At 43.4% G+C, this 60,948-nt stretch overlaps 1 protein-coding gene and 2 pseudogenes across 2 annotated transcripts; 2 read left to right on the top strand and 1 right to left on the bottom strand.

Moving 5' to 3' along the window:
- Positions 1 to 1,789: 1,789 nt before the first annotated feature.
- On the bottom strand, positions 1,790 to 31,503 carry LOC139444957 (sugar phosphate exchanger 3-like). 2 transcript variants are annotated; one of them, XM_071225984.1, is made up of 17 exons: positions 31,217 to 31,503; positions 29,728 to 29,842; positions 28,549 to 28,641; positions 26,094 to 26,125; positions 23,833 to 23,884; positions 22,260 to 22,405; positions 20,986 to 21,082; positions 20,450 to 20,534; positions 17,601 to 17,720; positions 16,758 to 16,879; positions 11,230 to 11,371; positions 8,205 to 8,230; positions 7,889 to 7,964; positions 6,580 to 6,684; positions 4,830 to 4,924; positions 4,137 to 4,202; positions 1,790 to 3,508 (listed from the first exon to the last, which is right to left on the bottom strand). In XM_071225984.1, the coding sequence occupies exons 1-17, from the start codon at positions 31,336 to 31,338 to the stop codon at positions 3,362 to 3,364; spliced, it is 1,641 nt and encodes a 546-aa protein (XP_071082085.1). In that variant the 5' UTR covers positions 31,339 to 31,503; the 3' UTR covers positions 1,790 to 3,361. The 2 variants fall into 2 exon arrangements, with proteins under 2 accessions (XP_071082085.1, XP_071082086.1); XM_071225985.1 differs by having other exon boundaries at positions 17,667 to 17,720.
- A 3,697-nt stretch (positions 31,504 to 35,200) lies between these two features.
- On the top strand, positions 35,201 to 37,212 carry LOC139446403 (uncharacterized; annotated as a pseudogene).
- Positions 37,213 to 37,219: 7 nt separating this feature from the next.
- LOC139446402 (uncharacterized) lies at positions 37,220 to 38,277 on the top strand (annotated as a pseudogene).
- Positions 38,278 to 60,948: the final 22,671 nt, after the last annotated feature.

The following is a 60,948-nucleotide window of genomic DNA, read 5'->3' as shown; positions in this document are numbered from 1 at the left end:
ACTTTCTCCCCATGTCTCTTCCTTGCTATAACACTTTCTCCCCATGTCTCTTCCTTGCTATAACACTTTCTCCCCATGTCTCTTCCTTGCTAAAACACTTCCTCACAATAACACTTCCTTGCTATAACACTTCCTCACACCAACATTTCCTTGCCATGCCACTTCCTTGCTATAACACTTTCTCCCCATGTCTCTTCCTTGCTATAACAATTCCTCACAATAACACTTCCTTGAAATAACACTTCCTTGCCATATCACTTCCTCACAATAACACTTCCTTGCTAAAACACTTCCTCACAATACCACTTCCTTGCTATAACACATCCTTGCCATACCACTTCCTTGCTATAACACATCCTTGCCATACCACTTCCTCACAATAGCATTTCCTTGCCATGCCACTTCCTTGCTAAAACACTTCCTCACAATAACACTTCCTTGCTATAACACTTCCTTGCCATATCACTTCCTCACAATAACACTTCCTTGCTAAAACACTTCCTAACAATAACACTTTCTTGCTATAACACTTCCTCACAATAACACTTCCTTGCTATAACACTTCCTTGCTATAACACTTCCTTGCCATAACACTTCCTTGCTATAACACTTCCTTGCCATACCACTTCCTTGCCATTCCACTTCCTTGTTACAACACATCCTTGCCATACCACTTCCTCACAATAACACTTCCTTGCTATAACACTTCCTTGCCATATCACTTCCTCACAATAACACTTCCTTGCTAAAACACTTCCTTGCTATAACACTTCCTTGCTATAACAATTCCTCACAATAACACTTCCTTGCTATAACCCTTCCTTGCTATACCACTTCCTCACAATAACCCTTCCTTGCTATAACACTTCCTTGCTATACCACTTCCTTGCCATACCACTTCCTTGCTATACCACTTCCTAGCTATACCACTTCCTTGCTATAACACTTCCTCACAATAACACTTCCTTGCTATAACACTTCCTTGCCATATCACTTCCTCACAATAACACTTCCTTGCTAAAACACTTCCTCACTATAACACTTCCTTGCTATAACAATTCCTCACAATAACACTTCCTTGCTATAACACTTCCTTGCCATACAACTTCCTCACAATAACACTTCCTTGCTATATCACTTCCTCACAATAACACTTCCTTGCTAAAACACTTCCTAACAATAACACTTTCTTGCTATAACACTTCCTCACAATAACACTTCCTTGCTATAACACTTCCTTGCTATAACACTTCCTTGCCATAACACTTCCTTGCTATAACACTTCCTTGCCATACCACTTCCTTGCCATTCCACTTCCTTGTTACAACACATCCTTGCCATACCACTTCCTCACAATAACACTTCCTTGCTATAACACTTCCTTGCCATATCACTTCCTCACAATAACACTTCCTTGCTAAAACACTTCCTCACTATAACACTTCCTTGCTATAACACTTCCTTGCTATAACAATTCCTCACAATAACACTTCCTTGCTATAACCCTTCCTTGCTATACCACTTCCTCACAATAACCCTTCCTTGCTATAACACTTCCTTGCTATACCACTTCCTTGCCATACCACTTCCTTGCTATACCACTTCCTTGCTATACCACTTCCTTGCTATAACACTTCCTCACAATAACACTTCCTTGCTATAACACTTCCTTGCCATATCACTTCCTCACAATAACACTTCCTTGCTAAAACACTTCCTCACTATAACACTTCCTTGCTATAACAATTCCTCACAATAACACTTCCTTGCTATAACACTTCCTTGCCATACAACTTCCTCACAATAACACTTCCTTGCTATATCACTTCCTCACAATAACACTTCCTTGCTATAACACTTCCTCACAACAACATTTCCTTGCCATACCACTTCCTTGCTAAAACACTTCTTCACAATAACACTTCCTTGCTATAACACTTCCTCACAATAACACTTCCTTGCTATAACACTTCCTCACAATAACACTTCATTGCTAAAACACTTCCTCACAATAACACTTCCTCACAATAACACTTCCTTGCCATAACACTTCCTCACAATAACACTTCCTTGCTATAACACTTCCTCACAATAACACTACCTTGCTATAAAACCTTTACTTATGTTTCTAATCTTCAAACATTTATTGACTGGAAAGTTTTGGTTTTGAGGCAAGGCAATGAATATTGACCTAACACTTTGTCCACTTAATCTTCAATATGAAGCAATGCTGTATTTGTCATGCTAAACTCTATGTGATAACAAATAAATTTTGAACATTTTCACAGAAATCTAGACTCTGGAGAAAAGAAAACTGGCCCTTGGCTTGTCAATTTCAATAGCCTATTCTCCTCAGCTTAGTAAAACATTGTGATTCAAGAAAAACTTCGGGCTCATAGAGTCGTGATAATCACCTGCAACATAAATGACACTGAAATACTGCACTTGCTGCGTCCTGCACAGACTGCAATACCTGCATACTGAACAAAGCCTTATTCACTTTTTTCAACAACTTAAATGTTCTACGAATGGAGAAACTTCCATTTCCAACGCATGAACTATTAGGCCGGAGGAGTGTTGCCCATGAAGGAGCATGTCCCATGTCATCAACCGAACTGATTCAGAACTTTCACAAGAGACAAGTCAAAATACAGAACTGAAAAGTACATTATCAAATTGATACATATGTACTGTAAATCTTGAAATTAATGCGTCTCCAAATTATTACGACGGCTGACCTCTAGTTAGAAGTGTGACTCAATATCAATGCGACTTCCCCCACCCCATTCCCAGTGGAATGATACATAATCCTTACTTTAATCGAACCTTACCTTAATCCAATGAAACAGCAAATAGGACCGCTTATTAGCGCTGAGTTGAGCACTTCCGTAAAAACAATAAACAGTGTTTTCCTAAATACAATACACAGTTTATATGTTTAATCTGTTGACTGGCATTGAGGAAGTTCAAAGGCAATAAAATAATTGAACCAACAACAGTTCACTGATTGGTATGTGGAGAAGGTGTCAAGAAACTTTAGGCAGATGCCAAAAACAAAGGCTTGTAGATCTGTGTGATGAAGCCTATCAGTGTGCGTCAGGTTGTGTCGCTATTTCTGTTATTGTTGATAGTCATTTTGGAGACATAAATCCGAAGTTTCATTAATGCGAACAAAGATAACTCGCATTTTTGCAATATAATTCACGCTCGCATTAATTTCAAGATTTACAGTATATAAAATAATATTGATTCTAGATTCGGTTTCACAGCAAATACTCTGAATGAACATCGATGCTGGCCAATGGGTGGAAGGGTTGATATATACCAGGATGCGTCAACACACGTCTAGTCATCGTCTTCCTCACTCCCACACGGCTTGATCCTCCTGGGAACCACGTCGGGGTTGACGTCGACGTAGTCCACGATGCCAGGAGTATTGATAGTTGCTGCAGATGTCCTTCAGTTCTCGTACAAACAACGGGAAGATGCACACCCCCGTCAGGAACGTCTGGGGAGATACCAACACATGTAAACTTGGGCAGGCAAATTGGGAAAAAAATCATTATTTTGCACACAAATTTTTATAATATCTTTTATTGTTCTGCTTGTTTGAAGTCAGGGGTACTTGAACAATGTACTTTCATATTGCATTCAAAGCAATGATGTAAATCTGGGCATTAACGCCTCTTCATTGGTCCTGTTAATATCAGAGTGAGTGAGTGAGTGAGTTGGGTTTTAACGCCGCTTTTAACAGTATTCTAGTTATATCACAGCGTGTCAGCTTAATGTGGGAGGAAAGCCCCAAGTGATGCATGTCTCAGACGTTGGTTTACCACTTCGGTGAAACCCACGAGCATGGGTATGGTGCTGACAAACCTAGAAACATAATCGGGGCGAACCGTGATTCGAACCAAGGGACGCAACTCTGCACAGCGAATTGCGGCGGGTTAGACGACTGGTCCACCCGTGCCCCCCTGTTAATATCAGAAAAAGGATTAATTCCAATATGGGAATATTTATGGACATTTGCGGCAGACATTAGGCAGAGTATCGGGCTCTAACTATTTGTAGATAAATTCCTGATATACACACACAATGTTCTACTTGGTACCACTATGGGGGATGGCGCCACTTACACAAATCATGAAGAGGTAGAAAACAGCTCGCCAGCCAAGAGCTCTCTGTATCACCGGAACCAGGATCTGGATCAGATTATATCAGTCATACAGGTCCCAAACAGGCAATAACCACGATCATTTATACAAATCATGTTTATGTATGGAAATAGTTATTGGAACAGTTATTTAGGACGAAATGCGAAGTTTTATTGTCAAATGCTGGGCTGGCTATCGGACGCCGGTTGACATCGCCAGTGGAAAAAAATGTGAGATCTTCGACTCCGTGTATAAGACGACCCCCCTTCTTAGCCCCCTCATTTTAGGTACGAAAAACTCGCCTTATACACAGCGATATACGGTAGCTCTACAGTGACATCTTTCAAAATGTACAATTCATCTTATTGACCAGGAAAGAAAGAATCAACTGGAAATTCAAGAACAGAAGAAAAGTTGCTTCAAGGGCCAGTATGAGTTTATAAATCATGCATGAATAAATTCCCGAGTGTGACTTCACGCCATTAGTTCATGCATGATTTAATTCTCAAACAAAAACAATAGAGGTTCACACTGCGAAGCCAACGACCCAAGTGGTACGAATAATAACTTCAACAAACTGGTAGGTTGGCAAAACTGTGTAATATGACTCTGTGTACTTTTGGCAGATGTACCAAATACTAGTATGTAAATCAATGTATGTATAACACTGCCTACCTGTCCAATGGCCGCCCCGACACTTCCTGTTCCATCTATGATGCCGGTGACGGTCGCCAGGGCCTCAGTGTTGCCTTGTATAGGGCCCTGGTTGCCTGTGGTACAGAGATACTGAATCAATAACACACAACACACTTTCATGACACCTGCCTGAAACTAAGGACAAAAGTAACAAATAATTTAATTGATGACTTAAAAATATCAAAAAAGTCGTTGCTATGGAAACTCGAAAAATAAACTTAACAAAAATTCCAAACTATCAAAAGGCACTAGTTTACCACAAGACCTATCTATGTGCCAAGTTTGGTGAAGAAATATTGTACGGTTTTGAAGATCTGCTCCAGAAAGGAGCATTACCGCCATTTTCTGTCCAAGTCAAAGTTGTTGCCATGGAAACTCAAAACATAAATTTAAAAAAGTCCCAAACTATCAAAAGGCACCACTAGACCTATCTATGTGCCAAGTTTGGTTAAGAAATCTGTCATGGTTTTTTAGTTCTGCTCCGGAAACAAAACGTGATGGACGTACGGACAGCACCCATTCCTATATTCCCCTTCCACTTATGAAAATATTGCTTATTACTAAGTGTGTACACAACATACAACCTGTCAAGGTGGACAAAGTACCTTGCAAGTTCATTAAAATCAGACCTTAGTTCTCGCTACTTCTAAACAAAGATCTGAAGACATCCCATTAGGGGTCACGTCAGAACAACCTTTGATCCGACCAATCAGTGCGTCGCTTACCAGATTATGAGAGTGACAGTCCGGAAGGGGATTTCTAGTCATGCAATCTCAAAAACTTTAACATGGTGTATTCCGAACCATAGTTACAGGTTTAACGACCGAATCCTTACAATCTAGACCATCTATTAGCCATTCCAGAATGTTTTGTTGTTCAGGTTTCAAATTTGTAATCAAGAATATGTCAAAATATGTTTCGAAGCGTAGTTGCCAATTTGAAATTTGTGCCGTAAAGCATGAGAAAGCTGATTCTTGAGTTACATTTTGGCTGGACTAATGAGTCTATGCAAAGTCCAATCAAAAACAAAATAGACATCCTGTTTGTCAGCAGCATGGATTTCAGCGTGTAGATTTTGGTCAACTGCAAGATTTGCAAAGCTTGTGTACCCTCAACTGGATGTCGACGGATATGTTGAAATTTTTTCTTGTTTTAATCAAGGTGCTCAAGTAATTTGATGCACTTTGCAGGGTAAGACCCGTTTTATTACAATATAGATTTTGATTATCAATAAGATTGTCTTGAGTGGGCACCGCCATTTTGTTTGAAGCAAATGCAAGTAATACGAGAGGTGGAAACTGATTGGTCAATAGGAGGGACATAAAAGCGATATAACTCATAATGGCCACAAGTGGCGCTACGATTAAGCTCAGAAATTCCAGCCTTGTTCGGCAAGGGTGGAAACTGAACTTTTATAGTCAGTTAACTCCCTTGCCTCAGGAAGGTGACTTACTCTATATCAAACATGATACATGCAGAAATGTTTGAACAGCAAAATGAAATATCAAAAATGGCCGCTATGGCGGAGATGTCGAAGACATAAAAGTTAACAATGGACGATGCACTACAACAAAATATCTCTTGTCCTTTCACTAGAAATTGATGGGCAGTATTTCTTGAACTTTTGAATTTAGATTATCTACAGTCTGACACAATATATACTTAATTTTTGCTACAGTGGTTAAACAACATCCATTGATGAAGGAAAATGCAAGAGCTACTTTCCTACCTAGATCTGCAGCTACAGCAGCGCTGACGAGGTTGGCAACTCCGCCAATGAAGAACCCAGCCACTGACATCAGGAATGAGTTGATTGTCAAATTAGCAGGAGAATCTGAGGAAATTAGTACCACATGATACAGCAAAACGTTTACTCCAGCTGAGGACCTTGGATGATGGGGTTCCGGTTAGGCCTTCTATAAATAGCAGTGAAGTAATTATTCCACCAGAGTGCCTGCTTGTAAGAGTATTTAAATAAAACCACATGAATTCAAAGTTCTGACTAAAATAATGAAACATTATGACATTGTTTGAAAGTAAAAAGGACATAATTGTGGCTTATTCAAATCAGAACATTGTATTTCTGCGATTACACACCTGCATATCAGCTTTGTTTTACAGGTTATTGCTCTTTAAGGCTAAAAAAAATAATTATTTTGGTTCGCAGGCACTGCTGCATCATCATTAAGTCCCCTGCACGTTTCGTTTATATTTCCGTTTTCAATAATTATATATAAAAATCCTAATACTTAAAAACAATACAATCCAATATAACACACAGTTACTTCCCTTTACATGCTCACTGCTTTACTGCGCATCTCGTGATATGGTCATGGCGGCAATAGAAATTTGTATGCTTGTTTATGTTGGGAGGCCCTTTCCCAGGTTACACAACTGTTTATTTGGTTACATACTAGTCTGAACAAGCCAGAAAAAATAAAGATACCACCACCTGCTCTTTAATTTAAAAAGCCATTGCTTGAGAACCAATTCTTTGGGGGATAGGATGCATGAAAACAGATGCTCTTACAGCTGTTGTGAAAGTCTATACTACCACCTAAAAAATCACAAATACTATATTTGAACCATTACTTATAATGGGTGAAGATCTGGGGTAGAATAGGTCTTCAGAAACCCATGCTTGCTGTAAAAGGCGACTATGCTTGTCGTAAAAGGCGACTAACGGGATCGGGTGATCAGGCTCGCTGACTTGGTTGATGCATGTCATCATATCCCAATTGCGTGGATCGATGCTCATGATGTCAATCACTGGATTGTCTGCTCCAGACTTGATTATTTACAGACCTCCGTCATATAGCTGGAATATTGCTGAGTGCAGCGTTAACAAACAAGCAAACAAACAAACATGTTATCATGGTAGGCAATGCGCAATACAAAATGTAATCAGATTTACTGAGACAGGGGCCACCCCCTGGAACCGCCACTGCTACTTATTTAGAATTGTTTCTTAAATTTTCTGTGCTGCACACAGATAGTGAAGACAAACAGATATTGGCTTGTCCCTGCTATGTACTTACTGCCATATATAAACAGTGATGGAATGGCAAGCCCTAGCATCGGGATGACAACTATCGCTCTCCTCTCAAACCTGTCCTGTAAACACAAATAGATGCAAGAAATGATGAGCAAAACCAAACAAACGAACTGCAACCATTGAGAATTATTTGTAGATAAGATGAAATATGTCAATGATGTTTTGACTTATGATCTCAAATACTTGATGACCATTATGTCAATATTCAAACAAGAAAATCAGTTTATTTTGAAAATTTCCTTTAAATAAGGAATTATTTTGATACATATTAATATCCTGACGTAGATGTTCATACTCACAGATATAAAACCTCCTATAGTTCCTCCTGAAACAGAAGGTTTGTCCTTTCAACAATGATAGGCATCACAATGATAGTGTTTTAAAAACTTTACCTTTCGTGACTGACTGGAGAGAGTGTGTGGTGAGACTGGAGAGAGTGTATCGAGACTGGAGAGAGTGCGTGGTGAGACTGGAGAGAGTGTATCAAGACTGGAGAGAGTGTATGATGAGACTAAAGAGCGTGTGAGGTGAGACTGGAGGGAGAGTGTGGTGAGATTGGACGGAGAGTGGGGTGAGACTGGAGGGAGAGTATGGTGAGACTGGAGGAAGAGTGTGGTGAGACTGGAGGAAGAGTGTGGTGAGACTGGAGAGAGTGGGTGGTGAGACTGAAAAGAAAGTGAGGTGAGACTGGAGAGAGCATGTGGTGAGACTGGAGGGAGAGTGTGGTGAGACTAGAGACAGTGTGTGGTGAGACTGAAGTGAGAATGTGATGAGATTGGAGAGAGTGTATGGTGAGACTGGAAGGAGAGTGTAGTGAGACTGGAGGGAGAGTGTGGTGAGACTGGAGAGAGCATGTGGTGAGACTGGAGGGAGAGTGTGGTGAGACTAGAGACAGTGTGTGGTGAGATTGAAGTGAGAATGTGATGAGATTGGAGAGAGAGTATGGTGAGACTGGAGGGAGAGTGTAGTGAGACTGGAGGGAGAGTGTGGTGAGACTGGAGGGAGAGTGTGGTGAGACTGAAGCGAGAGTGTGGTGAGACTGGAGGGTGAGTGTGGTGAGACTGGAGGGAGAGTGTGATGAGACTGGAGGGTGAGTGTGGTGAGACTGGAGGGAGAGTGTGGTGAGACTGAAGCGAGAGTGTGGTGAGACTGAAGCGAGAGTGTGGTGAGACTGGAGGGAGAGTGTGGTGAGACTGAAGTGAGAATGTGATGAGACTGGACGGAGAGTGTGGTGAGACTGAAGCGAGAGTGTGGTGAGACTGGAGGGTGAGTGTGGTGAGACTGGAGGGAGAGTGTGATGAGACTGGAGGGTGAGTGTGGTGAGACTGGAGGGAGAGTGTGGTGAGACTGAAGCGAGAGTGTGGTGAGACTGAAGCGAGAGTGTGGTGAGACTGGAGGGAGAGTGTGATGAGACTGGAGGGAGAGTGTGGTGAGACTGAAGTGAGAGTGTGGTGAGATTGGAGAGAGCATTTGTGAGACTGGAGAGAGCATGTGGTGCGACTAGAGAGAGAGTGTGGTGAGACTGGAGGGAGAGTGAGATGAGACTGGAGAGAGCATGTGGTGAGACTGGAGACAGCGTCTGGTGAGACTGCAGAGGTTGTGTGGTGAGACTGGAGAGAGCGTGTGGTGAGACTGAAGCGAGAGTGTGGTGAGACTGGAGGGAGAGTGTGATGAGACTGGAGGGTGAGTGTGGTGAGACTGGAGGGAGAGTGTGGTGAGACTGAAGCGAGAGTCTGGTGAGACTGGTGGGAGAGTGTGGTGAGACTGGAGGGAGAGTGTGGTGAGACTGGAGGGTGAGTGTGGTGAGACTGGAGGGAGAGTGTGGTGAGACTGAAGCAAGAGTGTGGTGAGACTGGAGGGAGAGTGTGGTGAGACTGGAGGGTGAGTGTGGTGAGACTGGAGGGAGAGTGTGATGAGACTGGAGGGTGAGTGTGGTGAGACTGGAGGGAGAGTGTGATGAGACTGGAGGGAGAGTGTGGTGAGACTGGAGAGAGAGTGTGGTGAGACTGGAGGGAGAGTGTGGTGAGACTGAAGCGAGAGTGTGGTGAGACTGGAGGGAGAGTGTGATGAGACTGGAGGGTGAGTGTGGTGAGACTGGAGGGAGAGTGTGGTGAGACTGAAGTGAGAGTGTGGTGAGACTGGAGGGTGAGTGTGGTGAGACTGGAGGGAGAGTGTGATGAGACTGGAGGGTGAGTGTGGTGAGACTGGAGGGAGAGTGTGGTGAGACTGGAGGGAGAGTGTGGTGAGACTGAAGCGAGAGTGTGGTGAGACTGGAGGGAGAGTGTGATGAGACTGGAGGGTGAGTGTGGTGAGACTGGAGGGAGAGTGTGGTGAGACTGAAGCGAGAGTGTGGTGAGACTGGAGGGTGAGTGTGGTGAGACTGGAGGGAGAGTGTGATGAGACTGGAGGGTGAGTGTGGTGAGACTGGAGGGAGAGTGTGGTGAGACTGAAGCGAGAGTGTGGTGAGACTGGAGGGTGAGTGTGGTGAGACTGAAGCGAGAGTGTGGTGAGACTGAAGCGAGAGTGTGGTGAGACTGGAGGGAGAGTGTGGTGAGACTGAAGCGAGAGTGTGGTGAGACTGAAGCGAGAGTGTGGTGAGACTGGAGGGAGAGTGTGGTGAGACTGAAGCGAGAGTATGGTGAGACTGAAGCGAGAGTGTGGTGAGACTGGAGGGTGAGTGTGGTGAGACTGAAGCGAGAGTGTGGTGAGACTGAAGCGAGAGTGTGGTGAGACTGGAGGGAGAGTGTGGTGAGACTGAAGCGAGAGTGTGGTGAGACTGAAGCGAGAGTGTGGTGAGACTGGAGGGAGAGTGTGGTGAGACTGAAGCGAGAGTATGGTGAGACTGAAGCGAGAGTGTGGTGAGACTGGAGGGAGAGTGTGGTGAGACTGAAGTGAGAGTGTGGTGAGATTGGAGACAGCGTCTGGTGAGACTGCAGAGGTTGTGTGGTGAGACTGGAGAGAGCGTGTGGTGAGACTGGAGAGAGCGTGTGGTGGGACTGGAGAGAGCGTGTGGTGAGACTGGAGGGAGAGTTGGGTGAGACTAGAGACAGTGTGTGGTGAGACTGAAGAGAGAATGTGATGAGATTGGAGAGAGCATTTGTGAGACTGGAGAGAGCGTGTGGTGAGACTGAAGAGAGAGTGTGTGGTGAGACTGAAGAGAGAGTGTGGTGAGACTAGAGACAGTGTGTGGTGAGACTGGGAAGAGTGTTTGTGGTGAGACTGGAAAGAGTGTATGATAAGACTTGAGAGAGTGGGTGGTGAAACTGAAGTGGTGCGAGTTTGGAGAGTGTTTGTGGTGTTTGTGGTGTTTGTGGTGAGACTGACCTACGATGCCGCCGACATCGTACCAGATGGATATGGAGTCTGCCACCGTCTCCTTCCAGTGGTAGGCGTTTGCGAGGTAGTACGGCAGCCAGAAGAAGAAGGAGTAGTTGACCAACTTCAGGAAGGCGTAGGCAAGGGAGTACTGCAACACACACATCAAGCAGTCATTGGCAGAGCAACATGGCAAACGAGATGGCGTGTAACTCACCAGTATGATCCCAGACAGTAGATGGTGTAACTCACCAGTATGACCCCAGATTGGAGATGATGTTACTCACCAGTATGACCCCAGACAGGAGATGGTGTAACTCACTAGTATGACCCCAGACAGGAGATGATGTAACTCACCAGTATGACCCCAGACAGGAGATGGTGTAACTCACCAGTATGACCCCAGATTGGAGATGGTGTAACTCACCAGTATGACCCCAGACAGGAGATGGTGTAAATCACCAGTATGACTACAGACAAGAGATGGTGTAACTCACTAGTATGATTCCAGACAGGAGATGGTGTAACTCACCAGTATGACCCCAGACAGGAGATGATGTAACTCACCAGTATGACCCCAGACAAGAGATGGTGTAACTCACTAGTATGATTCCAGACAGGAGATGGTGTAACTCACCAGTATGACTCCAGACAAGAGATGGTGTAACTCACCAGTATGACCCCAGACAAGAGATGGTGTAACTCACCAGTATGACTCCAGACAGGAGATGGTGTAACTCACCAGTATGACCCCAGATTGGAGATGATGTTACTCACCAGTATGACCCCAGACAGGAGATGGTGTAACTCACCAGTATGACCCCAGACAGGAGATGATGTAACTCACCAGTATGACCCCAGACAGGAGATGGTGTAACTCACCAGTATGACCCCAGACAAGAGATGGTGTAACTCACCAGTATGACTCCAGACAAGAGATGGTGTAACTCACCAGCAGGACCCCAGACAGGAGATGGTGTAACTCACCAGTATGACCCCAGACAGGAGATGGTGTAACTCACCAGTATGACTCCAGACAGGAGATGGTGTAACTCACCAGTATGACTCCAGACAAGAGATGGTGTAACTCACCAGTATGACCCCAGACAAGAGATGGTGTAAATCACCAGTATGACCCCAGAAAAGAGATGGTGTAACTCACTAGTATGACTCCAGACAGGAGATGGTGTAACTCACCAGTATGACCCAAGACAGGAGATGGTGTAACTCACCAGTATGACTCCAGACAAGAGATGGTGTAACTCACCAGTATGACTCCAGACAAGAGATGGTGTAACTCACCAGTATGACCCCAGATAGGAGATGGTGTAACTCACCAGTATGACCCCAGACAAGAGATGGTGTAACTCACCAGTATGACTCCAGACAAGAGATGGTGTAACTCACTAGTATGACTCAAGACAAGAGATGGTGTAACTCACCAGCAGGACCCCAGACAGGAGATGGTGTAACTCACCAGTATGACCCCAGACAAGAGATGGTGTAACTCACCAGTATGACTCCAGACAAGAGATGGTGTAACTCACCAGTATGACTCCAGACAAGAGATGATGTAACTCACTAGTATGACTCCAGACAGGAGATGGTGTAACTCACCAGTATGATCCCAGACAGGAGATGGTGTAACTCACTAGTATGACTCCAGACAGGAGATGGTGTAACTCACCAGTATGACCCCAGACAGGAGATGGTGTAACTCATCAGTATGACCCCAGACAGGAGATGGTGTAACTCACCAGTATGACCCCAGACAGGAGATGATGTAACTCACCAGTATGATCCCAGACAGGAGATGGTGTAACTCACCAGTATGACCCCAGACAAGAGATGGTGTAACTCACCAGTATGACTCCAGACAAGAGATGGTGTAACTCACCAGCAGGACCCCAGACAGGAGATGGTGTAACTCACCAGTATGACCCCAGACAGGAGATGGTGTAACTCACCAGTATGACTCCAGACAGGAGATGGTGTAACTCACCAGTATGACTCCAGACAAGAGATGGTGTAACTCACCAGTATGACCCCAGACAAGAGATGGTGTAAATCACCAGTATGACCCCAGACAAGAGATGGTGTAACTCACTAGTATGACTCCAGACAGGAGATGGTGTAACTCACCAGTATGACCCAAGACAGGAGATGGTGTAACTCACCAGTATGACTCCAGACAAGAGATGGTGTAACTCACCAGTATGACTCCAGACAAGAGATGGTGTAACTCACCAGTATGACCCCAGATAGGAGATGGTGTAACTCACCAGTATGACCCCAGACAAGAGATGGTGTAACTCACCAGTATGACTCCAGACAAGAGATGGTGTAACTCACTAGTATGACTCAAGACAAGAGATGGTGTAACTCACCAGCAGGACCCCAGACAGGAGATGGTGTAACTCACCAGTATGACCCCAGACAAGAGATGGTGTAACTCACCAGTATGACTCCAGACAAGAGATGGTGTAACTCACCAGTATGACTCCAGACAGGAGATGGTGTAACTCACCAGTATGATCCCAGACAGGAAATGGTGTAACTCACCAGTATGACTCCAGACAGGAGATGGTGTAACTCACCAGTATGATCCCAGACAGGAGATGGTGTAACTCACCAGTATGACTCCAGACAGGAGATGGTGTAACTCACTAGTATGACTCAAGACAGGAGATGGTGTAACTCACTAGTATGACTCCAGACAGGAGATGGTGTACCTCACCAGTATGATCCCAGACAGGAGATGGTGTAACTCACTAGTATGATTCCAGACAGGAGATGGTGTAACTCACTAGTATGACTCCAGACAAGAGATGGTGTAACTCACCAGTATGACCCCAGACAAGAGATGGTGTAACTCACCAGTATGACTCCAGACAGGAGATAGTGTAACTCACCAGTATGACCCCAGATTGGAGATGATGTTACTCACCAGTATGACCCCAGACAGGAGATGGTGTAACTCACCAGTATGACCCCAGACAGGAGATGATGTAACTCACCAGTATGACCCCAGACAGGAGATGGTGTAACTCACCAGTATGACCCCAGACAAGAGATGGTGTAACTCACCAGTATGACTCCAGACAAGAGATGGTGTAACTCACCAGCAGGACCCCAGACAGGAGATGGTGTAACTCACCAGTATGACCCCAGACAGGAGATGGTGTAACTCACCAGTATGACTCCAGACAGGAGATGGTGTAACTCACCAGTATGACTCCAGACAAGAGATGGTGTAACTCACCAGTATGACCCCAGACAAGAGATGGTGTAAATCACCAGTATGACCCCAGACAAGAGATGGTGTAACTCACCAGTATGACTCCAGACAAGAGATGGTGTAACTCACTAGTATGACTCAAGACAAGAGATGGTGTAACTCACCAGCAGGACCCCAGACAGGAGATGGTGTAACTCACCAGTATGACCCCAGACAAGAGATGGTGTAACTCACCAGTATGACTCCAGACAAGAGATGGTGTAACTCACCAGTATGACTCCAGACAAGAGATGATGTAACTCACTAGTATGACTCCAGACAGGAGATGGTGTAACTCACCAGTATGATCCCAGACAGGAGATGGTGTAACTCACTAGTATGACTCCAGACAGGAGATGGTGTAACTCACCAGTATGACACCAGACAGGAGATGGTGTAACTCACCAGTATGACTACAGACAAGAGATGGTGTAACTCACCAGTATGACTCCAGACAGGAGATGGTGTAACTCACCAGTATGATCCCAGACAGGAGATGGTGTAACTCACCAGCAGGACCCCAGACAGGAGATGGTGTAACTCACCAGTATGACCCCAGACAAGAGATGGTGTAACTCACTAGTATGACACCAGACAAGAGATGGTGTAACTCATCAGCATGAACCCAGACAAGAGATGGTGTAAATCACCAGTATGACCCCAGACAAGAGATGGTGTAACTCACCAGTATGACCCCAGACAGGAGATGGTGTAACTCACCAGTATGACCCCAGACAGGAGATGATGTAACTCACCAGTATGACCCCAGACAGGAGATGGTGTAACTCACCAGTATGACCCCAGACAAGAGATGGTGTAACTCACCAGTATGACTCCAGACAAGAGATGGTGTAACTCACCAGCAGGACCCAAGAGAGGAGATGGTGTAACTCACCAGTATGACCCCAGACAGGAGATGGTGTAACTCACCAGTATGACTCCAGACAGGAGATGGTGTAACTCACCAGTATGACTCCAGACAAGAGATGGTGTAACTCACCAGTATGACCCCAGACAAGAGATGGTGTAAATCACCAGTATGACCCCAGACAAGAGATGGTGTAACTCACCAGTATGACCCCAGACAAGAGATGGTGTAACTCACCAGTATGACTCCAGACAAGAGATGGTGTAACTCACTAGTATGACTCAAGACAAGAGATGGTGTAACTCACCAGCAGGACCCCAGACAGGAGATGGTGTAACTCACCAGTATGACTCCAGACAAGAGATGGTGTAACTCACCAGTATGACTCCAGACAAGAGATGGTGTAACTCACCAGTATGACCCCAGATAGGAGATGGTGTAACTCACCAGTATGACCCCAGACAAGAGATGGTGTAACTCACCAGTATGACTCCAGACAAGAGATGGTGTAACTCACTAGTATGACTCAAGACAAGAGATGGTGTAACTCACCAGCAGGACCCCAGACAGGAGATGGTGTAACTCACCAGTATGACCCCAGACAAGAGATGGTGTAACTCACCAGTATGACTCCAGACAAGAGATGGTGTAACTCACCAGTATGACTCCAGACAGGAGATGGTGTAACTCACCAGTATTATCCCAGACAGGAAATGGTGTAACTCACCAGTATGACTCCAGACAGGAGATGGTGTAACTCACCAGTATGATCCCAGACAGGAGATGGTGTAACTCACCAGTATGACTCCAGACAGGAGATGGTGTAACTCACTAGTATGACTCAAGACAGGAGATGGTGTAACTCACTAGTATGACTCCAGACAGGAGATGGTGTACCTCACCAGTATGATCCCAGACAGGAGATGGTGTAACTCACTAGTATGACTCCAGACAGGAGATGATGTAACTCACCAGTATGACTCCAGACAGGAGATGGTTTAACTCACCAGTATGATCCCAGACAGGAGATGGTGTAACTCACCTGTATGACACCAGACAGGAGATGGTGTAACTCACCAGTATGATCCCAGACAGGAGATGGTGTAACTCACTAGTATGACTCCAGACAGGAGATGGTGTAACTCACCAGTATGACTCCAGACAGGAGATGGTGTAACTCACTAGTATGACTCCAGACAGGAGATGGTGTAACTCACCAGTATGATCCCAGACAGGAGATGGTGTAACTCACCAGTATGACTCCAGACAGGAGATGGTGTAACTCACCAGTATGATCCCAGACAGGAGATGGTGTAACTCACCAGTATGACCCAAGACAGGAGATGGTGTAACTCACCAGTATGACCCCAGGCAGGAGATGGTGTAACTCACCAGTATGACCCCAGGCAGGAGGAGGGCTGTACAAAAGTTGATGGCAGGTCGGGGTCCACCAGACACTTGCACAGTTGGTTGGCCATCATCGTCACTTTCCTCTTGGACAGACAACAGAGCTTCTGTAAACACAAGCCAGACTTGGTAACCTGTTTCAGGTGTAAGACAGCAAATATTTGTGCCAAATTTGTATCATGGATTCAGAAAACAAGTTGTTCATTCAGAACAGAGAACACAACCCCTCTGACAAGTGACCTTGGACCTACAAATACTCCTGATTCCCAAACATACACAGTGTCCATATAAATTTGAAATACCCCAACAACTGGTTTTATCAAATGACAGAGGTCCGCAGATTTCTGTCTTTTCAATTCTATCCACTTTAGCTATCATAACAATTAACCCACAACATAAGCTTACTTGAGCTTATAGTGAATGAGTTGGGTTTAACGCCGCTTTTAACAGTATTCCAGTTATATCACAGCGTGTCAGATTAATGTCGGAGGAAAGCCCGAAGTGATGCAGGTCTTAGACGTTTACCACTTTGGTGAAACCCACAAGCACGGGTATGGTGCTGACAAACCTAGAAACATAATCGGAGTGAACCCGGGATTCGAACCCACAATCATAGGTTTCTGGCGTGCCCAAGGGACGCAACTCTGCACAGCGAATCGCAGCGCCTTAGACGACTTGGCCACCCGTGCCCCCCCTTGAGCTTATAGCCCTTCCAGCCTAAAGATTGAACAAGATACCGGTAATCCCATTCGGTGGATACCATGTACAGTCTGCTTAGTCTGCTATCTGACACTACCAGGGAACTTAACGCTCCTTTCAAAGAATTACCCTCATCAAGCAAGGCGTCGGTCAGGGGTGGGGTGAGGGAGGTGAATGATGTGTCTCTATATCTACCTCGGTCACCCGCTCCAGTGGTTCCCTTGGCATCCTCGTCCGCTGCTGGGAGACCTGAACAGATGAAACATTCCACACATAACAGACACACTGCAGCAGCATTCCGAAGATGACATCTAAGGTGAGACAGAAGATCTGGCAGTCACAGCACACTCATCTTCCCGAGGCAAGAGAGTTAACTGACTATAAAAGACCAGTTTCAACCCTTGCGGAACTAGGCTGGTATTATGGAGTTACATTTTGGCTGGACTAACGAGTCTATGCTCAGTCCAATCAAAATCGTGCAACAAAATCAAAATCCAGTTAGTAAACTGTCATGCAGATTTCGGTCGATTGCAGGATTTGCAAAGCAGTCAGCTGATATTTTCCAAATCTTTTCATGTTTTTGATTAAGGTCAGGCTCGCTGACTCAGTTGATGCAGGTCATCGTATCCCAATTGCTTTGAACGATGCTCATGATGTCAATCACTGGATTGTCTGGTCCAGACATGATTATTTACGGACCGCTGTCATATAGCTGGAATATTGCTGAGTGCGGCGTTAAAAAAACAAACAAATAAAGATTATGCAGATCTTTTTCCCATTCAGGATATAGAAATGAACATATTCAGCCCCATACTGGTTGTCAGATGACCAGCTTGGCGGAAATGGATAACTAGCATGCACAAAGTAGATAGCCTCTTAAAGACATTACTTACCTCATTACTACCCTTTTTTAAACAAGTGCTGTGAATAAAATAAGTTCCTAATTCATCTGTAACATATCACTCTACCAGAGCTTGAAAACTCACAGAAACAAAACTTCTGTTTACCGCTTAATGAATTTTGACATCATGCTATCATGTAGCTGCATACCCAGTGCATTAATTGTTTACATTCAGAAAATTAATAAATAAACTCCAGTTTATATGAGTATTATCATTTCAGCTGAAAATGACAAATTTACAAATTTCTCCATGTTTTCCATTTTTCCACTGGGATGTCATTTGTGATTGATGAAATGATGGGTAAAATAGCGTGAAAAAGAGACAAAACATTTTTGTCAGATTAGAAGAACCTGTCAATATTTTCCCCATCTTTGTCAATGCTATTGGGCCAAAGTGCACCCTTTTCTTTGTTAAAGCAGTTCCAAGCCATGTCAGTGCACTACAATACTACACAGTTGTTCTACAGACTCCATGCCTTAGCTGGGTCTCTGGGACTTACCTAACTCCCTGGGACTTACCAAGCTCTCTGGGACTTACCTAACTCTCTGGGACTTACCTAGCTAACTGGGACTTACCTAACTCTCTGGGACTTACCTAGCTCTCTGTGACCTACCTAGCTCTCTGTGACCTACCTAACTCTCTGGGACTTACCCAACTCTCTGGGACTTACCCAACTCTCTGGGACTTACCTAACTCTCTGGGACTTACCTAACCCACTGGGACTTACCTAGCTCTCTGTGACCTACCTAGCTCTCTGTGACCTACCCAACTCTCTGGGACTTACCCAACTCTCTGGGACTTACCCAACTCTCTGGGACTTACCTAGCTCTCTGGGACTTACCCAACTCTCTGGGACTTACCTAGCTCTCTGGGACTTACCTAACTCTCTGTGACCTACCCAACTCTCTGTGACCTACCCAACTCTCTGGGACTTACCCAACTCTCTGGGACTTACCCAACTCTCTGGGACTTACCTAACTCTCTGGGACTTACCCAACTCTCTGGGACTTACCTAGCTCTCTGGGACTTACCTAACTCTCTGTGACCTACCCAACTCTCTGTGACCTACCCAACTCTCTGGGACTTACCCAACTCTCTGGGACTTACCCAACTCTCTGGGACTTACCCAACTCTCTGGGACTTACCTAACTCTCTGGGACTTACCCAACTCTCTGGGACTTACCTAGCTCTCTGGGACTTACCTAACTCTCTGTGACCTACCCAACTCTCTGTGACCTACCCAACTCTCTGGGACTTACCCAACTCTCTGGGACTTACCCAACTCTCTGGGACTTACCTAACTCTCTGGGACTTACCCAACTCTCTGGGACTTACCTAGCTCTCTGGGACTTACCCAACTCTCTGGGACTTACCTAGCTCTCTGGGACTTACCTAGCTCTCTGTGACCTACCCAACTCTCTGTGACCTACCCAACTCTCTGGGACTTACCCAACTCTCTGGGACTTACCTAACTCTCTGGGACTTACCCAACTCTCTGTGACCTACCTAACTCTCTGGGACTTACCCAACTCTCTGGGACTTACCTAACTCACTGATACTTACCTAGCTCTCTGTGACCTACCTAGCTCTCTGGGACTTACCTAGCTCTCTGGGACTTACCTAGCTCTCTGTGACCTACCTAGCTCTCTGTGACTTACCTAGCTTTCTGTGACCTACCTAGCTCTCTGTGACCTACCTAGCTCTCTGTGACCTACCTAGCTCTCTGGGACTTACCTAGCTCTCTGTGACCTACCTAGCTCTCTGGGACTTACCTAGCTCTCTGTGACCTACCTAGCTCTCTGTGACCTACCTAGCTCTCTGTGACCTACCTAGCTCTCTGTGACCTACCTAGCTCTCTGTGACCTACCTAGCTCTCTGTGACTTACCTAACTCACTGTGACCTACCTAGCTCTCTGTGACCTACCCAACTCTCTGGGACTTACCTAACTCTCTGGGACTTACCTAACTCACTGTGACCTACCTAGCTCTCTGGGACTTACCTAGCTCTCTGTGACCTACCTAGCTCTCTGTGACCTACCCAACTCTCTGGGACTTACCTAACTCTCTGGGACTTACCTAACTCTCTGGGACTTGTGACCAGCCCAAAGAAGTTGATGATCCCTCCAGCAAACAACATGGCTGACGTGAAGAGGAAGGCATACTGGAACAGCACAAGTAGAGCAATGCCTACAACGACCATAGGCATACAACATGCACAGTTATACCTGCTTTAATACGAACGATATCCAATATCCGATTGTTTCATACTAAGGCTAAACAAAATAATAGTCTTGGTTCTCAAGCACCACCAGCATCATCATAAAGTATGCCGCCCATTTCCATTTCAAAATAAAAACAACCAAAATCCTTAAACATTCCAAGTCCAATGGTAGTCAGATACTGTATTCCAGTATTTTACTCATCAAGGAATTCTTTTATTTTTTAAGCCTAAAACTAATTAATACACGAATCATTATGGCTCCATTCTATAATGATTGTTTATTTGTCGTTTAAGGTAGAACCAATTCCAGCTATATGGAAACAAAAACGCAAAAAGAATTGCTCAGTCAGCCAATCAAATGCCACAGAAAGATTTGCAATCTATTTATTACCTGATAACCATAGTCTAACACTGCAGACACCATAAGAGCTCCTAGAATGTTGCCCACAGATGCACAGGCACTCCACAGCCCGAAGACCAGCCCTCGACTGTACAAATACAGGCAGCAGGTTAGTAATACTTCAGAAACAACGTTCAGGACAAAGATAGTACTACATTTTGACCGCAACAAAGATAGGAATGAATGAATGAATCCAAGGTTCAACTGGAACAGCCTCAAAAAGACATGAAAGATTAGTTTGTTTGTTGGAACCTCCTAACCTTATTGTAGATAACGGCGTGCGCCTTTTAGCTTTGAAGCTGTGTATAAGGGATTTATTCAATCTCATTAAAATCTGATCTTAGTTCTTGCTATCGCTAAACAAAGATCTGAGGACATCCCATTGAGCGTCACGTCAGAGAGACCTTTCATCCAACCAATCAGAGCATCGCTTACCAGATCGGGAAAGTGACAGTCGGAATGTGTTTTCTAATCATGCAACCACAAAATATTTAACACGGGGTATTCCGCACGAGTTATGGGTTTTATGATTATATCCAGTACAATCTAGGCCATCTTTTAGCCATTCCAGAATGTTCTCCTTATCAGTATTAATTTTTTTAATCGAGAATACGTCAAAATATGTCTCAAAGCGTAGTCGCCAGTTTGAATCCAGTGTCGTAAAGCTCGAGAAAGCTGCCCTCTGATTGGCTAATGTCGATTTCTTGTCAGTCATTTCATTGGTCGGTCAAAATTCGCGAAAGGTCGTTCTGACGTGACCCATAATGGAATGTCCTCAGATCTTTGTTTAGCGGTAGCGAAAACTAAGATCTGATTTTAATGAGATTGGGATTTATTCTGTTTCTCAGACATCCACATGCAGCCTGATTTGCTCACGGCGGGGTACAAGAGATTTATTCCCCTGCCGAGAAATTTACTCCCCCAAGGTGGGTTACACAGTATTTTATCATGTGACAAAAACAATGATTACTCTTGATGGGTCAATATGCAAAAACAAGGACCCTTGGACCTGACCTCTTCGGCGGTCTGACCAGACCTTGGCCTGCTGCCTGCAGTCTGGGGACAGTCAAACTACCTCAGAGGTTTGGTCTTTGGGGCCTTGTTTTCGTACAGTGACCTCGTGAAGAGTTATTATTTGTATAATGTTGTCCTCGTCTACTCTGGATATTTCAGCAGAGTCTACTTGCTAAAGCTGAATTAAAAGAACCAAATGCCTCCTCGTGTCCAGCACAGGACATAATGGTTGACATACAGAGTAGCAGTACCTAGATCTTCCGAACCAGTTGCCCATGACGGCCACAACAGTGGGCCAGCCAGTTGACTGCAGCAGGCCGTTGATGATCCACAGGAAGATGTAGAGGTACTTGTTGTAGAGGTGGACCCACTCCAGAACACACCCAAACAAGAACACCTGCAACATCACCACACCAATTGTTAATGACAACATCAATATGAAGTAATATTCAACCTGCCAGTCTGGACCAGACAAACCAGTGATTGATATTATGGGCACCATTTTACACATTTGGGGTACAACGACATACACCACTCAGGGACTTCTGGACACAAATCTTGCATCAAATTGTCTTACCATGAGGCTACCGAAAACATCCGTAAAACTGCATTATCCATCATCACATAATTACATTCAGTGACAACAAATATGATGATGGTGATGATGATGATGATGATGATGATGATGATGATGCATCAGATGAATCACTTGACACAGAGCTCCAGAGAAGCTGTGTATATGTGTAAAACACACAAAATAAATTGCCATTACCCAATTGTTTTGTTTGTTTGTTGTTTAACGGCGCACTCAGCAATATTTATGAAGACGGTCTGTAAATAATCAAGTCTCACCACCCAATCCCATTATTCGCCTCTAACGACAAGCCAAATCGCCTTTTACAGCAAGCATGCGCTGCTGAAGACCTATTCTGACCCAGATCTTCATAGGTCCCATTACCCAATTAATTTGATTTGCTCGCACGTAAATATGCAAGAGAAACTTAAAATTACCAATTTCATCACTGCACATAAATAAGCAAGAGAAACTTAAAATAACCAATTTCATCACTGCACATAAATAAGCAAGAGAAACTTAAAATAACCAATTTCATCACTGCACATAAATAAGCAAGAGAAACTTAAAATAACCAATTTCATCACTGTACATAAATACGCAAGAGAAACTTAAAATAACCAATTTCATCACTGTACATAAATACGCAAGAGAAACTTAAAATTACCAATTTCATCACTGCACATAAATATGCAAGAGAAACTTAAAATAACCAATTTCATCACTGCACATAAATATGCAAGAGAAACTTAAAATAACCAATTTCATCACTGCACATAAATATGCAAGAGAAACGTAAAAATACCAATATAATCACTGCGTAAATACCAAACGTATCCTTTTCAACTTGCAAACATGTATTTCTTCACAGATCTATATCTACTGATCAAGTGCAGGCATAAACTCAAAACCAAACCAGCTTATTGTTCACCAGACATGTATATCGCTGACCACCCGATCCCGTTAGTCGCCTCTTCTAGACCTATTCTAACCCAAAAGCTCTCAATACCTGGTGTGAATAATAACATGAGCAAATACTCAATCACTTAAAAGGTTCTCCGGCGGCTGATAATTATTCTTTTCATAAGATGAATATAAAGTTTTATTCTAAATGTTTTATTTGAGTCTGAAATGTTTTTCTGGAGCCCTAAGACAATTCGGCCATGAGACACCACTGGTCTTGAATCAGAGACAAGTTCAAGACAGAGCAACTCCCATCCTGGGTGCTGAGTGTCCACCCTTTGTCTTACCATCACTGCTGTTGAACACATCCCGAACGTCAGGACGTACCTCATGTTCAGCCTGTGGAGAAAGGGAAGAAACAGACACTTTGAAACAATCTTCAAAGAATGAATAATAAGAAAAATAAGTGAGTGAGTGAGTTGGATTTAACGCCGCTTTAACAGTATTCCAGTTATATCACGGCATGTCAGCTTAATGTGGGAGGAAAGCCCCAAGTGATGCAGGTCTCAGACCTTTACCACTTCGGTGAAACACACGAGCACAGGTATGGTGCTGACAAACCTAGAAACATAATCAGGTCGAAATGGGATTCGAACCCACAATCATAGGTTTCTGGCGTGCCCAAGGGACGCAACTCTGCACAGCGAATCGCGGCGCCTTAGATGACTGGGCCACCCGTGCCCCCAATAAGATTAAGAATAATGAATAAGAATAATGGAAATGAGGACATATCAGTAGCAAACTGTAACAAGAACTTGTAGTAATTCCTGTATAAACTACAGTTTACCTTGCTTTCCATTCTTTAGAGAGTGAGTGAACTGGTGGATGAATTGATACACGTACAAAATTGTATATATATAATGTTACTGTATGTATATGGGCCTATGGCCAGAATACAATAAATGATGATGATGAGTGAGTGTTTGTTTGTTTGTTGTTTAACACCGCACTCAGCAATATTCCAGCTATATGATGGCGGTCTGTAAATAATCAAGTCTGGACCAGACAATCCAGTGATCAACATCATGAGCATTGATCCACGTGTTTGGGAGCGATGACATGCATCAACCAAGTCAGCGAGCCTGACCACCAGGTCCTGTTAGTCGCCTCTTACGACAAGTATATTCTCCTGTTACGGCAAGCATGGGTCGCTGAAGACCTATTCTACCCCGGATCTTCGCAGGTTAGACTAACATATAGTCTCTGAAATGAACATATTGTACAGAAAAAACAGTTGCTCAGTTATCTTAATAAAAATATAATAAAAAGGGAGCCCAGTGATTCTCTTCATTTTGATTGGACTATGCATAGACTCGTTAGTCAGCCAAAATATAACTCCATAATACATGTACCAGCCTAGTTCGGCAAGGGTGGAAACTGGACTTTTATGGTCAACTAACTCACTTGCCTCGAGAAGATGAGCACCACCAAGATGAAGCGACATGTCATGGAGTCTTTGAATCCATGTTACATAACACTGTACACATGGCTGAGTGTTTCCTGATACCTGGACTGACTGCTGGCATACATTATGCAATAATTGTGCAGTTGTGAGATGAGAGTAACTGTAGGTGACTGAGACAAATATATTTCAAGTTAATTATCACTGATTGGATACAAAGATCAATCGATGTCTATCTGTATTATGTAACAAGTTTCGGGGTGGGATGGTGGGGGTGAAACCCGCATCCCTAAAATTGAAAAGAGAAATATCTTATGATGTTAAAATTATATAATTCACTTTATATCAAGGTTACCGTATATGGCTGTAGATAAGCCAAATTTGTTGAAAGGGGTCGGCTTATGTATGGGTTAGACTTTCAACAAACTTTTTCTGTCGATTAAAACTGTATTGTATCGCTTCAGGGGAATGAACAACGCTATAACAAACTTTGTCAGTGAATGACAGAATACTGTATAAATCTCCAACTCAGGGAACAATAAAAAACTAAAAATTAAAAAATTAAAAACAATTTTTTAAATTTTTTAAAATTTGTCAATGAAAATGTGAAATTTGCATTTAAACATCACTAGACATGATGATTTACCAGTTTGATTGATATGCTAGGCAAAATTTTTGTATGCAGTGATTAAGATTACCCTGTGTACTTGCCACGCACCTGCTAGTGATACTCGTGACATGCATGGGATCCATACCAGTTTTATATATGCAACACAGGTCTTCCCACAACTAATGAAACGATCGCGTATATTCTGTACCCCGCTGTTGGTAATATCCAATCAGCTCGCAAGCCGTGCCGGCTATGCTAATTAAGCCACGCCTCCTTGTTGGCACCTTGAAGATTCGTTTGGGTTGTGACAAATACAGACCTCAAAATATGTACTTTTAATCAACTTTTTTTTCACACTGTTTTCCCCGGCCATCATATTGTACATCATTCTGGCTACATAATTATGTAAGAAAAACCTATGACTATTTTTCATGATACTTGCACTTTAACTAGTTAATGGTGGCCTGTACATGATAGATACTGGGCCAGTAACATCTATGGCTTATAACGTTTACATTACGTTACATTAAATTCACCTGTCTCCAACAATCCCACTGATGAATAAACCCTGGAAGAGAAGAAAACAACATATGTTTATACAGCCATACTAATGAGCAATGACAGTGCAAGCACGCATGCACACACACACGACACACAGACACACATGACACACAACACGCACACACATTACATACGACACACACAAGCACAGACACACACACATGACATATGACACACACGACACACGACACGCACAGACACACACACACATGACATATGACACACACAAGCACAGACACACAAGCACAGACACACAGACACACAGACACACACACACATGCATCTATATATCAGTGCATTTATCTTTAATACAATGTCTAGGACCAGTGTAGGCAAGAAGGGCTCCACTGCAGTATTATACCTATTTGTCTTACATTTGGATGAAGGGACCAAACACACAAAGCCAGACATCAGTGAATGAGGAAGTGTGAGTTTTGCCACACACCAACTTATGCTAATGTCATCATATGCCTCATCATGCTTACCGGTACACATTTTTCCACTTTCTAAATATCCTTTTGTTTCATTCAGTTCAATAGATGTTACATAGCTTCCCACAAGGAAACACATATCAGAAGCGTAGATTGTATGCATTTACATAAGACAGCCAATATGGGAAGCACGTCAGGAGGGTGGTGAAATGAGCAAGCTATATTTGCCATGCTTATTGATGACTTCATTCACTGTTAAGCTAACCAGCATATTCTTGCAACACAATAGTGGGAGCTAATCATATTAAAAAGAAGAATCAGATTAACTGGACAGTTTATTTGCCAAATTTCCCCCATTTCTGTCAAACTCTCATATTGTATTGTTTGTTTGTTGTTTAATGCCACCATTGCAGCTATATGACATTGGCCTGTAATAATCAAGTCAGAAGAATACAGTGATTGATATGATGAGCAACAATCCATGCCATTGGGGCACAATGACACGCCATCAGCCAACCAAGCCTGACCACCAGATCAATAAAGATCCATCTTACGACCAGCAAAGATTGGTGGGGACCTATTCCAATCCCTACAGGGAGACCAGCAAAGATTGGTGGGGACCTATTCCAATCCCTACAGGGAGACCAGCATGGGTTGGTGGGGACCTATTCTAATCCCTACAGGGAGACCAGCATGGGTTGGTGGGGACCTATTCCAATCCCTACAGGGAGTCCAGCATGGGTTGGTGGGGACCTATTCCAATCCCTACAGGAAGACCAGCATGGGTTGGTGGGGACATATTCCAATCCCTACAGGAAGACCAGCATGGGTTGGTGCGGACATATTCCAATCCCTACAGGAAGACCAGCATGGGTTGGTGGGGACTTATTCCAATCCCTTCGGGAAGACCAGCATGGGTTGGTGGGGACCTATTCCAATCCCTACGGGGAGACCAGCATGGGTTGGTTGGGACCTATTCCAATCCCTACGGGGAAACCAGCATAGGTTGGTGGGGACCTATTCCAATCCCTACGGGGAGACCAGCATGGGTTGGTGGGGACCTATTCCAATCCCTACGGAAAGACCAGCATGGGTTGGAGGGGACCTATTCCAATTCCTACGGGGAAACCAGCATGGGATGGTTGGGACCTATTCCAATCCCTACGGGGAAACCAGCATGGGATGGTTGGGACCTATTCCAATCCCTACAGGGAGACCAGCATGGGTTGGTGGCGACCTATTCCAATCCCTACAGGGAGACCAGCATGGGTTGGTGGGGACTTATTCCAATCCCTACGGTGAGACCAGCATGGTTTGGTGGGGACCTATTCCAATCCCTACGATGAGACCAGCATGGTTTGGTGGGGACTTATTCCAATCCCTACAGGGAGACCAGCATGGGTTGGTGGGGACCTATTCCAATCCCTATGGGGAGACCAGCATGGGTTGGTTGGGACCTATTCCAATCCCTACGGGGAAACCAGCATGGGTTGGTGGGGACCTATTCCAATCCCCACGGGGAGACCAGCATGGGTTGGTGGGGACCTATTCCAATCCCTACAGGGAGACCAGCATGGGATGGTTGGGACCTATTCCAATCCCTACGGTGAGACCAGCATGGTTTGGTGGCGACCTATTCCAATCCCTACGGTGAGACCAGCATGGTTTGGTGGGGACCTATTCCAATCCCTACGATGAGACCAGCATGGTTTGGTGGGGACCTATTCCAATCCCTACAGGGAGACCAGCATGGGTTGGTGGGGACCTATTCCAATCCCTACGGGGAGACCAGCATGGGTTGGTGGGGACCTTTTCCAATCCCTACGGGGAAACCAGCATGGGTTGGTGGGGACCTATTCCAATCCCCACAGGGAGACCAGCATGGGTTGGTGGGGACCTATTCCAATCCCTACAGGGAGACCAGCATGGTTTGGTGGGGACCTATTCTAACCCCGTTTAAGTAAGCAACTGAATGGGACAAATCATTATGGAAACTGACCACTGCATAGGAGATCATGAAGGCAGCGTCCAGTATTCCCAGGTACGGCTCCACAGCAGAGGGGGAGGAAAACATGTTCCTTGTGTTCCAGATCTGGAGATGTACAGCAATAACCATGGTTACAGACAAACATTTAAAAAAAAAGAAATTTCACTTTTGTGTGTGTTGTTGGTTTGTTGTTTAACGCCGCAGTCAACAACAATATTCCAGCTAGATGACGTCGGTCTGTAAATAATTGAGTCTGGACCAGACAATCCAGTGACTGACATCATGAGCATCGATCCACGCAATTGGGATCAATGACATGCATCAACCAAGTCAGCGAGTCTGACCACCCGATCCCGTTAGTCGCCTTTTACGACAAGCATAGTCGCCTTTTTACAGCAAGCATGGGTTGCTGAAGACCTATTCTACCCCGGATATTCATGGGTCCACTGTTGTGTGTGAATAGGCAGACATACGTGATCAGCAGCATGATACAATTGAGCTTTAACAGAATGATACTTCAAACAAAGCTGACAGGTATTATGTAATAATATACAATGGCTCACCCTTATAATTCAGGGTCTGTTCTACAAAGCTATTGCAGCTCTTATGTTATCATAACTCCCACACTATAACACAGACATACGACTGTCGTTGTGCTACGATCGTCTTGTGGAATGGGGCCTTACACCACAAAGTTTACAATCATGTCACAATACCCTATGGCGTAATTTGTGGAATTTTGTTACAAGAAACAGTCATATGTGACCTGACCCTAGCAACAGGGTTGCTGGGGTCGCCCAGTGTGCATAAGCTCCTCTCAGTGATCTATCATCTCTACAAGCAATGTCGTTGAATAAGCCCAGGGACGTTGGGAGTGTTCAACATTTGTTAGTGAAACTTATTGCCACGATACATAAGCACACACTTTGGTATTACACAATGTGTAATACAGCTGTATGTTTATTAATCAGGTGATCTCTCCACCGGCAAATAACAAATCGGTTTACTAAATGGCTAGGGAAATGTAGAAGACTTCCATCTCTGTTACTGCCAAATGAGTTTCTGGGTTAATTTCTTCTGGTATGCTATATAGATATTCATCTAAAATCTGTACTAACAGACCTATGTTACTAATTAAATGTCTATTAAAACTCCACTATTGTCTGATGCTGCACTGTGACCTTTACTTACAGAGTCAGGTTTTGTTTCACAGACAGTGGCATTGTGGAAGCTCGGTGTCCATTCTTCAGAGATCGTGGTCTTCACATTGCTGAATGTTTTCCGGGACATGTGGAAGAAGGCATAGCTGAAATAACAGAGCAACATACAGATAGACACACATGATGTAACATACAGACAGACACACATGATACAGACACACATACATGGTACAGTTGATCCTTGATAATATTATTGCACTTATATAGCGACATGCATGCACGTGTTTGTGTGGCTGCTTGTACTAGTCCGGACTGATGCCGATTTATAATGCTAGCTCACTGAAATACCATGCCGCAGTTTAACATGAATACCCCACTCAGACACAGTATACTGACTCCAAGCCGACCAGTCCTTGTTTTAGCCCCTTTATGCCAAGCGCCAGACAGGGTAACAACAAGTACCATCTTTTAACGTCTATTGGTATGACGCGGTCGGGGATTGAACCCCGGACCTTCCGCTCTCCGGGCGGATGCTCTACCACAAGACCATGGAGGCTGCCGATAATGTGATGGGAAAACATTCCAATATACTTGTAAGTAGGCCTACGTTTCACTCATATCAAAGTAGATGGGACCAAAAGGAACTTTAAGAATAGCTGTTACACTTATTCCTCCAATAGTCTGACTCTTGAGCTTCCACCGTGGCATCATGAAAATGTATTTTAATTTTTTGAGGATTGATACATCTTGTGCATGAAAATGGCCTTATGTTAAGAACATCGTTTACATGGGTCTACACTTTTACCTATTTTTAAGGGTCCTGTTTCAGTATTTTATATAGATTGAGCAGTGGGCAGACAATCTTGAACAGAGTTGCAGTTTGTGATATTGAGTGCATTACAATGGTTGGTTGGTTGGTTTGTTGTTTAACGCTGTGCTCAGCAATATTACAGCTATATGAAGGCAGTCTGTAAATAATCGAGTCTGGACCAGACAATCCAGTGATTAATATAATGAACATCGATCCACGCAATTGGGATCGATGACATGTATCAACCATGTCAGCGAGCCTGACCACCCGATCCCGTTAGCCGCCTTTTACGGCATAACAATGGTAAATATTTTAGTCACAATAAGCTCATGTAGAGATGCATAATGAACTTGCACCGAAACACTTGATACGCCTGTCTTTGAGTCATATATGTTTTAATTCGGTAACGATTTTCAAAAAGTAATGATGTTTTGCAATAACGTGATAACTATAGTAACTGAGAACTATTTCGCCTCGTGTTACGGTTTAATTAGAAACAAAATATCATCAGATTACATCAAGCCTAGACAACTAATCATTAACTTGATTTGCACACAAACTGCATGGTCGACAGCTGTTTGGAACACTTCATGTGCAAATTATGCATCGCGATGTTGAGGTAAGCGTAACCATGGTCACATACTCCTGATTCATGGCATCCTAAAAGGACATTACAGCCCAAAATGAGATTTATTCAAAAGGGACACACCTGAAGAAAGTGAGGACGAAGATCACCGGGTGATAAGCGTACTTTCTTCTCCCCATCTCCCTTGAGATAGGATTTCCCTGAATTGGAGCTGATTCGGAATCGGATGTTTCCGGGTTTAACATATCTGAACAAAGCTAGATCTCGGCTTTGGAACCTATATGATTTCAGATCAAACTCTCGGGAAGATGTTGTTTATCATCAGCAATGTGTTATATTTGTGTTGAGCCAAGAATAGGTGTTATGATAGAGTCATACGTCGTGTTCGACGATTGTTTTGCTTTGCAAGCTGTCGTATATACAAGGGAGGTTACTCTAAAATGTAGTTTTTGTATGGCAGACCACGTCAGGAAAACTGCCTTACATACTGTTCGAAACGAAGACAGGTGACAATACGTATTTAGAACGAAGACCAAATTGACAAACAAGAACTGAACGCCCCAGAGATGTCAATGTTCGTGTGTGCACAAATACTGGCTACGTAGAGATTATTGGACATGTTGGATAAATGTATGTTGTTTGTGTGTATATACTGTTGTACATTTCTTTGTAATATACGTACAAACACATTAATTTATCACTATTCGTTTTTCACTTGGTTCACGAACAGCCGTTAAACAGTCCACATGAAGCTGATGTGTAATCGTGATTACGTTTATATAGCGTTGATGGCCTACGTAATTAATATATAGAGATTAAAATGTGTGTTATATACTGAATTACGAACCTACTGTCAGAGTCCTTAAAAAAAGTATTTATCGAGCTAGAGCGAGAATGTAGATCTACATGAATTCTGACGCTCAATTCTTAAAATCAGTATACATCTGTACACACGCGAGAGTAATACTTTCCCCATTACCCATTATTTCTTTTAGCTTAATGTAGGAAAGGATTAATGCCACATTCTGAACACATACAGCACGAGATAACTAGCTATTAGACAATGCTACGAAGGTAATGTCATTCAAAAATTTTAACTATGCAAACTTTTTTAGTTTCTGTCCTTCCTTCCGCACTTTGTTTAAAAACTAATTTGTAATCTTTACAATGATACAGTACGTAGACTTCACAGGCAAGAATTTATATGTATGAAAAGTGAGTGAGTATGGTTTTACGCCGCTTTTAGCAATATTCCAGCATTATCACGGAGGGGACACCTCAAATGGGCTTCACACATTGTACCCATGTCGGGAATCGAACCCGGGTCTTCGGCGTGACGAGCTTACGCCTTAACCACTAGGCTACCCGACCGCCCCTTGTATGAAAAGATACACACTTCTTGAATACTATGTACCACAATTTTATTGACATGAATATGTGTATATAAAGGAGGTACCTGCTGAGATGGAAGGATAGAAGGAATTTTTAAAATTTCTTTGAGCTCACTTTTAGAAAACATGCACTGATCACGACCGCCGTCTTAAAGCCCCCGTTAAACTATCAAACACTTTGATGAAAAATTTGGTCAAAGAAAACTTTGATCAAGTTTTCTTGGTCCAAGGTGGACTGTTTATACTCATCAAAGCTTTTGACAGGCCGTCAACGTTTTGGTGGGAATTATCTTGCCAAGGTGGATGCTACTGACGAAGAATTGTTTGCTGTTGTCATATGTATTTTGTGTATTGCCATGTTGAGAAGGTGGCGTCGGGGTAGGCAAAGGCATATTTGGTCCCGAGAATGGCTGCTCGTTGTTGAAACAAATCAATTAATTCTTCCAACATCTCGTCAGTCCAAAATAGTTGACTCATTTTGACTTGGCTCTATGCACTTCCGGTTGAAAAGGGGTAAATGTTCCTTGCAGTCTTATTGGCTAAATTAAATCAACGTCATCAAACTTTGATCAACGTTTGACGAGAAAATTAATAGGATCGGTTTCTATTCCATCAAAGTCCCGTCAAAACCTTTGTCAAAGCTTTTGACGGCATGTTACACTATCAAAAACTTGGTCAAAAAGATCACTGCAGTATCTGAAAAGTCACTGGGCTCCTTTTTATTACATTTTTATTAAGATAACTGAACAACTGTTTTTTCTGTACGATATGTTCATTTCAGAGACTAGACGTTAGTCTATCACATATCATGCATCACGGATATCGCACTCGAACATGTATTCAGTGTCTGTACGGGGGACAGAAGGTTGGTGCATGGTTCGATTCACCGGTCGCGTCATACGACGTCAAAAGATGTTGTTACCCTGCTTGGTGCTTGCATAAAGGGATACAACAAGGACCAGTCGGGTCGGAGTCGGTGTACTGAGTTTGAGTGGAGTATCCCAGGTTAAAACTGCGGCATCTGGACTAGTACTACTAGCCCGCCATTAGTTCGAACTAGTACAATAACAGACACACGTGTATGCACGCCAGTACATAGAGCCATTTTTCTTGAGCTCTACTTCACATAACCCCAGAGAGATTAAATAAAATTAAAATTAACCTTTCAAATATTTTCTTTATCAAATTAATATGAAATCAGAAGCAATGGATTCTTTCCCCAATCAATAATAATAATCAATATTACAATAAATATTACAAACAATGTTAGATTTACAAGTATCATTATATATTAAGATGCAAAAGGTGTCAAACATCATATAGTGTGGACAAGTGAAGATCCGGGCTAGAATAGGTCTTCAGCAACTGTAATGCTTAACATTATACTGATATATCATAACACTCACTCAATCTCTCCATTCATCCACCAGTTCACTCACCCAATCTCTCAATCCATCCATCAATTCACTCACTCAGTCTCTGACCTGTGAAGATCCAGGATGGAATAGGTCTTCAGCAACTCATGCTTGCAATAAATGGCGACTGTGCTTGTAAGAGGCGACAAACGGGATGGGTGGTCAGGCTCGCTGACTTGGTTGATGCATGTTATCGTACTCCAATTGTGTGGATCGATGCTCATGATATCAGTCAGTGGATTTTCTTGCCTAGACTCAATTATTTACAGACAGCAGTCATATAGCTGGAATGTTGCTGAGTGCGGCGTTAAACAACGAACAAACATATCAGACAGTGTGCACTTGAAGCGCGACTTAGTAAGTGAAGCGACAGTAAAATATGTCACTCACATCGCTAATATTTAACAGTATCATACACTCGACGCACGCAAAGTTACAGCTTACCTGCGATTGTGGAGAACTGTATGTTTTCTGGAAAACCGTTTTTCGATAAGAATTATACAATGTCACCTTTAGCTATTACGTCATCATCTGCACTTCAAACTACGAGCGCTAACACAGCATCCATAATGCCGTTAACCCCCATATATACTACTCAAAAGAAGTTAAGGATCACCTGATTCTTTCATATTACTATAGTCAATCTCTCATGCCGTGACAGATTTACTTTACCATTATGAAAGAATCGGGTGATCCTTAACTTCTTTTGAGTAGTATATATATCGACGATCATCAACTGATATATATATATATATAAGTTAACAAAACTGATTTCTCCAGTCCCTTGTAGTTCATTATGTCCATGTTTTGCTGTAGTATTTGAGTCCCAAACATGATATCATTGTAAAGGGTGAATGATTTATTGTTTACAATCCTGTAAAAGTAAGCATATTGTCTGTTTATAGGCATGTGCATCTCCCATTCGTTGTCAGCAGATATTTTCCAAATCCTTTCATGTTTTTAATCAAGGTGCTCACGTGATTTGATGCATTTCGCGATGTAAGACCCGTTTTATCACAATATAGATCTTGATTATCGATCAGATCGTCCTGACTGGGCGCCACCATTTTGTGTGAAGCAAACGCAAGTGATACGAGAGGTGGAATCTGATTGGTCCATAGCAGAGGCTTAGAAGGGACATAATTGGTAATAGCCACTGGTGGCGCTACGATCGAGCCCAGTAATTCCAGCCTAGTTCGGCAAGGGTGGAAACTGGACTTTTAAAGTCAGTTAACTCACTTGCCTTGGGAAGATGGGCTATCATAGAGGCACTGATGGTCAGTCACTCTCAGTGTACGTCCATGGAGGTTCTAGAGTGTCTGTACTGTATTGCAACGTTCCTCTATACCTTCCGTCTCCTGGCCGGGGCTGATGTGTGGAGTGGGTAAGTATGCAATCACTGGCTAACAAGGAGGGCTTGATTGGTTTATACTGATTTTCAATACTAAATGTTAATGTGTGCCCAAAAGTCAGCTACATCAATTCTGTCTTTTGACACTATGAAGAGTTCTACGTCCTATACCTTGTTGTGTGTTTCAGCATGCATTATCGAGTGTTCTGTGTCCTGTACATTGTGCTTCAGCATGCACTATCAAGTGTTCTATGCCCTGTATCTTGTTTTTGAGCATGCATTATCGAGTGTTCTGTGCCCTGTACCTTGTGTTTCAGCATGCACTATCTAGCGTTCTGTGTCCCGTCCATTGTGTTTCAGCATGCACTATCAAGTGTCTATGCCCTGTACATTGTGTTTAGGCATGCGCTATCGAGTGTTCTCTGCCCTGTACATTGTATTTCAGCATGCACTATCAAGTGTTCTATGCCCAGTACATTGTGTTTCAGCATGCATTATCGAGTGTTCTCTGCCCTGTACATTGTATTTCAGCATGCACTATCAAGTGTTCTCTGCCCTGTACATTGTTTCAGCATGCACTATCAAGTGTTCTATGCCCTGTACATTGTGTTTCAGCATGCACTATCGAGTGTTCTATGCCCAGTACATTGTATTTCAGCATGCACTATCAAGTGTTCTATGCCCAGTACATTGTGTCTCAGCATGCACTATCAGGTCTTCTATGCCCTGTACACTGTGTCTCAGCATGCGCTATCGAGTGTCCAGTGCCCTGTACCTTGTGTTTCAGCATGCTCTATCGAATGTTCTATGCCCTGTACTTTGTGTTTCAGCATGCACTATCGAGTGTTCTATGCCCTGTACTTTGTGTTTCAGCATGTACTCTCGAGTGTTCTATGCCCTGTACCTTGTGTTTCAGCATGCACTATCGAGTGTTCTGTGCCCTGTACCTTGTGTTTCAGCATTCCTATCGAGTGTTCTATTCCCTGTATCTATATGAAAATGCTTCAGTGACCAGCCACAGCATGCTTCAAGAGGCCATGGCATCGTCCAATGCTGGTCAGCAAACCATCGTCAAATACAGCTTTGCTTATGCTTCGTTATACATCTATTTTAAAGTTTAATCACAGTAACAACTGACCAACACAAGGAAATAAGTGCTTGTTTATGCCTCAGTAACATTTGCCTGGGCGGCCCAGGGGATCTCAAATATCTACGACCAACAGCAATCATATGACCGCCGCAGCATTCCCACAGACATACTGGACCAGTCACATATGTTAGGGTAGCCGCACGGCGTATTTTGAATTTCTGGAGACAGAAAACCTGCCGCTGCTGTATGGCCTTTTAAGTGACGACGCACAGTCGGCTTAGGGCGTACTTGTGGCGGGCATAGTTTTTTTTACAAATACCAAGGCAGACGCAAGGGTTGTGTAAAGTGAAGGTGAGTGGATGTTGTAAGATGAAGATTCAGTTACAGGGAGGGTTGTGTAAGGTGAAGGTGAGTGGAGGTTGTAAGATGGAGATTCAGTTACAGGGAGGGTTGTGTAAGGTGAAGATGTGTGGAGGTTGTAAGATGGAGATTCAGTTACAGGGAGGGTTATGTAAGGTGAAGATGAGTGGAGATTGTAAGATAGAGATTCAGTTACAGGGAGTGTTGTGTAAGGTGAATATGTGTGGATGTTGTAAGATGGAGATTCAGTTACAGGGAGGGCTGTGTAAGGTGGAGGTTGTAAGATGGAGATTCAGTCACAGGGAGGGTTGTGTAAGTTGAAGATGTGTGGAGGTTGTAAGATGGAGATTCAGTCACAGGGAGTGTTGTGTAAGGTGAAGATGAGTGGAGGTTGTAAGATGGAGATTCAGTTACAGGGAGGGTTGTGTAAGGTGAAGATGTGTGGAGGTTGTAAGATGGAGATTCAGTTACAGGGCAGGGTTGTGTTTCAGTTACAGGGGAAGGCTGTGTAAGGTGAAGATGAGTGGAGGTTGTAAGATGGAGATTCAGTTACAGGGAGGGCTGTGTAAGGTGAAGATGTGTGGAGATTGTAAGATGGAGATTCAGTTACAGGGCAGGGTTGTGTTTCAGTTACAGGGAGGGTTGTGTAAGGTGAAGATGAGTGGATGTTGTAAGATGGAGATTCAGTTACAGGGAGTGTTGTGTAAGGTGAAGATGAGTGGATGTTGTAAGATGGAGATTCAGTTACAGGGAGGGTTGTGTAAGGTGAAGTTGGGTGGTGGTTGTAAGATGGAGATTCAGTTACAGGGAGGGTTGTGTAAGGTGAAGATGTGTGGATGTTGTAAGATGGAGATTCAGTTACAGGGAGGGTTGTGCAAGTTGAAGATGTGTGGAGGTTTTAAGATGGAGATTCAGTTACAGGGGAGGGTTGTGTAAGCTGAAGATGAGTGGTGGTTGTAAGATGGAGATTCAGTTACAGGGAGGGTTGTGTAAGGTGAAGATGTGTGGATGTTGTAAGATGGAGATTCAGTTACAGGGAGGGTTGTGCAAGTTGAAGATGTGTGGAGGTTGTAAGATGGAGATTCAGTTACAGGGGAGGGTTGTGTAAGGTGAAGATGAGTGGAGGTTGTAAGATGGAGATTCAGTTACAGGGGAGGGTTGTGTAAGGTGAAGATGAGTGGAGGTTGTAAGATGGAGATTCAGTTACAGGGGAGGGTTGTGTAAGGTGAAGATGAGTGGATGTTGTAAGATGGAGATTCAGTTACAGGGAGGGTTGTGTAAAGTGAAGGTGAGTGGATGTTGTAAGATGGAGATTCAGTTACAGGGAGGGTTGTGTAAGGTGAAGATGTGTGGAGGTTGTAAGATGGAGATTCAGTTACAGGGAGGGTTGTGTAAGGTGAAGATGGATTGGTTAGGTGAGTATTTGAGAAGCTATGGGCTTCATGATGGGACGTGACTTGAGTTTCAAAAAGAGACTGCGAGGTGGAAATTACATGTTTTGAGTGTACTGGTATCCACTTTGGTATTCAGGGTTCCGTTCCACAAAGGGAACTTACTGCTATGAAACCAACCATTGAAGCCGAGGTTTAAGTACGGGAACACTAAGATTGCTTTGTGGAACAGAGAGTCAGAGGAGGAATCCACTGTAACGGGAACCCAGTTGATCCTCACTCCACTGACCCTCAATGCCCTGACGTTGCTGTGCAGATTAGCGTCCAGAAACCGATGATTGTGTGTTCTTATCCCGGTTCGCCCTGTTTCTAGGTTTGTCAGCACCATACCCGTGCTCGTGGGTTTCACCGAAGTGGTAAACGTTGGAGACCTGTATCACGTTGGGCTTTCCTCACACATTAACCTGACACGCTGCGATATAACTGGGATATTGTTAAAATCAGCGTTAAACCCAACTCACTCACTCACCCACTCCATGCCCTGACAACTGCTTGCCTGAACATGTCGATGGGCTGCTGTAATACAATCATAGTGTTGCTGACTTGGACACCGAAGTGCACTTAACCATCAACCCTTCTGTGTGGACAACTGCATAGGGTCAACTTTGACATTACTTAGTCTGGTGTAATTGCCTTGATCCTGGGAAACAATAATTGCTTTTGCAGATCCGAAAAGGTCAGGGTGCTTTTATTGATTAGTTTCATTAACTCTTTCTTGTTAAAGGTAGTTCATGACTATACACAACGCTCCCCGGGAAAATTAATTTTGAAAAGACGCTGGTCTGTTGGTGCCTAGGTGGAGGTATTTATATCACCCTGACATCAGTAATGTCATCATGTTTGGTCATCCACTCTCTGTCAGTCGTTTCAAAACGGAACTGAAAAAAATATGTTTCTCCAAAATATTTAAGGTTTCAATGCGAGACTCACCTGACATTTTCTGTATGCCCTAAATGAGAGTAAAGGAAATTTTTGTTTTGAAAACATCCAAATGGTCATTCCAATTCAAACCATCCACTGATGACTGGATTTCAGTTGACTGTCAACCATTAGTAGAATCACCAGAATTCTGAAAAGCTGTCGTTGGAAATCAGGTTTGCAAAATGAGGATAATGTTGAAGGAATCACCACTAAAATATACAACATCTGTTGGAAATCTGCCCAATATTGAAGAAGGAAAGTCCCAGTTGATATGTAGACGAATCAAATTGCAAATTATTGAAGATTGATCCCAAATATCAGAAGATATCTAGTTTTATATAGTTTTGAAAAGTGTTGAATGAATGAATGAATAATTTCTTACGCCGCATCAGCAATATTCCAACTATTCACGGCGAGTGAAGTGTTGAATAGTCTGAACGTACATAAATAGTTTGCAAAGACACACAATGTATACATGACATTAAGAGTAATCTGACTTAAAAAAAGGACATAGAGATAATAAACATTGACCACTTCCTCCTTCTGACCACTACCTCCTGATGAACACGACCTCCTTCTGACCACTACCTCCTTCTGACCACTACCTCCTGATAAACACGACCTCCTTCTGACCACTACCTCCTTCTGACCACTATCTCCTTCTGACCACTACCTCCTGACCACTACCTCCTTCTTCTGACCACTACCTCCTTCTGACCACTACCTCCTTCTGACCACTACCTCCCTCTGACCACTACCTCCTTCTGACCACTACCTCGTTCTGACCACTACCTCGTTACTCTTTCTCCTCATTTTAAGTTTATTAGTGCATCACACACCAGACAGTAATCATTTATACACTATAGTGTGTGTGTGTGCTTATGAGAGACGGCATGTTGTTTACCTTCTTCTGACCACTACCTCCTTCTGACCACTGCCTTCTTCTGAACACTACACCCTTCTGACCACTGCCTCCTTTTGAACACTACCTCCTTCTGACCACTACCTCCTTCTGACCACTGCCGTCTGACCACTACCTCCTTTTGACCACTACCTCCTTCTGACCACTGCCGTCTGACCACTACCTCCTTCTGACCACTACCTCCTTCTGACCACTGCTGTCTGACCACTACCTCCTTCTGACCACTACCTCCTTCTGACCACTACTTCCTTCTGACCATTACTTCCTTCTGACCACTACTTCCTTCTGACCACTGCCTCCTTCTGACTACTACCTCCTTTTGAACACTGCCTCCTTCTGACCACTACCTCCTTTTGAACACTACCTCCTTCTGACCACTACCTCTTTCTGACCACTACCTCGTTATTCTTTCTCCCCATTTTAAGTTTATTAGTGCATCACACACCAGACCGTAATCATGTACACACTATAGTGTGTCTGTGTTTATGAGAGATACGGCGTGTTGTCTAGCCAAGACATTCATGCGAAACAAATAAGAGATGAACACAAAAATGCACATTAAAATCACCTAACGTTATCAAAAAAGGATTAAAATGCAAATGTAGGTTTCTCTGCAAAGCAGTGTTCTTAATGTGTACTTACTGAATATTAAGCTGATCGTCATAAGTTACACGATACCAATTAAATATGATGAAACAACACAATTGGGCAGGCTAAGTATTAGGGAGAGATTCGTCTAAGTTTCATGCACTGGGCACGGCTAAGTATTAGGGAGAGATTCGTCTAAGTTAACTTTCATAAGTTTATGCATTGCGGATACAGTTGCGGCTGGAGATGGAACCAACGCGTCACACTGCATTATCAAGACAGCTTGTCCAGTGGGAGACACACCCTTAAAGATCCAGGTTTTAATTGGTTGTTACTTGTTGTAAGACACGTCTATGCTTGTCGTAAGAAACGACTAACGGGATCGGGTGGTCAGGCTCGCTGTTGATGTATGTTGTATCCCAACTGCGTTTCGTGATGACCAAGATGTCAATCACTTGAATTTCTGGTCCAGACTCTATTATTTACAGACCGCCGTCATATAGCTTGGCTATTGCTGGAATAATGTTAAAAGCGGCGGTAAACCCAACTTACTTAGTCCTAAAAGGAATACACAGTAAAGCATTTCGCACACAATTCGTCACACAATTTACAAATACGTTCACGCATTCGTCACCTTTCGCCCCTTTCTGTAACCTGCAAGAAGACTCGTCCCCCTATCGACGATGTTATGTGCGAAAATACGACAAATCAATCAGAATGCGCGCATGATTTCAAGTTCTTCGTCAAAGAATCCCTCAGAAATATATTTTGATTTTACATATGTCTTGCATCTAAAAATACACCCAAGACACAGTTCCATGTGTTCAATCATACCGTATAACTCCGCATGTCCCGATGTGCTTTAAATTGTATCTGAAACATATATAACATATGGGGAAATATATGTAAACCATAAGGCAACGAGTTGACAATTGTTTTAGGTATGCCCGTTTGACGGAACCCAGCCGCAAAAAATAGCCATGAGAGGGGCACGAGTCGCTATTTGGCTTGTCCCGGATTAACCCGAGTTGGTCACGAATGACGTTCACGAAGAGTATTGGGAGGTGAAACTCGAGATCTACACAAAATAGTGCTTTCATTAAATGAAGTTTCAAGTCCTCAACATTCCACCTTTACACAACGTTCCAGAGTCCCCGATGGCAATTTTTGTGATCAATACAACGAATTCTACTTTTATTATACAGGAAATGAAATTCAGTACTTACACTACGCCAAACATATAATTTCAATTCTTTCTTCAGCGAAGCCAGATTATCAACCCATTTTTTTCCGGACAGCCAAATTTGTTTTTTCTATTTCTACACCAAAGAACAAACGACACGCCTTTGGGTATAACGTATCCAAAAGCGAGCTTCCCGTGATTAGGATCCAGAGATTTCATGTGGCAAGGGTTGACTGGACTGAACAATGAGTGTATCATACAGGCAGAAATATATATTGTTGTTTGTTTTATAGAATTTCAAGTCAATAAAATGAAACAGGTGATTTGTTGACTGCAAATGGTACGTTCCATATCTCCACGGCCATGATATGGGTATGTGCTCTGTACATCCAATTATGTCTTCCCCCTGCAGTTCAAGGGTTTACACTGTTCATCATATCGGATTTGGTGAGGTCAGGATATCCGATGAATGCAAGTCCGTTGATATCACTGCTGTCATACTTGACTCTTCAGAGGGGATAACGGGTGGCCAAGTCGTCTAAGGCGCCGCGATTCGCTGTGCAGAGTTGCCCCCTTGGACACGCCAGAAACCTATGATTGTGGGTTCGAATCTCGGTTCGCCCCGATTATGTTTCTAGGTTTGTCAGCGCCATACCCGTGCTTGTTGGTTTCTGATAAGGTGTTTAACGTGGTAGACCTACATCATTTCGGGCTTTCCTCCCACATTAAGCTGATACGCCGTGATATAACTGCAATACTGTTAAAAGCGGCGTTAAACCCAACTCACTCACTCACTCTTCCGTGACGAGGGCATAAGGTGAGTTGGTGAAATTGGGTTTAACGTCGCATTCAAGATTATTGCACTTGCGTCTGTCTGTCTGCTTGTACTAGTCGGGACTACTGCCAATTTTATAGTGCTAGCCCACTGAGATACTATGCCGCAGTTTTGCAGTTTACTGAATCCGAGCCGACTAGTCCTTGCTTTAGCCCCTAATTAATGCCGAGCGCCAGGCAGGGAAACGTCACATCATAAAAGAAAATGGAAAATGTCATCCATTAGATATATTGAGTTTACTGTTCTTACCAACTTCTAAAAATCCCAATCAAACAGGTCATCGATAACACGACAGTGTTTGTCACAAACGTAATTCACCACAATATGGAGTCAAGGTCATCGAATACTACACTTCGTCACGATGCCAACAGAACTGCATTCAGCAATCACGGACATCGACACAGTGCAGTGTTCGTCATGGTGCGAACAGCTCCGCATTTAGCAATCACGGACATCGACACATTGCAGTGTTCGTGACAATACTTACAGCTCCGCATTCAGCAATCACGGACATCGACACATTGCAGTGTTCGTGACAATACTTACATCACCGCATTCAGCAATCACGGACATCGACACATTGCAGTGTTCGTGACAATACTTACAGCTCCCCTCCAGCAATCACGGACATCGACACAGTGCAGTGTTCGTGACAATACTTACAGCTCCCCTCCAGCAATCACGGACATCGACACAGTGCAATGTTCGTGACAATACTTACAGCTCCGCATTCAGCAATCACGGACATCGACACATTGCAGTGTTCGTGACAATACTTACATCACCGCATTCAGCAATCACGGACATCGACACATTGCAGTGTTCGTGACAATACTTACAGCTCCCCTCCAGCAATCACGGACATCGACACAGTGCAGTGTTCGTGACAATACTTACAGCTCCCCTCCAGCAATCACGGACATCAACACAGTGCAATGTTCGTGACAATACTTACAGCTCCGCATTCAGCAATCACGGACATCGACACATTGCAGTGTTCGTGACAATACTTACAGCTCCGCATTCAGCAATCACGGACATCGACACATTGCAGTGTTCGTGACAATACTTACATCACCGCATTCAGCAATCACGGACATCGACACATTGCAGTGTTCGTGACAATACTTACATCACCGCATTCAGCAATCACGGACATTGACACAGTGCAGTGTTCGTGACCGCGTTCAGCAATCACGGACATCGACACATTGCAGTGTTCGATACAATACTTACATCACCGCGTTCAGCAATCACGGACATTGACGTATTGTAGTGTTGATGATACCTACATTCAATCTTCACAGCCAATGGCAGAGTTGCGTCCCGAAAGCATGCCTGGATCCGCCGATCTAGGTGTCAATCCTAGATTCCTCCTAATTATGATCGATACCCGTGCTACAAAATTTTACCATTTCGAAAACCGACCATGTCCTGCTTCACGTTCCTTCAAAATTGATCTAACATTGTGATATGACCCATTGTACACATTTCCGTTCAACTCCATACCTGTATATAACGAAGGAGATGTACATATAACTGTGTTGGTTGAATTTACAGTAAACTACGGTTATAACGAACACGCTTATAACGAACTGACGGATATAACGAACTTACTTTTTGGTCCCGACTATTTGCAGTAGTTATGCAGTATATATGCTTATAACGAACTACGGTTATAACGAACTAAAATTAGAAGTCCCTTTGAGTTCGTTATAACCGTAGTTGACTGTAGTTGATTATATACAGACAGAAGTTTAATTTGATACCGTCTAACTTCATACCCGATCCCTTACATCCATTGATCTTCCCTCACTTTACTTTTCTCTGTCCTTTACAAGCTAATAAGCCGTTAGTGATTCCGCGGCCTTTACAAAACAGTATTTATGATGTCGCTAGGGGGCTGCAGTAGAAGGTGTTTTGTCTGACACTTGCCGCAAATTACATGTGATAAACATGGACAGTTAATTTTGTCCCAGACTTTGGTTTCGGGTTGACTTTCCGTCAAAAAGACAACTGAGGGCTGAAGCTAATCAATGGCAATGTGTTCATCGTGTAAGTATAGCATGGCCCAAAACAACAAAAATGTCAGGGTAACAGTTGTGAAGTTAGTTATTCTGCTCCAAAACTTGTCGATTGCATAGCCTAGTGGTTGAAGCGGTCGCTCCACAATCCGAAGACCCGGGTTCGATTCCCCATTCGTAGTGTCCTTTATCCTTAAATGATCCAATGCTAAAGGGTGTGTGACAGCAACTAGCTCGTCATAAGAAAAAAATATCACTGGGAAATATCATGTCATTCACATTTACGTTAATATTAAACCCTTTGTATTACATAATGGTGTCATTCACAACATGTACGTTAATATTAAATCCTTTGTATTACATAATGGTGTCATTCACAACATGTACATTAATATTAAATCCTTTGTATTACATAATGGTGTCATTCACAACATGTACGTTAATATTAAATCCTTTGTATTACATTATGGTGTCATGCACCACATGTACGTTAATATTAAATCCTTTGTATTACATAATGGTGTCATTCACAACATGTACGTTAATATTAAATCCTTTGTATTACATTACGGTGTCATTCACAACATGTACGTTAATATTAAATCTTTTGTATTACATAATGGTGTCATAAAACTTATTTTCTCCAAATATTTTTTCGTAGAATTGGCGTGAGGCAGGGAGAGCAGTTGTCGACCTTCTTATTTGCACTGTATTTTTATGATCTTGGATCATTTCTATCTGACAATGATATATCCGGTCTGAATGTTGTAAATACTTACATGGATATTGAAACCCACTTGGGTTTGAATTTAAAAAATGTTGATTTTGGTTTATGCAGATGATATCGTATTATCGGCAGAGACACCTGGGAATCTACAAAAGGCTAATGATGTTTTTGGAAATTATTGCCTTGGGTGGGTGGGTGGGTGAGTTGAGTTTAACGCCGCTTTTAACAGTAGTACAGTTATATCACGGCGTGTCAGCTTAATGTGGGAGGAAAGCCCGAAGTGATGCAGGTCTCAGACGTTTACCGCTTCGGTGAAACCTACGAGCACGGCTATGGTGCTGACAAACCTAGAAACATAATCGGGGCGAACTGAGATTCGAACCCACAATCATAGGTTTCTGGCGTGCCCAAGGGACGCGACTCTGCACAGCGAATCGCGTGCACCCTATTGCCTTGCCTGGAACCTAACATTCGTGACCAACTCGGGGAACGTTGTGTCCAGGTGGAATGTTGAGGACATGTTGACTCCATTTGATGAAAGCACTATTTTGTGTAGATCACGAGTTACGTTGTGATACGTTTACTTCAGGGATTTAAGTTGGTGATTTTCACCTCCCAATACTCTTCGTGAACGTCATTCGTGACCAACTCGTGTTATTCCGGGACAAGCCGAATAGCGACTCGTGCCCCTCTCATGGCCATTTTTTGCGGCTGGGTTCCGTCTTAGCGCAAACGGGCATACCTAAAACAATTGTCAACTCGTTGCCTTATGGTTAACATATATCTCCCCATATATTATACATGTTTCAGATACAATTTAAAGCACATCGGGACATGCGGAATTATACAGTATGATTGAACACATGGAACTGTGTCTTGGGTATATTTTTAGATGCAAGACATATGTAAAATCAAAAATTATTTCTGAGGGATTCTTTGACGAAGAACTTGAAATCATGCGCACATTCTGATTGATTTGTCGTATTTTCGCACATAACATCGTCGATAGGGGGACGAGTCTTCTTGCAGGTTCCGGAAAGCGCCGAGTGGTGACGAATGGGAACCTAAAGGTTAATATTAATAAAACAAAAGCGGTAATTTTCTCCAAATGTAATGTCAGAATAAAATACAATTTCTCATTGTTTAATATTGCTATTGGTACTGTAAAGGTATATATAGTCTGCAAAATAAGAAACGCTCAAGTGATAAAGATGTATATTTTATATATCATATAAATAATTAACAGATGACAATCGATTGTTCAAAATTAGCACACATCATTGTCATTGGCCCATGTACACATTGAATAGTATATTTTCAAGGCGAAGGACATCTGTTCTCAATATCTTGTATGGCCACCATTAGAGTCCAAAACTTACTGGCATCGTCTTCCCATGGAAGCAATCAGATCCCGAATTGTGGCCAGAGAAATGTTCACCCATTCTGTCTGCAGTGCTTGTGCCAACTGTCGAGGGATCGGTGGCTGTTGCTGACGTGTTCGCAGTCGTTGATCCAGTGCATTTCATAAATGTTCGATTAGGTTCATTATGTTGTCAGTCTTGCCGTGTTGTCAGTCGGGCGTTGTCTTGTTTTAAAATGACGTTTGCTTGTTGCATAATAGGAAGGAAGTGTACCCGAAGAATCTCATCCATGTAACGTTGTGCCGTTAAGTTCCCCAGAACTGTTCTATCAGCGTAGGCGATGGCTGCCCACATCATCACACTACCACCGCCATATCTGTCTTGTATCACTTCCTGTATGCAGTTTCGTGCATAACGTTCCCGCGACGCTTGTAAACACGACGTCTACCATCCGCAAAGCGAAGCATAAAACATGACTCGTCGATAAACCAAACGTGTCGACCTTAACACCATCGACGTCGCAGACGACGATGTAAGTCCGTCAATATGACACCTGGAACTGGTCGTCTAGAGCGAATACATCAGCTCATAAAAGGTTCTTCACTGTCTGGGCTGATATCTTACACAATCCTGGTGTTCCCGAAGTTGTAGAGGTGGCCGTGGCTGTTCTTTCGCAAGTTACGTAGCCGTATGCATCTGTCCTGTGCTCTAGTAGTGATACGTGGTCGACCGGATCTGGAAAGGTCACGCGTGTCCCGTGTATCTGATAACGGTTCCACAGTCTTGTAATGGTGCTTGGTGCTACGTGGAAAACCTAGCCACAGCTGAAGATGATTCTCCTGTTTGCAGTCGGCCAATGGCGTTGTTGCGTTGGGCTTTCGTCATTCGTGGCATGTTTTCGCTGTTCTCTTGCGGTAACACTGTGATGGCATGCAAGTGATGTTGAAATATATTTAAATGTAAAAGTCTCCCCCAGATTACATGGTGTAGGGTAAAGTAAGTATATATCCCTGTGATCCGTGAAGATCCGGGTTAGAATAGGCCTTCATCAACCTCTGCTTGTCGTAAAAGGCGACAAACGGGATCGAGTGGTCAGGCTCGCTGATTTAGTTGATACATGTCATCGTATCCCTATTCCTTGGATCGATGCTCATGATATCAATCTCCGGAGTGTCTGGTCCAGATTTGATTATTTACTTACCGCCGTCATATAACTGGACTGACTGACTGAGTATGGTTTTACACCACTTTTATCAATATTCCAGCAATATCACGGCGGGGGACACCACAAATGGGCTTCACACATTGTACCGGGTCTTCGGCGTGACGAGCGAACGCTTTAACCACTAGGCTACCCGACCGCCCCTTCATATAACTGGACTATTGCTGAGTACTGGGTCAAACAACAAAATAAAATGACAATCAACATATCACAGTGAAATCTTAGTAAAGGCTAGAATAGTGTCATACTGGGGCAAGCTTGTGTCTTGTTGTCAACCCATGTTACCCCATACCATGTACTGTGTTATGGACCCGTGAAGATTCCGGGGTAAAATAGATCTTCAGCAACCCATGCTTGCCGTAAAAGGTGACAATGCTTGTCGTAAAAGGCTAACGGGTTCGGGTGGTCAGGCTCGCTGACTTGGTTGATGCATGTCATCGATCCCAATTGCGTGGATTACTGGATTAAGAACAATTCTTTTCTTTCTTTCTGTTATGTTCACCGCCTCCGTGGTCTAGTGGTAGAGCGTCCGCCAGGAGAACGCGCGTCATACCAAAAAAACGTTAAAAGATGGTACTTGTTGTTACCCTGTCTGGCGCACGGCATTAAGGGGCTAAAACAAGGACCGGTCGGCTCGGAGTCAGTATACTGTGTCTGAGTGGGGTATTCATGTTAAACTGCGACATGGTGTCTCGGTGGGCTAGCACTATAAATCGGCATCAATCCGGACAAGTACAAGCAGCCACACAAACACACACACACACGTACATGCACGTCGCTATATAAGTGCAATAATCTTGGACGCGACGTTAAACCCCATTTCACCTCACCTCACCTCTGGTATGTTCATTCCAACTCTCAAACTATTGAAAAGGGTGGGTTTGGTTTGACTTGTACATATGAAGTGATGTTTATATGATGTTATGCTGTATGATCTCTGTTCAGTTATGTGTGATTTGTGAGCATATATTTCTATTTTGTACGATCTGCCACAAATAGTTGTGCCTTTACTGATTGGCATAAAACATCACGCACTCACTCACCAATACCTCTATCGCCAGCCATTGTGGTGACAAAGTCGTCATTTCCGTCATGAAAGATAGATAGGCACCTGGAAGGATCATGTCTTCATCAGTACAGTAAACTACGGTTATAACGAACTCAAAGGGATGACTAATTTTTGTTCGTATAACCGTTCGTTATAAGCATATATACAGCATAACTACAGCAAATAGTCGGGACCAAAAAGTAAGTTCGTTATGTCGGTTAGTTCGTTATAAGCGTGTTCGTTATAACCGTAGTTTACTGTACTTCCTAAACTCTTTTAATAACCTGTATCTCTCATTTAATTGTAGCTACGGCGTTGATCTTCTCAACGTAAATTCGTTGTATCAAATCTTACTTCTTTTCCCAAAGTATTCGTGGTTTTTGCTTCCCGAGGACGTATTATCCAAATGTAATTACCTACTAGTCTCGCACTGCGCCACAGCGCATTGCCTCACAGCCTCTGTCTCAAACAACCGATCATATTTGACAACAGGCTTCAATTTCATATAAACAAACTATTTCAAAGTATCTGCATGAGGTTAGGTACGTATCGGATTTAATTCACGTTTGTAATGGAATACAGTTTGTTATATGATTTAATTTATATGTACGAGAATTGTAAATCGTTGTAATTTGGAATATTTTAGCTTTAAAAATTCCCTATGTCTTGACTTTCCGTGTTGGATTAATCTTTTACATCTTTAATGTAGTACATTTCCGGTTGCCTAATGGATTTGGCAACTGGAAATATACTACTCAAACATCATTATAATCTGTAATTGCACTCCTTATGCTATGTAGATCGCTTTTTATGTTATTTGTATAAAGTCTATCAGGAACCTATTAGTGTGGGATCCCGTACTCACACATACACACACACGCACGCACACACACACACACTCAAACACACAAACGCACACGCGCACACACACACTCAAACACACACACACGCATGCGCACACACATACACACGCACGCACGCACACACACACACACACACGCACGCACACATACACATACACGGACGCACACACACACACACGCGCTCGCACGCACACATACACACACACGCACGCACGCACGCACACACTCAAACACACAAACGCACACGCACGCACACACACATACACACGCACACACACACACACACTCAAACACACGCACGCTCACGTACGCACGCACACACACACAAACACACGGTCGCACACACACCCACGCGCTCGCACGCACGCACACATACACACGCACGCACGCACACACACACTCAAACACACAAATGCACACGCACGCACGTACACACACACTCAAACACACAAACGCACACGCACGCACGCACATACACACTCAAACACACACGCACGCACGCATACACACGCACACACACACTCAAACACACGCACGCACACGTACGCACGCACACATACACAAACACACGGACGCACACACACACACACACGCGCTTGCACGCACGCACACATACACACGCACGCACGCACACACACACTCAAACACACAAACGCACACGCACACACGCACATACACACTCAAACACACACGCACGCACGCACGCATACACACGCACACACACACTCAAACACACGCACGCACACGTACGCACGCACACACACACAAACACACGGACGCACACACACACACACGCGCTCGCACGCACGCACACATACACACGCACGCACGCACACACACACTCAAACACACGCACGCACACGCACGCACGCACACACACACGCACACACACACTCAAACACACGCACACACACACGCACGCACACACACACGCACGCACATATACACATACACGGACGCACACACACACGCGCGCTCGCATGCACGCACACATACACACACGCACGCATGCACACACACACACACTGAAACACACAAACGCACACGCACGCACGCACGCACGCACACACACACGCACACACGCACACACACACTCAAACACACGCACGCACACGTACGCACGCGCACACACAAACACACGCACGCACACACACACACACATATACAGACGGTCTTAATAAGACACTGTCTCTATGTGTCCATGCCCGTAGTAAACTGTCACTGTCGCACTGAGCGGGTCATTGATTCCTTTCATGTTATAGCAAATGTCATAATTAACCGTAAAAGTCAATGCAAACCGCTTCTTGCTCTTTGAGGAAGAATAATCAAATTGGATATCAACCCTTAATTAAAGAAAAATAATTGATTTTTTCCTCTTCCCTGTAATTACAGCGGTTGGACTTAATCTGAAGGAATTGTTGTGCTCAAACTCAGTCAGCAATGCCTAGAATGTCATTGTACTTTGTTAGTACCTATCATAGTCGAAGCTATTTCGCTATACATGAAATAACCTATGATGAGATTCTCCAGGGATAGAATGCCACCAGTCATTCATCATTTGTTATTACAAAGCCCACTAATTAATATTATCCATCACGTTTGAACTTAGCTTACAACAACGTGTCAGATTTTATTACACAGGTGAGAAAGTATCTGTTTCTTACGCTCAATAGAAAACAACAGCTTCTTGAACACTGACCATGAAACGTGTAGGTTTTATATTCAAACTTTACAAAATGAATAACAAACCTGCTAAAAACTTGAACTTTACGCCACCTTTCTATAGTTGTCTTCCAGACCGCCTCCGTGGTCTAGTGGTAGAGCGTCCGTCTGGAGTGCGGAAGGTCCGGGGTTCGATCCCCGGCCAAAAGACGTTAAAAGATGGTACTTGTTGTTACCCTGTCTGGCGCTCGACATTAAGTGTCTGAGTGGGGCATGGTATCTCAGTGAGCTAGCACTATAAATCAGCAGCAGTCTGGACTAGTACAAGCAGCCACACACACACACACACGTACATGCACGTCGCTATATAAGTGCAATAATCTTGGACGCAACGTTAAACCCCATTTCACCTCACCTCACCTATAGTTGTCTTCCACTGTGTATGTGGGTACTCAGTGAGCGGGTCCGCAATGTTTTATCGATACCACAGACACACCAGGGCTAAATCACCACGCAACACCTTCCTACGTTCCCCCTGCGTTGGGGACCATAACCGTGGGCCCCTGAGTAACGAGTGCCACCAGGCTGTCCGACCTGTCTTGGTGTACAGAAATTATGTCATTTGCGAATAGCCATGTTCACCTGCTTCTACGTTGGTTTTAGTACTCCGGGCTGTTTTGAAAGGACATGTTTGTCTCCGTTGATATAAAACAGTCATTTCCTGGTAACATGAACGTTTGACGCTCTTTGAATTCTTCGTAAAAAGAGCTTGCTCAAAGGTTATATTTTAACAAGATCCTGTAGAAGCACCTGGACGTTCAGGTAGATGATATGCATCTCCTTGTGTCGCGTTCTCTAAATAACTTGACTGATGTCAGGGTCGTTAGAGAAATCGTTAACGTCAAATGAAACTATATTATTTCTATTCCTTTTTCTTCCCAGTGACAAACACTAGGACTAGCTCAATTGGTGACATATTTTCAACAACATTGTACTGGATCGCTTAACGCGAAAATACAAAATGTGTCCCTCCTTTCGCTAAAGAATGTCTCCTTGCTTTGTATCAGGCAAATCCGAACTCAAACCCCTTTTCATAATCATGGGGGCCAAGTCGTCTAAGGCGCCGCGATTCGCTGTACAGAGTTGAGTCCCTTGGGCACGCCAGAAACCTATGATTGTGGGTTCGAATCCCAGTTCACCCCGATTATGTTTCTAGGTTTGTCAGCACCATAGCCGTGCTCGTGGGTTTCAACGAAGCGGTAAACGTCTGATACCTGCTTCACTTCTAGCTTTCCTCCCACATTAAGCTGACACGCCGCGATATAACTGTACTACTGTTAAAAGCTGCGTTGTATAGCAACATTAAGAAGGTTCTAGGTTTTTCAGCAACATACCAGTGCTCGTGGGTTTCACCGAAGTGGTAAACATCTTCGGGCTTTCCTCCCACATTTATCTGACACGCCTTGATATAAACGAAATACTGTTAAAAGCGGCGTTAAAACCCAACTCACGCACTCACTCTCATAATCATAAGACAGTCCATTGCATGAATCCGACTATACCTCAAAAGTTGTTACATTGGACACCAAAGGTTGGTACTACTGGGATATTGCTCCACATGTAGATAAAAGTTGAAGTCATCTCTCGTGCCGTGTCTTATGCATAGTTATTTTGTGTGTGTCCCAAACTTTATGACGGGGATTGTATAGATCTAAATATAAAATAGATGAGGCGTTTTCACTCGTTTTTCTTATTTCTAGTGAGCGAGTTGAGTTTAACGCCGCTTTTAACAGTATTCCAGTTATATCGTGAAGTGATGCAGGTCTCAGACGTTTACCACTTCGGTGAAACACACGAGCAAGGGCATGGTGCTGACAAATCTAGAAACATAATCGGAGCGAACCGGGATTCGAACCCACAATCAGCGAGTCGCGGCGCCTTAGACGACTGGGCCACCCGTGTCCCCTTGCTTATTTCTAGTTCCGGTAGGTAAATCAATGGAAAACAAGATGTCCTTCCTTGAGTAGAAGAGGATTATGTGTGATCTTTGCTACAGGGTGCTGGTGCTTCCTTTACTGGACCCTGCAATATATTCCTCTCTGTAAAACTGGGGAGCATCGATGCGTGGTTTTGAACATACCGATCTTGCATGTGACATTATTTTATTTCTAGTTCCGGTAGGTAAATCAATGGAAAACAAGTATGTCCTTCCTTGAGTAGAAGAGGATTTTGTGTGATCTTTGCGACAGGGTGCTGGTGCTTCCTTTACTGGACCCTGCAATATATTCCTCTCTGTAAAACTGGGGAGCATCGATGCGTGGGTTTGAACATACCGATCTTTCACGTGACATTTCATACGTCACTTATACCGTAGTCTTTGATAACTCATTGTGATGATTAGATAATGAGTTGGGTATTTGAGGCCTTGTCAGTGGGAACAACCACACACCTTCACGAGGGAAGCCATATCATGTATGATATCTATCTGTGACAGAATGGATTTAGTCCAGCTGTTTGCCCCTTTTACAGTTTGTGTGTCCACCAGTGACAACACCATGTATTGATTTAACACACTCTGAAAGACGTTCAACAAGGTCATCCCTATTGGCCAACGTTTGGCATAGACTTCTACAGCATCCATTATGCTTTTAAGATGTGACACAATTTGTAGCAATCTGTTCTTGATGGCTTTGGCCCCAACTGAAGAAGCCTGTTACAGGCAACAGTACAGAAGTGCCAGCAATTATATGACGAACAGGTACTGACTTTACATCATGAGCTGCGCTGTCCATTTTTTGCAACACGTTACTATAATTGAACAACTTAGATGTAATGGTGTTCGTGTAGGAAAATGGAACAGTAGGTGGTTTCCGAAATTTGAAGTATTGCGGGGCATTTAGGGTAAATGATTTTTTTCTGAGAATGTTACTTGAGATTAATGCTTCAATTCCCTTATTTGTAAATTTATAATTTAGTAAGATGTGTCTTTTTCTAAATTAGTGGAGTTTGTTTCTGGTCTGACCAAAGGACCAAAAGCATTATCAAGAACGTTACTCTCATGTCGATACTGTGGGTTATTACTTATTGTAGAAAAAGGTGTTAAGTGATTTTAACAACACAGAATATGGTCGTGTTCTTACTTTATGCAATCCCAATACTTCCTGAAGGATGGGTGCCATTTGGCCTTCGTCCTCTCTTGTGACCATGGTTTCGGATGCCGGACGCAGGCCAAATACACTGACGTTGGCCGTTGGTTGGTTATAGAGAATGTAAACGTCTTCTGTTTCGTAATTAGGCCCATACGACATTGCTGTACACAGCACTGATTTTCTCTGGACATCCTACAAAGGTCAACTTAATTTAAGGCTATTTGCCACGATACTGCATTCAGCATCCATGACCATCATCATATTCCAGTGTTTGCCACGATACTGCATTCAGCATCCATGGCCATTATCATATTCCAGTGTTTGCCACGATACTGCATTCAGCATCCATGGCCATCATCATAGTCCAGTGTTTGCCACGATACTGCATTCAGCATCCATGACCATCATCATATTCCAGTGTTTGCCACGATACTGCATTCAGCATCCATGACCATCATCATATTCCAGTGTTTGCCACGATACTGCATTCAGCATCCATGGCCATCATCATATTCCAGTGTTTGCCACGATACTGCATTCAGCATCCATGACCATCATCATATTCCAGTGTTTGCCACGATACTGCATTCAGCATCCATGGCCATCATCATATTCCAGTGTTTGCCACGATACTGCATTCAGCATCCATGGCCATCATCATATTCCAGTGTTTGCCACGATACTGCATTCAGCATCCATGACCATCATCATATTCCAGTGTTTGCCACGATACTGCATTCAGCATCCATGGCCATCATCATATTCCAGTGTTTGCCACGATACTGCATTCAGCATCCATGGCCATCATCATATTCCAGTGTCTGCCACGATACTGCATTCAGCATCCATGACCATCATCATATTCCAGTGTTTGCCACGATACTGCATTCAGCATCCATGGCCATCATCATATTCCAGTGTTTGCCACGATACTGCATTCAGCATCCATGGCCATTATCATATTCCAGTGTTTGCCACGATACTGCATTCAGCATCCATGGTCATTATCATATTCCAGTGTTTGCCACGATACTGCATTCAGCATCCATGGCCATTATCATATTCCAGTGTTTGCCACGATACTGCATTCAGCATCCATGGCCATTATCATATTCCAGTGTTTGCCACGATACTGCATTCAGCATCCATGGCCATCATCATATTCCAGTGTTTGCCACGATACTGCATTCAGCATCCATGGCCATTATCATATTTCAGTGTTTGCCACGATACTGCATTCAGCATTCATGGCCATCATCATATTTCAGTGTTTGCCACGATACTGCATTCAGCATCCATGGCCATCATCATATTCCAGTGTTTGCCACGATACTGCATTCAGCATCCATGGCCATCATCATATTCCAGTGTTTGCCACGATACTGCATTCAGCATCCATGGCCATCATCATATTCCAGTGTCTGCCACGATACTGCATTCAGCATCCATGGCAATTGACATACGACCCTGACTGAAATGTTCTGAGTCTAACTATGATGGACAACGTTGATGGAAGTGTTGATATTTATGTTTCATCGTAATCCCCTCTGATCTTTCAGGAGGCAGACCACCGATGGGATTCCTTTGGAATCCCCCAAACTGAAGTCGCCTGATCGAACATACTTTTGCCTTTTTTAGAGGAGGAGAGAGACGACATACGTGTCCGTTGCTTTGACTGTTGTTTAGTCTCTGGTTGATAGTGATGAACCCAGGAGTTTCCATGGTTACAAATTGCTCAACATAATCAGTTGGGTCTGCTTCCAAACAAAGTAAATTTTTACGAGAAATGATGAACCTGGAGCTTTTCTGATCAGGAGTCAGAAGCTGTAAAAGCCATCATGCTGAAACCTTAGGGATGCCTTGTCCATTCGCCATGTTCACAACTCTCTCAGGAGAGTTCTCATGGATAGCTGTGGGAGTTCACCGTTTCAGCTACTTGAAGACAGCGCGGTAGCCAATTTTGTTATTTTTCATCAACCGAGAAAACCTAGTCTCTTTGATGCCTGCATAAATATGCTGCCTTGTTCTGTATTTGGCTCAACTGCAGCCTGCAAGCATGACAAGTGTTGTACTTTTTACATGCAAGCTGTTAAGTGTGTACATGTACAACACATCCTTCATCGCTCGCCCATCATGTTAAGCCTACCAATCGTATTGCAGTTTTTACACGATACTTACAGCATAGCCTTCAGTAATGGACATATTGCAGTGTTCACCACATTACTAGTCTCCACACATAATGTCCCCACGGCCATCAATATATTCTAGCGTCCATTATGATTTCTTTGAGTGGCATTTAGAAGTTGGAGTGATGAAGTAAGACGAGTTCTATGGATGAACAACTTTTTTATTACAATTAGTGCGACGTTTCGGTGTAGATCCTAACACCTTTATCAAGCAAGTGATGGATAGGGCTTACTTACTTTGGAGATTTAACGTGCGCTTTCCGACTGATGCGTATTTCGCACACGGACCCGGCCAGGCCATTTAATGTTTCCGACAGGGGCGAAAGTGGTGTGTGCAACCCAAGAGGGGCTCTAGGGGTTGCTTATATAAAATTTGGGAATTTTGAGATTTGGAATAGATGCCGATGGGGTTGGGTAGGAGAACTAAGGGAGCTGGGTATGGTGGATGTTTGTTTGTTTATGTAATTTTGATTTGGTAGATTATAGTGTTTTTAGATGCGTTTTATTAGTTCCGTTTTGATTAAGAATACGCCTAAGGCCTTGAAGTTTTCTAGTTTATTTTGTGGGTTTAGTATTGCTTCTAGAGTGAGAGCCTTGTTTAGATTGAGGGTGGTTTGTAATGCGGTTCGATGTGTTAGGTAGTGTGTGCAGTGGATGAGTGCGTGTTCTGCGTGTTTGGTGTGTCCTGTTTGGAGTTTAGTGATTACTCTGTCGATGTTTTTTGATGGATGGAGAATTTTTGGTTTGGTTAGTGGTTTGCTGAGTACTTTTTTGATTTGGCTATTTGAGTTTAGATATAGGTTATGCCATCTTTTGGTGATTTTTTGCTTATTTACGCTTTTAATTTCTGATTTTGAGATGGGTAAGTTTAAGCTTATTTCTGGGATTCTGAGGGATAGTTTGGCTGCCTTATCGGCCTTTTCATTACCGTATATTCCTACGTGGGCGGGTATCCACAAGAAGGTTATTTGTTTGCCTGCCTTAGTTAGGTCGTTGGAGCTTTTGAGTATTAGATTTATTAATTTAGGTCATTTTTTTGGTATTTTTGTTTTGGAGGGCTTGCAGTCCACTTAGGGAGTCGGTAAGTATTAGGATTTTATTGTGGTTTTTGGATTCTTGACTATGGAGGGCTGAGGCCATGCCCATTAGTTCTGCCGTGAATACTGATTGGTTGTTTGGGAGTCGGAAGGATTGTGTGGTTTTAGTTGGTTGTGTGGTATGGACTCCGAAACCTGTGTGTTTGGAGGTCGGATCTGAAGATCCGTCCGTGTAAATGTGACACCAATCAATTTGGCCAATTTTCGTGTATGTATGCTAGTGTGGTGGTTTTAGCTATGTTTGGGTCGGTTTGTTTATTTATTTGGCTAGCTAGTGTTGTGTCTATTTTGGGTATTTTAAGTTTAGGGGTGAAGATATTTGATTGTTTGCAGTTTTGTTTCAGATTTTTAATTTGGTGTTCATTGAGGTAGTTTGTTATTCTTTGGGATATTGGGGTAAGTAAGGGGTGTTTACGAGCTAGAGCTTGGTTTTTGGGGCTGATATTTTGGTTTATTAAGTTTTGGATTAGAGGGTTTGATTGGGATGCGTCCAGAAATTTAAGCTTAGCTGTTCCCTGCGTAGACTTAGTGGCATTTAGTGAAGTGTAGGAGGTGCCATGTTGGGTGCGTGTAATTGGTTTGAGAGGATGATATTGTATTGAGTCAAGTTTTTTAGATAGAGAGTTGTTTAGGATGTATATGGCGCAGCCGTAGTCTAGTTTTGAGAGGAGGGTATCTTTGGAGGCTCCCCAGTTAGAGCCAGTTAGGCATCTTAGGGTGTTTAGGTCTTTACTGCATTTAGTTGTTAGGTTTTGGATGTGAGTATCCCAGGTGAGATAAGCTCTAAAAACACTATAATCTACCAAATCAAAATTACATAAACAAACAAACATCTTCCATACCCAGCTCCCTTAGTTCTCCTCCCCAACCCCATCGGCATCTATTCCAAATCTCAAAATTCCCAAATTCTATATAAGCAACCCCTAAAGCCCCTCTTGGGTTGCACACACCACTTTCGCCCCTTTCGGAAACACATTAAATGGCCTGGCCGGGTCCGTGTGCGAAATACGCATCAGTCGGAAAGCGCACGTTAAATCTCCAAAGTAAGTAAGTAAGTAAGCCCTATCCATCACTTGCTTGATAAAGGTGTTAGGATCTACACCGAAACGTCGCACTAATTGTAATAAAAAAGTTGTTCATCCATAGAACTCGTCTTACTTCGTCCATTATGATATTTACATCACTGAATTTAGAAATCTCGACCGTCGACATATTGCAGTTTTTACACGATACTTACAGCATAGCCTTCAGTAATCAACATGTTGCAGTGTTCACCACATTACTGGTCTCGACACTATGTCCCCTTGGCCATCAATATATTCTAGTGTTCATTATGATATTTACATCACTGAATTTAGAAATCTCGACCGTCGACATATTGCAGTGTTCGTTAGGCTACCTACAGCACCTCAGGATATCAATCACCGGATTGTCTGACTAGTCGATTGTTTACAGACCGCCGTCACACAGCTGGACTATTGCTGGGTGCGCCGTTAAACAACAAACAAACAACATTTACCGATACCTACAGCACAGTTTTCAATCTTCACTGCCTGTAGCAATCGACTGACATCAACATACTTCAATGTTCATCTGCAATGTCTTCACTGCCAGAGGCAGTGTTTCCTCCCTTAGCCGAACCAGGATCTTTCTATCCCAGATTCCCCCTGATTATGATCCTTGGTTTGTCAACACCATGCAAAAGGTTTCCCATAGTGGTAAACATCTCTCACCTCTATCACCTTCCACCTAAATTAAGCTGACCCGCTGTGATATAACTACTAATACGGAAAAGCCTTTTCCGAGCGACACTAAATCTCCTGTCGATTAACGATTCCGATTGTTGGGTGACTGCACCAAACGCTTCAGTTTACATTTTTGCTTTTCCTCCTCAAGGGAGGGGTGGAGAATTATTTTCGCGAGTGGCATCTTGTTCAAAGGAAGCAGTGTTCGTTAGGCTACCTACAGCAAGTGTCCAGGCTGCTACAAGATGACAACTGTATTGTCATGCACAGACTGTTGTGATGTCCGTGGGCTGCTCCACAGTGCTGTGCCAACCCACAGGGGGCAAGGCTAGGCTAACTGAAGGTTGCTCTTTCCACCGGAAGCAGCACTAAGTTGGAGAAAGAAGACAAAAATGGAAAAAACCAAGAGGTTCTGTTTATCAGGCTTGTAACTAACAAATAAATAAAAATTACTTCGTCCTCTGGGATATAAAACAAAAAAAAACCCCCAAAACCCGATTCCGATTGTACGATTCCGACTATATCACGAGCATGTGTCTATGTATCACTATCAAATAGTGATGATACCAAGTATTCGCGAAAAGCATACCTGTTTTGACCGAGCCAATCCGAGCAGATATTCTTATTCATGTGTATAAAGAAACGTCAGCAAGAAGGGGAGCCAGACTGGTGCCAATAAGGATGCTTACTTCTTGCTAAAAAGTCTTACCCCAACAATATACATATATATTACCAATGGGGAAGTGTAGCATTTCACATATTTGTTTTCTCAGTAAATTGCAGATGACATTTGCTGTCATGTTTCACAAATTGTCCAGAACCTCCCAAGATAAATATGTAAATGTATCTATGGCCACCACGTTTTGAAACAAAAGCCCCATGGATCAAGGAATGAAGGTTTTCAACACACTTCTGTTGAAACCAATGCCTGTATATTATAAGGAATAAGTACATGTCATGCTTCGGTTAAAATTAATTGATAATTTACAGAGGAGAAGATTCAACCTGATACCGTCTGTCGCCATAGCTGGTCCCTTATAAGCATTGTGTATATCTCACTTTATTATCCTGTGTCCTTTACAAGCTAATAAGCCGTTAGGTCTACCGCAGCCACTACAAAGCAGTATTTATCATGTCGCTAGAAGGCTGCAGTAGAAGGTGTTTTGTCTTGCGCATGTGATAATAATGGTCATTTAATTTTGTCCCAGACGGCCGGAATCAGGACGACCTTTATGTCAAAAAGATAAGTGAGAGCCCTATCTAA

The sequence above is a fragment of the Haliotis cracherodii genome, unplaced genomic scaffold (assembly GCF_022045235.1).
Source record: "Haliotis cracherodii isolate W230 unplaced genomic scaffold, xgHalCrac1.p SCAF_6, whole genome shotgun sequence".
Classification (NCBI taxonomy): domain Eukaryota; kingdom Metazoa; phylum Mollusca; class Gastropoda; order Lepetellida; family Haliotidae; genus Haliotis; species Haliotis cracherodii.
This window is presented reverse-complemented; position numbering and strand designations above follow the sequence as displayed.

What these genes read in the sequence shown, in the direction of transcription:
- LOC139444957 (XM_071225984.1), bottom strand. Translation starts at nt 31,338, where the DNA reads ATGTTAAACCCGGAAACATCCGATTCCGAATCAGCTCCAATTCAGGGA. An exon ending in TTCGTCCTCACTTTCTTCAG is followed by an intron (nt 29,843 to 31,216) that starts GTGTGTCCCTTT and finishes CTGTTATTTCAG; the next exon opens with CTATGCCTTCTTCCACATGT. An exon ending in AGTGGGATTGTTGGAGACAG is followed by an intron (nt 23,885 to 26,093) that starts GTGAATTTAATG and finishes CTTTCTCCACAG; the next exon opens with GCTGAACATGAGGTACGTCC.